Below are 72,089 nucleotides of genomic sequence, written 5' to 3'. Positions count from 1 at the left end.
CCCAGATATAAGCCCATATAATTGTTTATGACACTCTGTAAGGATATATCCCACCTTTTCTAAAAGAAGCAGAGGATGGCACGTACGCACATGCACGCACAAACACACACACACTTATCCTCACAACTCTATAAGGTAGTTTAGGCTGAGAGATAGTGCCTGGCCCTCAGAAGTCTTCAGGGCTGGGGAGCGGGGGGCTGGAAGCATTGGGGGGTGCACTCCTGGCAGTTGGGATAGTGCATGATGTTAAGAGTATGCTTTAATTTACATGGATGTGCCTATCACGTACATGTTAACCAAACACATACATGAGGGATCTTTTGGCGTTGAACCCTGGGTCCTTAGGAAAACCTGATACCCCCCAAACCTGAGAGAGGTGGGCCCACAACGTCCTTGAAAGCAATTCTTTGTTTTATTAAAGAAGGACTTTGAATGAGTTAAAATCCCACATCAGAGGGATTAGAACCATATAGTGACACTTAGAAGGTTAAAGATAACAAGCATGTAAAGTCAATAGTGAAGCCTGGTACACTGGGATGCACAGAAAACTGTGTGTGTGCGTTCAAAAGAGAACAGTTTTCATTTCTGGCAAGGTAGGTGTGTTAAAAGGGGGGGTGATGAAAGTATGGCACCTCAAAGAGCACAAGTTTTAAATTCTAGCAAGGGGTATGTGTGTGTGTGTGTGTGTGCGTGTGTGGCTGATCATGGAGAAGTGGGAAGAGAGTTGGGGAAAGAAAGAAGTTTCAGTCTGTAATAGTTTGAATGGGACTGTTTGGGGGGTGAGAGAGTTCTGGAGGAGGGGGTTAGAGTAAATGCAGGGGTTTGGGAAGAAAGTGGATGGAGAGGCATAAAAGAGCAACAGGGAGCTCCAAAGGGTTTTTGGAGTTTGGAATGGGATTGGAATATTAGGAAAAAGGGATGAAAAGAGAATAATTGGAGTATGCACCCCTCAGAAAGAAAATAGAAGATACCTCTCCATATCTGCTGACTTTTGAAATGATGGGAAACTCTGTTGAGCTCCTTCTCTGGAAAAGAAAGGGAGACAAGAGGCAAGGAAAAGGGTGCTGGGGGGGGGTCCCTTTGGAGCCGAAACTGTGAGGGTCCTTCTTGGAATCCTCTCCCTCTGTTTAAAATCCATGGATGTAGGTTGCTCTTTTTTATCCCTCCTCTCAGGATCTAGTAATTAAAATAAAACAAAGCAATTGCTTTATCCAGGATTGCTCACTGGATGTTGGAAAATGGATTTGTAGGTGTCAGACATTAAGGGAAGAAAGAAGACAATGGGCTCCCTTTTCCTTTCTGATGTGAGGAAAGGCTGGGAAAGGCTGGGAGTCGATGGGTCATATGTTTGCATAACCATCTCCAGCTATCACAGGTCCAAGATAGGTGAGCTATCACAGGTGAGCAAGATAGCCAGTGGGACCTTGGTGATTGTCTTAAACCAAGGTGGGAACGAGTCATGTAGGCATGTCTGCTTACGCAATATTGGGTTTTTCCAAAAAGGTGTTGTTCTTAATTTTCCCTTCCATCTGGCTTAAACAGATCAGGAATCAGCATAAAATCGTTCATGGCGGGGGCTTCAGTGGTTGTCATGGATGCAAGATCTGAAATTCGCAAGGCAATCAGAGCACAATGGTTGGCCAGAAAGTTGTTTGCAAGAAGTCTGCAGCTTCACTTGGGAATATGCAAGGCCTCCATTTCCTGATGGAACTTGCTTTTCTGCTCTTCTCCAAGACCAAAACCCCCTAGTCCCCTTCCAGATGTAGGCCCCTTCTTCCCAAAACAGCAGAATTTGGTGGTGCTTTGTAACAGTGATCTGCTGTCCCTCCTGATCTGTTGCCTGAGGCGAGGTATTCATTCCGCCTCATGGGAGGGCGGACCCTGGTTAAATGGAAAGTCTGAAAGTCTGTCTCAGTATAAGACAGCAACCAAATTGTGGAATTCCCTTCCTAGGGAGGTGACACTGGTCCCATCCTTGCCCACTTTTCAGGGGGAGGGGGTGAAGACAATGTTGTGCCATTCAGCTTTTAACTTCTTTTTCAATATGGGGTTGGTTTGCTGGCTGATATTTCAGTGATATATCTGCTGTTGTTCTGGTTTGCTGTCTGAATTTGTTTTTAATGTTCTTTTTCTTGTTGAACACTGCGGGGGGTGGGGGGGTGGACTAAAAGATGGGTTAGAAATATTTTTACTAAATAAAGATGTCGGGGACTGGCTACATGCACTTGCATGCTTGGTAGAATGAACCATAGCTCAGTGGTAGAGCCCCTCCTTTGCCTGCAGACGGTCCCAGGTTCGATCCCCACCATCTCCAGGTAGAGCTAGGAAGGAATCCTGCCTGAAACCCTGGGGAGCCGCTGCTGCCGGTCAGAGTTGACAGTGCTAGGCTAAATGGACCAAGGGTCCGACTAAGGATAAAGCAGCTTCCTATGTTCCTATGCAACATATAGTTCTGCCTAGGGACATATGGATTTGGTTAAAATCCATTCAGTCTGTGTTTTGCAAACTGTCAGGCATCTTTCTTTCCATCATCTGCTCACTCACTGATGGGATGGGATTTTTTTTTAACTAGAATTTTGTTCCACTTGCACTAATTCGCATCAGTGCTAATTTGCAAGAGCCGGTCTGCCATGGAAACTGCAGGTTGGAGTCAGAGAGATCCGAACTTGTCTGAATCCGTTGCAGATTTCTCCGACACCCTTACTTCTGCCCTTAGTCACTGACGATCAGCAACCACATGATTGCAGTGGAGGCTGGTGGCTCAGATGTCAGTGGGGCAGCGAATCCGCTCCGGGTGTGTCAGAACTAGTCAGAACTCTAGAGGAGTTACCCAAGGTGTTCTGCACATCAGAGCCATCCACCTCCACTGCATGACTGTTATTGTATGAAGCCCTAGCAGTACACCAGACACCATCCTCGAGGACTCGATCGCCACAGGAGGGGCTGTGTTCGAGGGCATCTCTGTGGCATAATTCGTCATGCAAGGCCGGTCTCCACCCCATCCAGAAGACTCAGGGATGGCCCTTTCATGCTCTCCCAGCACTGCTTCTGCCTGACTGCTGGCAGAGAGGCAGCGATGACAACAGAGCGGTTTGTGCGGCATATCCCTCTTGCTGACAAGGGATAATTAATGCCGCGGTTCAGCTATTCCGAGGCTTGTTTGCATAGCAGCAGGAGAACGGGAGACGGGCTCTAGCAGAAGAGGCCCTGGTGGGACTGCGGTGAGCGGAGAGGGTGCCCAAAGGACCTGGTTTCATTGCCTGCCAAGGGGGAGGCCGCTGCCAGCTCTGGCTTCCAAGCACCCCATTGCTCTGAACAGAGGAGGACCAACAGAGACACCCGTCTGTGCTGCAGCGGCACACAAGCACGAGGGGAGGGCGCGGAGCTTGGCATCGGAGCGGAGAATTCTGCATCCTGGAAATATCTCCACTTTCATCTCTTTCAAAAGGGCGTTTCTAGCCCATACAGATGTGAAGAGAAACTTGAATGTATGGGGGCCGATGCCCTAGTGATGGGGCAATTGCTTCCCAGGTGGTGGGGCATGACTGCTCTGCACAGTGCCTTGCTCCTCTCCATGAGTCACTGAAGGAAAATAAATCATGCAGAATAAGCAGACCAACACAAAAGCCTGAAGCCCTGTGCATTTGCTAAATTTAGGTCACGAAATAGAAGGTGTTTGCGCCTTGCCAAAATGCCACCTTGCCCAACCACTAGACTGAAGACAGGTTAATCATCCACCACCACCACCACCACTCTGCAACAGACCATCCTCTGCTATGCAGATCACAGTGTCCCACACCCCATGGGAGGTACATAGCAGAGGTGCTGCAGTGCAATAGTTCCACATAACTCACGCAATTGAGCCAAGCTGCATGCTACAGGGGATTCTGCCTGTCTGTGCTGTTAGACCTGCCATGGGTCATTCATACACAAGGTCCCCACTTGGTGGATCACTGTGGTCGCAGCAGAGAGCAGTGGAAGAGGTCATGAAAATGAAGGTCTCTTTGAGCATGTGCAGAGTGCCCTTTGCCTGCCACTGACCAATCATGATCAGCCCAATAAATCTGGGTTTGGGGCCTGATTGTGGCATCCAGGTTAGAAACCCAGGCATCTAGGCAAGGTTGAGTCCTGCCCTCCCCTTTTCTTGTAGAGAATTTAGAGCCTGTTCACATGCAGACAGACATCGCTGGCTATGCAAGAGGTGATCACTCAGACCTGTGCTTGGTACATCTGCAGCAGAATGTGGTGGTAGAATTGATTCCACGTTGTTAGAATGGATCGCTTGCATGTTAAATGCTGCTCCCCCGTGTAAAACACTTCCTTCCTTTATATAATAAAAACAAAACAAAACGTAGCACATCATGGAGAAATAGGATAGCCACATATAAATTGCCAAAAAAGAGGAAATGTAGCAAAACAAAGGGCAAAAGATGACACTGATTTGCATAATATTTGCATATGCTTATGTATATATGCATATTTAGAAATTATTATAGTAATTCCAATAGAAATACAGTACATCTCACCATAGTGTGGAAGACTGTGACCAGCTGACCTGTGTGCTTGCTTAAACTGTTTTTCAGGCACAAATGGTTAACGGGCAGCTGGAAGGCCCAGCTTTTCCTTCTGGTGGTTCTTCCTCTTTAAACAAAAATTGGACTGGACAGCCCTTCAAACAGAGGACACCTTCAAAATAAAGGGCGGTCCTCTGGCAGCCTTTCAAATAGATGACTGTCCTCTGTAAAAGGTCACTGCCTGGTGTGCTCCCTGCTCTGCTAGTTTTCTGCTTGTGGGGAGTTGTTGGGGAGCATTCAAAACTGTGATCATCCCATCTGCTGTTTGAAGCAGCACAGTCCAGTCTGCCTCTGCAGGACTCTACCAACTGATTCCTGCCTCATTCTGCTGACTTGTGTAGATGAGACCCCAGTCCCCTGGATGTGTGGAATGACAACACTGCATGAGAGCATTATGCCAGGGATGTGAGATCCGTGATGCTTTGCTGGACCTGTCAGCCAGCCAGTGCTGGCCAGCTCTGCGCAACCTGGCCCTCACGCCGATGCCCACAGGAGACACAGAACGAACTCCCCTTTCTCCCTGCGAGGAGCTCTCCTCTGGTGCCCTCCTCCTTGGCAACTGAAGCGGGTGGCGCTCGCTTAGCTAAGGTGTGGAGGAGGCACGCGGCACACACCATACGAGCCAGCCGAAGGGGCACGGCTCTGGCGCAGGCTCCGGCTTTGCTGCTTGGCAGGGTGCGGCCAGGACTTGTCTTCTCTTCTGGGCCAGCTGCTGCTCCCGGCTTGGAAAGGGAAGCAGAGAGCTGCTCCATTTGAATGGCTCTGCCTGGGCAGACAGCTGGGCCAACATTCACACAGCTGGGCCAACCGTGGCTGCCTGGGGCTCTTGCTGCAAAACTGGGGCATGGATCAGAGGCTGGGAAGCAATGCGCCTTCCTCCTGAGAAGGACCCACGTATCCCCTCTCCCTTTTCTTGGTTCTGGGCCCAGTTGGACAAAGGCAAAACAGGATGCCTTATACGACAATGGGACCATTTCCCTAGGGAGGCGATGGGCTCTCCCACACTGGAGGCATTCAAGACGAGGCTGGACAGCCACCTGTCAGGGATGCTCTGACTTGGGTTCCTGCCTTGAGCAGGGGGTTGGACTGGATGGCCTTGTAGGCCCCTTCCAACCCTACTGTTCTATGATTCTATGATGTGACGAGCTCTGGCTGGACTTGCTTTCCGGCTGGTGGCCAGGTGTCCTACCTTACAGAGGACAGTCCTCATTTTGGAGAGCTGTTAGAGGACAGTCTTCTATTTGAAGGTGTCCTCTATTTGAAGGGCTGCTCAGTCCAGTTCCAGTTTAAAGACAAAGAACAATAAGAAGGGAGAGCTGCAGGGGTCTCGAATTTTCCCATTCACAGTTAACACCTGGACAGCAGACAGCACACAGGTCACGTGGTCACTGCATTATGATGAGATGCACTGTACTTCTATTTATAGTTATTATTTCTCCATTTGCGTCTATACATATATATTTGCATATGCACATTTAATGCAAATCTGTGTCCTCTTTTTTGGCAGTGCATTTCCTCTTTGCGGGTGATGCATAAGTGGCCGCCACACCTCCAGCACTGGCCAAAGCAAAGTGATGGCTCCCTGCGTCCAGGGAGTCATTACTGTTACCATTCGTGTTAATGGTAATGACTCACTTGCTTGACCCTTGCCCTTCATGGCTTATTACATCTAGTTGTTGTTGTTCAGTCGTTCAGTCGTGTCCAACTCTTCGTGACCCCATGGACCATAGCACGCCAGGCCTTCCTGTCCTGCGCTCTCTCCCGGAGTGTGCTCAAGTTCATATTCATTGCATCCGTGATGCTATCTAGCCATCTCTCCTTTTGCCTTCAGTCTTTCCCAGCATCAGGGTCTTTTCCAGAGAGTTTTCTCTTCGCATTAGGTGGCCAAAATAATTCAGCTTCAGTATCTGTCCTTCCAATGAGCACTCAGGGTTGATTTCCTTTAGGATGGACTGATTTGACCTCCTTGCAGTCCAGGGGACTCATAAGAGTCTTCTCCAGCACCACAGTTCGAAAGCATCAATTCTTCGGCGCTCAGCCTTCCTTATAGTCCAGCTCTCACAGCCATACGTTACTACTGGGAAAACCATAGCTTTGATTAGACGGACCTTTGTCGGCAAGGTGATGTCTCTGCTTCTTACTATGCTGTCTAGGTTTGCCATAGCTTTCCTCCCCAGGAGCAAGCGTCTTTTAATTTCATGGCTACAGTCACCGTCTGTGGTGATCTTGGAGCCCAGGAAAGTAAAACCTGTCACTGCTTCCATTTCTTCCCCTTCTATATGCCAGGAAGTGATGGGGCCAGATGCCATGATCTTCGTTTTTTTAATGTTGAGTTTCAAACCAGCTTTGGCACTCTCCTCTTTCACCCTCAACAAGAGGCTCTTGAGATCCTCTTCGCTTTCTGCCATTAGGGTGGTATCATCTGCATATCGGAGGTTGTTGATAATTCTCCCGCCAATCTTAATTCCGACCTCTGATTCATCCAACCCGGCGTTTCTCATGATGTACTCTGCATATAAGTTAAATAAGCAGGGTGACAATATGCAGCCTTGTCGTACTCCTTTCCCAATTTTGAGCCAATCGGTTGTTCCATGTCTGGTTCTTACTGTTGCTTCTTGACCCTCGTACAGGTTTCTCAGGAGTCAGGTAAGGTGGTCTGGTATCCCCATCACTTTAAGAATTTGCCACAGTTTGTTGTGATCCACACAATCAAAGGCTTTAGCGTAGTCAATGAAGCAGAAATAGATGTTTTTCTGGAATTCTCTTGCTTTCTCCATGATCCAGCGAACATTGGCGATTTGATCTCTAGTTCCTCTGCCTCTTCGAAACCCAGCTTGTACTTCCAGTAGTTCTCGGTTCGCATACTGCTGAAGCCTAGCTTGTAGGATTTTGAGCATCACCTTGCTGGCATGTGAAATGAGCGCAATTGTGCGGTAGTTTGAACACTCTTTGGTGTTGCCCTTCTTTGGAATTGGAATGTAAACTGACCTTTTCCAGTCTTGCGGCCATTGTTGAGTGTTCCAAATGTGTTGGCATATTGAATGCAGCACTTTAACAGCATCATCTTTTAGGATTTTAAATAGCTCATCTGGAATACTGTCATCTCCGCTAGCTTTGTTGTTACTAATGCTTCCTAAGGCCCACTTGACTTCACTCTCTAGGGTGTCCGGCTCAAGTTCAGTGACCGCACTATCATGGCTATCAGGGACATTAAGATCTTTCCTGTATAGTTCTTCTGTGTATTCTCTCCACCTCTTCTTAATCTCATCTGCTTCTGTTAAGTCCCTGCCTTCTTTGTCCTTTATCATGCCCGTCTTTGCACAAAACGTTCCCTTGAGATCTCCGATTTTCTTAAAGAGATCTCTAGTCTTTCCCATTCTGTTGTTTTCCTCGATTTCTTTGCATTGTTCATTTAAGAAGGCCTTCTTGTCTCTCCTTGATATTCTCTGGAACTCTGCATTCAGTTGGCTATATCTTCCCCTTTCTCCCTTGCTTTTCGCTTCCCTTCTTTCCTCAGCTACTTGTAAAGCCTCCTCAGACAGCCACTTGGCTTTCTTGCATTTCTTTTTCTTTGGGATGGATTGAGTTGCTGCCTCCTGAACAATGTTACGGACCTCCGTCCATAGTTCCTCAGGCACTCTGTCTATCAGGTCTAATCCCTTAAATCTATTCCTCACTTCCACTGTATATTCATCAGGGATATGATTTAGGTCATTCCTGAATGGTTTAGTGGTTTTCCCTACGTTCTTCAATTTAAGCCGAAATTTTGTAAGAAGAAGCTCATGATCTGAGCCACAGTCAGCTCCAGGTCATGTTTTTACTGACTGTATAGAGCTTCTCCATCTTTGGCTGCAAAGGACATAATCCATCTGATTTCGATATTGACCATCTGGTGATGTCCATGTGTAGAGTCGCCTCTTGTGCTGTTGGAAAAGAGTGTTTGCTATGATCAGTATGTTCTCTTGGCAAAACTCTATTAGCTTTTGTCCTGCTTCATTTTGTACACCAAGGCCATGCCTGCCTGTTATCCCGGTGATTTCTTGACTTCCTACTTTAGCATTCCAATCCCCTATGATGAAGAGGACATCTTTTTTTGGTGTTAGTTCTAGAAGGTGTTGTAGGTCTTCATAGAACCGATCAACCTCAGCTTCTTTGGCCTCAGTGGTTGGGGCATAGACTTGAATTACTGTGATGTTGAATGGTTTTCCTTGGATTCGTACTGAGATCATTCTATCGTTTTTGAGATTGTACCCCAGTACTGCTTTTCCCACCCTTTTGTTGACTAGGAGTGCTACTCCATTTCTTCTAAGGGATTCTTGCCCACAATAGTAGATATGATGGTCACCTGAATTAAATTCGCCCGTGCCTGTCCATTTTAGTTCACTGGTTCCCAAGATGTCGATGTTCAGTCTTGCCATCTCATGTTTGACCACCTCCAGCTTACCTTGATTCATTGATCTTACATTCCAGGTTCCTAAACAATATTGTTCTTTACAGCTTCGGATTTTCTTTTCACCACCAGACACATCCACAGCTGAGTGTCCTTTCGGGTTTGGCCCAGCCGCTTCACTCTTTCTGGCGCTACTTGGAAATACCCTCTGCTCTTCCCCAGTAGTATATTGGACACCTTCCAACCTGAGGGGCTCATCTTCCGGCATCATCTCTTTTAGCCTTGTGATACATCTAGTACATCTAGTAGGGAGGGGATATCGGGCCACTGTTTAACATCCACATGAAAAAGCTGGGGGAGGTCATCTGAAGTGTGGGCTGTGGTGTCATCAATATGTGGATGATGCCCAGCTCTACCTTTCTTTCTCATCAAGCCCAGGTGAGGCAGTGGCTGTTCTGAATCAGTGCCTGGGCACGGTGGTGGACTGGATGAGGGACAACAAGCTGAAACTCAATCCAGACAAGACGAAGTGTAGCAGCCATATCGGGGGTCAGACTAAGTAGCCTCATGCAGTCTCATGCTTCATGTTCTTGCTGAGCTCTTTCTCCCTTGAATATATTGTTGTAAGCTGACGAGACACAGGAATTCCTTGTCTTGTCAAAGGTCATACCATTGTATATCTTGTTCTCTGCTGTTCTCTTCTGTTCTCTCCTTATCATGGCTACCCTATAACCCAGTTCTTGTATTATAAACAATGGTGCTGGGAAAAGAAATGTTGAGGACTGCAACCCCAAGTGGGAGGGGGAGGAGGAGCCGTTTCATGTGTGTCACAATGTCTATAAAACCAATGTGCTGATGTATTTCGGGGCTTCTGGCTCTTTGGAAATGATTCCAGCCTTAAGCCCGCACGTTAAATAAAGAATCTCTTTTTCCTTCACTCCGTGGTCTCTCTGACTCTGGGTTCTGCAACATAAATGGTGCCGTGACTCGGATGTGGCAGGCTCTGAGGCAGACAGGTGGCAGTTGCCTGCTCTTGATCGCCGCACCAGGAGGACGAGCTCGGCGCATGCCTCCCTTTCTTGGCGCCACCGACCTTTTTGTCGAGTGAATGGGAGAAAGCCTGCACCGGGATCGCCCAAACAGCAGCGAGCAGCAAGAGAACCTTGAGAAGCGGAGGAAGGAACTTGAGCCCTGCCTGTATCGCAGCTGCAATTGAGTTGAAACCCACATTGGAAGCCTTCAGGAGAAAGGCAAGTATATGGGGAAAAGAGGGCCTCGCCTTTAGGGAGAAAGGCCACTGGGCAGAAAAAAAGAGGGCCCCGCCTTATGAAGAAGGTCAGTGTTGGTGGTATACGTATACAAAAGAACCTACTCCTTGCGGGTAGAAGGGGGGCCTGATCACACCCCCGAGTGGGCGCCAGTACCCAGCACGCCAGTACTCAGTAGGAAGCTGGGGAAGCCGCTTTCCGCTCTGGTAAAAAGTGGGAAAAGTGGGTGGCAGGGACATATGGATGCAGTGGAGAGATTGATGACTGTGTGAGTGGCTACTGCGGTTTCTGACGCATACCGTTGACCGTCCGGGTGCCCAGGCCAGTAGCAAAGTGCATGGTGTGAAAAATCCTCTTGTGTTGGCCAGTGAGACCCCTTACTCGCTGACCAATTCCCATTCCCTAATTGTGTCTGTCTTCAATTTAGGAGGGAGGCTATGGGTGGTGGGGGAAGCAAACCTTGCACCCCCTTGAGATGTATGTCAAACAAAGAAGGAAAAAGGTTTTTTTAAAAAGATTCAGAATAGAAAGAGAAAACAGCAAAAAGCTCAAGGTCGAGCTGAGAGAAAAAAAACAAGATCTGAGGCTGTTAATTAGAAAAATGTTGCAGGACGGTCTGGCTTTTAACAAAGCGTGGGAGCGTGAGAGTGTAAGGCCGAAGAAGTAGCTGTTAGCCTAGCGCGCTGAGAGGGGGGGGGCAGGAAAATTGCCCACAACGTTCTGAGTTGTGCAACATCATCACCTCGCCTAATTGAGATGAAATCCCTAAGAAATGGAAACTGAAAATGAAGACCCAGAAGATGAAGGCAAAATAGAAAATAAAGGTGAAGAATCAGCCCCCAGAGCACAGGCTAGACCCCTCTTCGAGTGAAAAGTGTGCCATAAGACTGTCCCAAAGCAGGATGAAGCAGAGAGACCACGTTGAAGATCTCTGTCAAGGTAACCGTGTTTACCTTTGAACTGTGTTAGAATTGCATAGAGCCTGTAGCTACTGACCATCGGCTATATGATTTCTGAAGAGCGTAACCATTAAGCTTTTGCCGTGGGATTCCCTGCAATGAAGAAATCTCACTGATTCGAGTGTCCAGTGTTACACTGCCTAAGTGTGTGTGCTGAAGAGACCGAGAAACCAGACAGCATGTTCCTGGCCAAGCCAAAATCACGCTACTACCATGCTCCTAAAAGCTGCAATAAACTGTGTAAGCTGGGAGACCCAACCTGATTGAGAAGAAAAGAAGATACTGGAGCAACTGTCTTAAAAAACAATGAGATCTGTGTAGCTGGCTGGCTGACGCTGTCAGTGATGTTACAACTTTAAATTAAGACTGTTTTCCTGTTTGAGACCCCAGCGAAGAAAGCTGACCCGAGGTATTTGTTGCCCGTGCCAAAGCAAAGATTTAGCTGCCCTGTACCTCATCATGTCCTGTTTTGAGCTTGGGATTTACAAATACAAACAAACTGAGAAGCTTGCCTTTGAAGTCCTGCAAATCACCCCACCGCCTCCCCGAAGATTAATGGCTGCCTGAAAAATGCAAGTATAAGGCGATGCCCATCACCCCCCAGCGTCCTGAGTTTCGGCACTCAGTGTTTCAGTGCTTTCGTGTACCAGGTTAGAAGAGAAAAAAAAAAAAGAATAAGTTTTTAAAATGTCTGTGAGAACCTGACAGAAGTAAAATAGAATTTACAGAGGAGTTGCCCAGGTTAAAGCGTCACGGCTAGAGAGCTGAGCTGTGCCGCTCTGTTTAGACAGAGGCCTGGCTAAAAAGTTAAAGGCCCTTGTCTGTCAGAAAGGGTGTAGGGCCACACTTTCCCTTTTTAAACTGATGCAAAAGTGGAGAGCCTTTGCTGGAAACATCGCATCTTCATTGCCCAGAGCCTTCTCTGTTTGCCTCCATCATCATCTGGGCTTTTTAGAGACACTCTGCACATGAACTAAAATTTTAAATTGTCAAAGACTTGCCATGGACAGTGCTGTGAAGCTTTGGATAAACTTGAACTCTCATCGCTGTGGACCGTGTGTCTGTGTTTGTAGTCAGCTCAGTGTACAACAAGCTAAGTTTGATCTATGACTTTTAGATTTCCTTCTGCTAAAACTCATGCAGCATAGAGTTGCCGATGCAAAAATGGTGACCTAGAACTCTTTGTGTGTGTGGGTATGCCCATCCCTTGATTTTAATGGGCCCTGAGCATGCCAGAAGAGCAGTATAATTGCTGGATCTGCTCCATCATGCCTTACCATGCAAAAAGTGTTTTCCATTCATTGTGTTAAATTGCAGAAAAAGTTTGTTGTGTATATTTTATGATTTCTTAGATATCATAAAATATATGTGATATTTGCAGATTAGTGTTAGTTGCAACTCCAAATGATACTAAGTGTGGTTCCCAATAGATGACAAGAAGAAAGAAAAGGCAAGAGGCAAAGAAAAAAAACATTTGTAGAGAAGAAGCGTGGCCATAGTTGCCCCCAGGGTAAATTAAAAGCAGCTGATTGTGCCTGGAGCTTATTACCTGGGGTAAAGTAGCCACAATAATGTAATAGTTCTTTAAGATGAAGAAAATGTAACTAGAAGGAGAAGAAGAGCCTATCCCAAATGTGTGTCATTGGGACTAGTGTAAGGCAGAAAGGTTTAAGTAAGTGAGTTTAACTTGAAAAAGACAAATAAAGAGACAAGGCTGGTGCATGGAGCAGAAAGTTTTATGTAAAAAGTTTGAAACATGATCTGCAATACAGGCAGATCAGCAAAGAAAAAGAAAGCAAAAGAAAGAGAAAAAATTTGTCTTCCCATACTAATGAATAAAAGTGTTATCAAGCACTTTAGGACGCGAAGTTGTTTACAGGAAGCTGTGCCTGAGAACCAAACACTTCTAGCCTATGCTGAAAATGCTTGCTAGTGTTGCGCTGCCTCATGGGTAACATGTATGGAATAAAAACCCATTTAGCCCAATAGCTCGTGGTTCAGAGAAGCTGTCTGATCCAACCATTAAGTACGCCTGTGTGGTGTAAGTTACCCAATAAAGTCTCCTTGTAAGTAAACCCCCCCACTGGAATCCCAAAACACAAGTGGGGCTAGAGCCTCACCCAGTATCAAACCCTGCTGTTAGAAGCCATGAAAGCAGGTATGAAGAAGTCAGTTAATATGACCAAAGTGTCTAAAGTGCTGCAAGGTGCCACCGAGGCCCCAGAGCGTACTTGGAGCGTCTTTCAAATGCCTATCGCCAGTACACCCCCCTCGACCCAGAGGCCCAAGAAGACGTGGACGAAAGAAGAAAAGAAGAAGACCCGGCAGAGGCAGAAGATTCTTAAAAAAGAACCAGTGTGCCCAGTGTAGACAAGATGGACATTAGTGGCATGAATGCCCAAATAAAATAAATCAAATACACGAAGGAGAAAACCAAAGGGGCCAGAATGGGCGAAGAGGGAGACAGCTTGTGAGGGGCCATGACACTGACTTCATAATTGACACTAGAGCGGCATCAAGAGCAAGCAAACGTTAGCCTTAAACAAGAAGTCCAAACACTGGGCAAAGTTCTTCAAGCCCAGCGTCGCTTTGTCTTAAAAATAAGCCATTCCCATCACAGAAGTTCATCCTTTCCAACCAAGAGTTAAAGTATGAGTCAAAGAGAGAAAAATAACCCTTTGACTCCCAGATAGAGAGGACTGAAAACTGTCATACTTTCCACCCCCGCAGCTATGAAAGCAGCTGGAGTTAAACCCTGGATACATTGGACACGAGTCAAGAGAGCGAGAGGGGGAGAGTAGACTGTAAACAGAAATCCTGAAAATCCTTTAAAAATCATTCTAAAAAAGCAGTAAGAAGACTCAGGCTAGACCTTACTGTGGACACACCGGGAGACTGTCCCCCTGCGTACGGTCAGACCTGCAACTGGAGAACTGAAGAAGGGGACTAGACCCTACTGCAGCTTGCCAGGTGAATAGCTGCCCAGCGTACAGTCAGATCCCAAAGAAAATCAAACATGCGTGTTGTAGTGTTAGTAGTGTTGCATTGTGTTTCCTTAATAAGGTGCAAAAAGGGGGGTCTGCCCCTGGAAGGAGAAGTTTGTCCCAGTGATTTGCTGATAATTACTGGCTTCACCTGGCTAACATCACGGGAGTAAAACATTTTTGTTTGCCAAGAGATATACCTGTAAACAGGCTTATTAGCTCTTGCCTAATACCTGTCTGTAGACATCCTGGGAAAATTCAAAAAGATACCATATTAAGAGTTTATGGTGTAAGTTTAACTTATTCCCAAAATGCTAATTGGGGCGTGGTTGCAAAGATCCTACCCCCTACAGAGTTCACTCTACGCACCCCCATCATTGCTGAAACAAATGCTACGTGTGCACGAATGCTTAATTGTCAAAAATTTTCCAGAAAATATAAAGCTATCCCTGGCCCCCTTCCACTGTAATAAAATTCAAAACATATCTTTTAATGATGCCTACATACTTTTGCCTCATAGATGGTTTTAGACATGTAGTTCCCACACTTGGTCATTCATTCCTGCCAACTTGTCTAATAACCACCCATGTGGCCTCAGCCGCCAATTAAACTGGTGCCAATTCTTCCCCTGTGGCCCGAGAAAATCCGTCGACGGCAGCCTCGAGCACTCCAACTAACTAAAAATTGTAATAGTCATGTGCAGATATATTCTGACTCAGAAAAATTGGCCTTAGCAATGTCACTGGTTGGGGTTCCAGGTTTAGCCTTGGCTGATGGTCTAAAGATCAACCGGTTAGCTTGCAGCTTAGCCAAAAGCATAAATGCCACCTCACGAGCATTGTCATTGTTAAATAAAGAGTTGCGTGATCTAAGAGGTGCAGTTCTAGAAAATAGAGCTGGTATAGATTACCTCTTCCTTCTTCATCATTTAAGTTGTAAGACACACCAAAAGCTCTGTTGTTTTAACTTAACTGATAATGGCAATGCTGTAGATGAATAGATCAACAAGCTGCACAATATAGTAGCTAACAAAACAATAAGACAAAACAATTAGCTAAATTAGTTGACCCCTTGGCTTCCAGATCTTAGCTGGCTTGAAGCATTGTTCATCCTAATTCTACCAGTGTTGTTCATAAAAGTTCTGTTATGTCTCTGTGTTCCTTGTCTTATGTGCTGTTTAACCAATCTGTTTTATGTCTCAGCTAGTAAAACTGCTGCCCTCTACGCTCTAATAGCCCAACAAAAGGCTAAGTAATATGTATGTCACAAAAAGCTTTGTATGGTTATCAGAAATGCTATAATTGTAATGAAATGATGCATTTAAGGGGGGAATGTAGCAGCCATATCGGGGGTCAGACTAAGTAGCCTCATGCAGTCTCATGCTTCATGTTCTTGCTGAGCTCTTTCTCTCTTGAATATATTGTTGTAAGCTGACGACACACAGGAATTCCTTATCTTGTCAAAGGTCATACCACTGTATATCTTGTTCTCTGCTGTTCTCTTCTGTTCTCTCCTTATCATGGCTACCCTATAACCCAGTTCTTGTATTATAAACAATGGTGCTAGGAGAATAAATGTTGAGGACTGCAACCCCACGCGGTAGGGGGAGGAGGAGCCGTTTCATGTGTGTCACAATGTCTATAACAACAATGTGCTGATGTATTTCGGGGCTTCTGGCTCTTTGGAAACTATTCCAGCCTTAAGCCCGCGCGTTAAATAAAGAATCTCTTTTTCCTTCACTCCATGGTCTCTCTGACTCTGGGTTCTGCAACAGGAGGTACTGTTAGTGGGTGGATCATCTGCCCGGCTAGGTGATATTCAACCTGTTCTGGAGGGGGTTGCACTCCCCCTAAAGGATCAGGTTTGTAGTTTGGAGGTGCTCTTGGATCCAGCATTGTCTCTTGAGGCACAAGTGGACTCAGTGGCACAGAGCACCTTTTATCAATGGAGGAAGCAATCCTATGGCCACTAGTCAGTGGTTAGATGGCCATAGGATATGTGGTTTTCCGGGAACCAACCTCCTCCCACTTCCACACTCCCTTGCAATCAGCACAGAACAGCCCTGTGCTCCATGCTCAGAAGAGGAGCGCAAAACGGGGCATTCCGGGGGGGATTCCAGGGCGGGGAAGGCAGAAATGCCGGTACGACATATCCTATGTGTCGTCCAGCAGCCCCCCCCCCCCCGCTCTACCTTCCCACAGCTAGACAGCTGAAATCGGCTGTCTAGCTGCAAATGCAGGGCAGGAGAAGCACGGAGGGAATGATCCCTTCTGTGCTTCTTCTGCCCTGCATTGGATAGGTGGTTGCCTCCGAGTTTGGCGGTGGCCGCTAGGGATGGCAGAGAATTCTGCCACGGATCTCGGGGAGGCTGAATGCCAGTGCATTCCGCCCCCTGAAATCTGTGGCGAAACGGCCTGCCACCCCCCCCCCGCCCCCTCTGCGGATCCCCCCAGGACGAGACTTACCTGGGGCAGATCTTCCGACCGGCTGCCGCCGCCGCCATTTGCAGGTTTTGTTTTGTTTTTTTACACCCACGTGATAGGCCATGTAAGTTTTTACATGGCCTTGGTGTACAAAATGAAGCAGGACAAAAGCTAATAGAGTTTTGCCAAGAGAACATGCTGATCATAGCAAACACTCTTTTCCAACAGCACAAGAGGCGACTCTACACATGGACGTCACCAGATGGTCAATATCGAAATCAGATTGATTATGTCCTTTGCAGCCAAAGATGGAGAAGCTCCATACAGTCAGTAAAAACAAGACCTGGAGCTGACTGTGGCTCAGATCATGAGCTGCTTCTTGCAAAATTTCGGCTTAAATTGAAGAACGTCGGGAAAACCACTAAACCTTTCAGGTATGACCTAAATCATATCCCTGATGAATATACAGTGGAGGTGAGGAATAGATTTCAGGGATTAGACCTGATAGACAGAGTGCCTGAGGAACTATGGACGGAGGTCCGTAACATTGTTCAGGAGGCAGCAACGAAATCCATCCCAAAGAAAAAGAAATGCAAGAAAGCCAAGTGGCTGTCTGAGGAGGCTTTACAAGTAGCTGAGGAAAGAAGGGAAGCGAAAAGCAAGGGAGAAAGGGGAAGATATAGCCAACTGAATGCAGAGTTCCAGAGAATATCAAGGAGAGACAAGAAGGCCTTCTTAAATGAACAATGCAAAGAAATCGAGGAAAACAACAGAATGGGAAAGACTAGAGATCTCTTTAAGAAAATCGGAGATCTCAAGGGAACGTTTTGTGCAAAGACGGGCATGATAAAGGACAAAGAAGGCAGGGACTTAACAGAAGCAGATGAGATTAAGAAGAGGTGGAGAGAATACACAGAAGAACTATACAGGAAAGATCTTAATGTCCCTGATAGCCATGATAGTGCGGTCACTGAACTTGAGCCGGACACCCTAGAGAGTGAAGTCAAGTGGGCCTTAGGAAGCATTAGTAACAACAAAGCTAGCGGAGATGACAGTATTCCAGATGAGCTATTTAAAATCCTAAAAGATGATGCTGTTAAAGTGCTGCATTCAATATGCCAACACATTTGGAACACTCAACAATGGCCGCAAGACTGGAAAAGGTCAGTTTACATTCCAATTCCAAAGAAGGGCAACACCAAAGAGTGTTCAAACTACCGCACAATTGCGCTCATTTCACATGCCAGCAAGGTGATGCTCAAAATCCTACAAGCTAGGCTTCAGCAGTATGCGAACCGAGAACTACTGGAAGTACAAGCTGGGTTTCGAAGAGGCAGAGGAACTAGAGATCAAATCGCCAATGTTCGCTGGATCATGGAGAAAGCAAGAGAATTCCAGAAAAACATCTATTTCTGCTTCATTGACTACGCTAAAGCCTTTGATTGTGTGGATCACAACAAACTGTGGCAAATTCTTAAAGTGATGGGGATACCAGACCACCTTACCTGACTCCTGAGAAACCTGTACGAGGGTCAAGAAGCAACAGTAAGAACCAGACATGGAACAACCGATTGGCTCAAAATTGGGAAAGGAGTACGACAAGGCTGCATATTGTCACCCTGCTTATTTAACTTATATGCAGAGTACATCATGAGAAACGCCGGGTTGGATGAATCAGAGGTCGGAATTAAGATTGGCGGGAGAATTATCAACAACCTCCGATATGCAGATGATACCACCCTAATGGCAGAAAGCGAAGAGGATCTCAAGAGCCTCTTGTTGAGGGTGAAAGAGGAGAGTGCCAAAGCTGGTTTGAAACTCAACATTAAAAAAACGAAGATCATGGCATCTGGCCCCATCACTTCCTGGCATATAGAAGGGGAAAAAATGGAAGCAGTGACAGATTTTACTTTCTTGGGCTCCAAGATCACCGCAGACGGTGACTGTAGCCATGAAATTAAAAGACGCTTGCTCCTGGGGAGGAAAGCTATGGCCAACCTAGACAGCATAGTAAGAAGCAGAGACATCACCTTGCCGACAAAGGTCCGTCTAATCAAAGCTATGGTTTTCCCAGTAGTAATGTATGGCTGTGAGAGCTGGACTATAAGGAAGGCTGAGCGCCGAAGAATTGATGCTTTCGAACTGTGGTGCTGGAGAAGACTCTTACGAGTCCCCTGGACTGCAAGGAGGTCAAATCAGGCCATCCTAAAGGAAATCAACCCTGAGTGCTCATTGGAAGGACAGATACTGAAGCTGAAGCTCCAATATTTTGGCCACCTAATGCGAAGAGAAAACTCCCTGGAAAAGACCCTGATGCTGGGAAAGACTGAAGGTAAAAGGAGAAGGGGACGGCAGAGGATGAGATGGCTAGATAGCATCACGGATGCAATGAATATGAACTTGAGCATGCTCCGGGAGAGAGCGCAGGACAGGAAGGCCTGGTCCATGGGGTCACGAAGAGTCGGACACGACTGAACGACTGAACAACAACAACAACGGCCAATGTGATCATATTATGCCAGTACTTTTCTAGCTCCACTGGCTGCCGGTCCATGGCCAGGCCCGATTCAAAGTGCTGGTATTAACATTCAAAGCCCTAAATGGCTTGGGGCCAGGTTATCTGAAGGATCGCCTCCTCCCATATACACTTGCCTGCCAGGATGCTAAGATCATCTTCAGGGGTCCTTCTCTGGGAGCCTCTGCCAAAGGAAGTGAGGTAGGTAGCTACCAGGAAGAGGGCCTTTTCTGCTGTGGCACCCTGGTTGTGGAATGACCTTCCCAGAGAGGTTCATTGTACTCTTTCTGGCACCAGGTGAAGACCTTATATTCCTAGGGATTTTAGTCTTTCAGTTTCTGTTTTAAATCGCTTTTACTGTATTTTATATCTTTGGATTGCTGCTTGGTTTTATTTTGATGTCTACTTCTATTTTATACTGTGGTTTTAAACTTTTAAAGTTTTATAGTGCATTTTATGTTGTATTTTATGGTTACTATTATTATTTATATCCCGCCTTTTTCCCAATACCGGGACACAAGGCAGCTTTACAACGTTAAAACTTGTACAATTAAAACCTATAAATAGAAGTATAAATCGAAGTATACAAAAGTTTAAAAATATAATTAAATCATCAATAATATTAAAATTGTATAAAATATCAAAAAGTTAGAAGACAACAAGAAATACAGCATCCATTCGTCATATTCTCATAGGTCCAGACTAGCTATCCCCAAAGGCCTGCCAGAACAAAAAGGTTTTTACATGTGTGCAAAAACATATCAAGGAGGGTGCCACTCTCACCTCCCTGGGAAGGGAGTTCCAAAGCCTTGGGGCAGCCACCGAGAAGGCCCTCTCCTGCGTTCCCACCAGATGTGCCTGTGGTGGTGGCAGGACGGTAAGAATTGTTGTGAACCACCCAGGGAGCTTCAGCTATTGGGCAATATAAAAACAAAACAAACAAACAAATAAATACTAGCCAAAGACCATCAGTTTGGCTGGTGGGGGAGTGATGGGGGCTTCCGGTCCTTTCCCCATCCCCACACTACACCCTCTCCGCCTTTTCCCTTTAGGAATTCATGGCAGCCCTTCACTCCCCGGTGAGAATGGAAGGCATGCGCAGACACACCAATGAGGCGGTGGAGGAGGAGGCGGACTTGCTCTTGCTCCTGGGGATCCCAGTGTCTGGCGTGCTGAGCGAGTTTTATCCCCACTCACCCTGTCCCACTTTTCCAATCCATTTACTTTGACCTGCATAACTAAACAGGAACAGGAACTGAATGTTCTCATTTTATCTTTGTGAGCTGCCCAGGGAACTATGTTATTGGACAGCCAATATAAATACCACAAGTCAACCTTCCCCAACCTGGTGCTCTCTGGATGTGTTGGACTACAACTTCCATCATCCCCAGTCACCATGGCCTATCTCACAGTGTAGTTCGAAGACAGGGGACTGATGGAGGTTTCAGGGACTCAGTCTGACACACACAGCCTCGCACAACCCCCAATCCCAAGAACACATCTCCCAGTGAGGCACCTCAGTATCTTTCCAGGGGTCTTTTGCTTGTGACTTGTAGCACATAATAAAGAGGAAGGCTGATCGACCACAAGATGTAATGATGGCCATCAATTTGGTTGGTTTTAAAGGGGGTCAGACAAATTCGTGGATGATAAGGCTACCCATGGCTACTAGTCCTGATGGCTATCTGCTACCTCCAGTATCAGAGGCAGTATGCCTATGTGCACCAGTTGCTGGGGAACACAACCGAGAGGGTGCCATTGCACTCATGTGCTACTTGGGGGCTTCCTCTTGGGGCAGCTGGTTGGCCACTGCATGAACAGCATGCTGCCCTAGATTAATATTTGGTCTGATCCAGCAGGTCTCTTCTTTTGTTCTTATAGATCCATTCCAATCTGTCTGCAAACCTGTGTTTGGGACAGAAACAACATTCTTGTTCTTGTTCTTGTTGTTGTTGTTGTTGTTGTAATTATTATTCCAGATGCAGAGACCAATGGCAAGGGCCTGCCAAGGAAGAAGGGAACCGCTGGAAGAAGCTCTCATCCCCAAGAGGCACTCCAGGAGGGATGCCATGGTCAATGGTGTCAAAAGCTGCCCTGCAGTCTGGGAGAATCAACAGGGTCACCGTCCCTCTGTCTCGTCCTGCGCACTCCCATTTAGACAGATGGGCACTGCCACAGACAGTAATGCTGCACAGAACAGATGCACGGGCGGACAGCCAGACTAAACCTTCTCCTAATCACACATAATGTAGCTATGCGTGGTAGTTTTACTTCCTCCTGTGTAAGCACGCATGGCCCCAATTCAGATCAGGACCATGGTGCTCCAAGAGGGGGGTTTAACTCCCCCCTATTCCCCTGAAATTCCAAAAAAACCACCACCCCATGGGGGTTAAAAAAGAAAAGGAAGTCCTTGGAGTCAAAGGAGACTTTGTTTCTTTTCTTCTTTTTTACACCTATCTACAAAAGGGGGTGTATGGAAATTGGGGGGGGATTGGGGGGGAAGGTTTAACCTCCCCCCTCCTTGAATTCCATGGTCCTAATACAAATCAGGGCCATGTATGCTTACACAGGAGTAAGTGAAACTATGCATGATTAGGAGAACGTTTAGTTTGGCTCTGAATCAGCTACCTTAAAAAAAAAAAAAGCAAACTGTGAATACATTATCTAGCTCAGATTCTTCCATTTTCTTTAAAAGTATGTCTGTGGGGGGAACCCTATTGAATGTCATGAAATCTAGGGGTCCCCACCATGGTGCCTGTGTGTGCCATAGCACCTATGGGGACCTCCAACAGTGCCCACAAAATTCTCCCCTCTAGAGCCACATCCACTGTGGGAGCCATTTTGTGGTGGCGCCCACAGCAGTTTCTCAAATTCTCAAATGTGCCTACGGGCCCAAAACGGTAACATGCCTCTTCCAGACATTACTCTCCCGTGGTTTATTGTTGACAATAAAAGGCCAGGATCTCTTCTCCATCATCCCAGAGCGCAGGACACAGAATCATGGGCTCAAGTTACAGGAAGCCAGGTTCCGGCTGCACCAGGAAAAACTTCCTGACTGTTAGAGCAATACAACAATGGAACCAATTCCCTAGGGAGGTGGTGGGCTCTCCCACTCTGGAGGCATTCAAGATGAGGCTGGACAGCCATCTGTCAGGGATGCTCTGACTTGGATTCCTGCATTGAGCAGGGGGTTGGACTTGATGGCCTTGTAAGCCCCTTCCAACCCCACTATTCTATGATTCTATGACACTGCTCTTGATTTCTCTTTCTCAGAGCTGCCATCTGGTTCCCAAGCAATCATCCAGACAGACAGTGTACAGGGCCAAAGAGGGCTGGCCCAAAAGATTTTGCTGACTTGGGCAAAGGACAAGATGTTTCTCCCCTGCCCTGAATTCCACATGCAGCATCCAGCTGAACTGGCAGCTGGATCTTACTTCAGCAGTGGCAATGGGGCAACTTCACCCACCGTACCTGAGGGCAGCGGGCTGACTTAAGGGGCCCAGAGCAAGCGAGCCCACAGGACTCCAGAGGAATTCTGGAAGGGAGGCTGCCGCCACCTCCAGTACCAGCTGCTTGGGGCAGCTGCGCTTCACTCTGCCTCACGGTACGGCCAGCCCTGGGTCAAAACAACTTAGCTTCTGCAGGAGCACTTCCTCTTGGGCATTCTCCGGCCGTTCTCTCTGGGCCATGGAATGGTGGCATCTTCCAGTCCCTTTTCAGCAACTGGCCTTAAATAGTGATGAGCCATGCGCTAGGAGCGAGAGCCTCAGACACTGCCCTTTACGCCTTTGTCAGGGGGAGACTGGGAGGCACATTCGAGCCAAATGAGCTGGGATTTATGATGGCTTCCCAAATAAAGGAAAACCAATTGTCCAGCGCATGGAGTAAGTTGAATAAGGGGTCTTTTTTTGCATAGGCTCTCCCGCTGTGACAACAAGCACCATTGTGGTAATAGGTCTGCCATTACACATTTGTCCCGCCCCACCCCATGCTCCCAGTATCTCCCTCAAAGATTGCTCAGATCACAGAATTATTGAACTGAAGACTTGGGAGGGGCTGAAAAAGGTTTAGTAGTTGCCAAAGTCTCAGAATCCACCTCTCACCTTAACATGAATGGGGCCTTCTTTCAAGACCACCCTTCCCCACTCCGTTGCCTTCTGGATACGTTGGGCTACAATTCCCATCAATTTATGATGGCGGTTGTAATCCAACACATCTGGAGGGCACCAGGTTGGGGAAGGCTGGAGTAATCCTTAAGGGAGGTTTCCACCAAACAGTGCTCAAGTTGACTAGAATAGGATCTCTCACAGATCTTAATATTATTTATGACCATTTATGATGCACTTCTCCACCTCCTAAATGGAATCACTCAAAAACCCATTCAATAAAAAGTTTCTAAAAAAGTAAAATAATAAAGAACAATGGGCAAAGAAGAAAAAAAGAGGCAGATCATGATGAAGCACTACCAGTTTGTGCGGAACACGGGCACGAGGGTGCTATTGTCCTTCTGTCCTGCTTGTGGGCTTCCCATTGGGGCATTTCATTAGCCACTAGATAGGCCTTTTGACTGGACTAGATAGGTAGGCAGGCGTTTGGCCTGATTGGTCTGATCCAGCATGGATCTTCTCATGTTAAGTACTTCATAGGATGGGGCTGAGACTGTGAGTGTGTGCTTATGTGCCCCCCTCTCAATTTCTCTTTCTCATTCACCACTATTCCTCTCTCTCTCTCTCTCTCTGTGCTGCAAGTGGTGGCAGCCAAAGGCTTATGGATGTCTTTCAGATGGGATTATTAGGCAAATGCATGGAGAAGTCTATCAATGGCTGCAAGCCATCATAGATGAATGGAGCCTCCATAGTCCAGCACAGTGTATCTTTGAATAACAGACACAAGCCACTGTTGAACACAGGTTGCTGGACTTTAAAGCTGGGCCCTTCCACCAGCCCTGTAGGAAGACCCCTTGCTTTTTCCCTCTTCCCTCCCTATCCCTTTTTCCTTTTCGGTCATGTCTTTTTTAGATGGTTGTCCTGTGGGCAGGGACTACCTTGTTTTTATTGACTGTGCGTAAGCCAATCTGGGAGCCTTTTTGGCTGTGGAGCAGTGTAGTGTAGTGGTGAGAGTGACGGACTGGGAGCCGGGAGATGCGGGTTCTAGTCCCCACTCGGCCATGGAAGCTCACTGGGTGACTTTGGGCCAGTCACAGACTCTCAGCCCAACCTACCTCACAGGGTTGTTGTTGTGAGGATACAACGGTGAGGAGGAGGATAATGTAAGCCGCCTTGAGTTCCTTGCAAGAGGGAGAAAGGCGGGGTATAAATGCAATAAATAAATAAACAAACAAACAAACAAACAAACACACTTTGGGATCTGATCCAGCAGATCAGACTCTTCCTGTGTCCCCATGTCCCTTCTCTGAAACACCTAAACAGACAAAAAATGCTGCTGGTGGTGCTAGTTACACCTTAGTGGTATAACTAGCATGAAGTGACAGAGGTGGATACTCTGTGCATAACCTAAACAGGCACCACATAGAAGATCATGTAAGATATATTGCAAGTTGATAAAATAATGTTGCATTGCATGATGTCTATTTTTTCATTAGGGTGCAATTCAGCATGCTTTGAAGACAGCCACTGTAAAACCTGGATTCCAGCTCGCTCAGGTGCTCAGCTTGCACCATCTCCATGGCCCTGTTGTGCAAACAAGTGGCCTAGCACAGCAAAGCACATCCAGCCAGGTGGGCAAAAGAAAGCCCTGGCCAGGTGTGTTATCACTGGACAGCAGCAGCCAGCAGAGTTTGGGGTACAAGAACTCCTGAGAGTAGCCGTCTTCTCTGGGAAGCTGGAGCTTTGGATTTCAGCAGCAGTGCCTTGCAAGGTCCACAACATGCTGGCACAGAGTATGAATGTGATGTGTATCGTCAATAAGAATTCATTGTATTTCACTGGAGTGCTATTCATAATAATCTGTTTATGCTAACTGGAAGTGATTAGTAACAGAGTGATTAGCTCTGCATGCTATAAACTAACTGTGGATACTGGAAAATGTTCTTGGAAATGGGAATTGCCACAAGTGGGTTGCGAAAAGCTCCTTGGCTTAGGAGAGATGCCCAGTGGAGGCTGGTGACTCCCATGTCAGTGGGGCACTGAATCTGCTCCGGGTTTCACTCAGAATGCTAAAGGAGCTATCCAAGGCGCACGGCACCTTTAGATTTCTGACTGGTTCTGACTGAAACCCGGAGTGAATTCAGCGCCCCACTGACATTGGAGCCACCAGCCGCCACTGGAGATACATTCATTAAGGAGCTTCTGCAGTCAATGGTAAACCTGGCTGTGTTGGGAGGCAGCCCTATTTGGGTTAGATGGTAGAATTATATATGTATGTATGTATGTATGTAGGTATTATTCATTCATTTCATTTCAATAACACCCAATACCCGAAGCTCTCTGGGCAGTTCTGAAGCTCTCTGGCGGAATTTGGAGTAATAGTATGACCAGATCCAAAACTAAGGATATCATCAACAGAGGTGTTTTAAAAAGCAAGAGTTTGATCTCATTGCCCAGAGAGATCCTGGGAGAACAAGAAGCCTACCAAACACGATTATTTATTTATTTATATTTCATTTCTATACAGCCCAATAGCCAAAGCTAAAGCGCTGCCAACCTCGCCTGCCAGATCGGTAACTATACAATCTTAACGATGACTGCTTTGTTTGCCGAGGGGAATAGGACTTTAATTTTACTAAGATATATGCTAGCCACTATTTCTATTATGCTTCTGATCATCCTAACTGCATTGCATGTAGTAATGTGTTTAGCTTGTTTTATCATTTCAAAGCTGTGTTATTCTTTAATACTGCTTGAGCAATAAATACATATATTTTGCGGTACCACTTTGTGTTATTTAGCTTGAGGGGTGTTTCAGGGACCACAATCCATATCAATTGCTTCTTGAAGCTCAGAACACTCAGCTGGGATTTATACATCTGTTGCTGGGTGGGGTCTCTCCATACAGCTGCAGTTTCCTCTCTAGGACAGGTGAGTCACAGACATGCCTGTTCAGGGAAAAGAAACGAGGTAGTCAGATGGAGCGGGAATGGGTCTCCTGTCTCAGGGCTGCAGTGCTGTCTCCTGGGGTTGGGGTACAGAGCTGGGGGTTAGAAATGGCTACTGATGGTACCTTTGCAGAGGCCTGTCACTGAAGGTGAACGGTGGCAGATCCTATCACGTGGCCTGTGAGTCAGAGAGATGTGACTCTTTTTAATCCAGCCCTGGATTTCAGCGGGTGATTCTCATCTCTCCGCCCTGCCTGTGCCTGCCTGAGCGCTTTCTTTAAGAGCTCACGTTTGCCAAGTGCAACTTGGTTGTTGTTACAAAACCTGCCGAGGGAAATCCTGTATTAATGCACTCTGGGCTTATTTGGAACTAGAAACGCATTAATGCCTCCTGCATCCTGCCTCTCTCCCCCTCCTCCTCACGAGGTGCAACACAAGCCCCAGCAGCACATCTGGGCAGGAAGTGATACGCACACGCGCGCGCGCACACACAGCGATTTCATTAGGCCCAAAGGAGCAATGGATTTACATTACCCTTTCATTTTCCACTTTATAGCTGTGGGACCTGCCCTGCATGGGGAAATGCCATGTGTGAATGGGCAGGTCCCAGTGTTATGAACTGGAAAATGAACGCATACTGTAAACTGGCTGGAGTGCTCCTATTCAGGTCTCCTGCCAGCTAGTCTTCCTCCAAAATATTTTATCACCATCCCATTTTCCTTCCCTCCCCCTTCCTTTTTTCAACTGACACTCAACATTCCTTGGCTACTGAACATGCTCAGTCCTTAATGGGCTATTTGGGGTGGGGTGGGGGGTCGGGTTGCTCCCTTGGGCTTTTAAGAATAGTTTGCATTTCTATAAATTTCTATGAACCTCTGGGTTCCACTGAGCCCCTTGATATGGCCCTCTTGGTTTTCAGTGGCCCTGTTTCTGCTACAGTCATTGGCACTGACCATCTGATTTCACAAATAGAAGGAGTGTTAAAGAATGTGTCTGAGTCTGCCCCCTATTGGTCACCTGTTGGAGCTCCCATCTGCTCTGCCACATGCGGGTCAACTTTTTTTTAGAGAGCCTCTTGATGCCACATCTTCAGAGACCTCTCACCACCACAAGTGATGGGAAATGTTCAGTATTACATCTCTCCCACCCACCCCGTTCTGAAATGAGCTCAGAAGGGCTTCCTGCAGCCTGACCTTCACCATTAACACAGCTTGCATAGCAATGTGCCAGGATCCCCAAAAGCATGTTTCCACCAGAGGCCCACAGCTGAATTTCCAATGGGGGCATGCCAACAGGCTGGCACAGAAAGGATTAGGCAGAGGGCAAAACAGGCTTTTTCTATTTAATGTGCACTTAACAGATTCTGTGCAACGCAAGAATCCAGGCAGATTCTGATTGGCCCTAAAAGCCTTGATCCCAGGACAAAAGCATCACCCAGTTGTATGAATAAACACAAAACAACACCTTCTCCCTTGCTCCACTATTTGATGGGTCCTGGTTTGGGGCTTTAACTCTTTGGGCTTTGCTTCTTTAACTTTTCCCCTTTTACTGGCTCAGAAGCAGAGAGCAATGAGCACAGATAAAAGGGACACAGAACCCATCCACAGACTTCAGGCTCATATTTAGTGGCATGAAGGCAATGTCAGACTGCTTCGGGTCCCTGCTCCAGGCTGCCCAATAAGATTTAAATGTGCAAAACTGAAGCAGACCCGCTCCAAAGCTACGCTCATTTGTATGCTGACTTCAACCTAAGGTACCAGATTGCCACTTCTGGTCAGAATCCTCGGAAACATCAGAAGATCCAAGTATTCCAAGTAAGCCGACCCTGCTCCACTTCCTCAGATATAGTGCATGTGCATGCGTGTGTGTGGGGGGGGGGGGAGCTATACATTACATTCTCCAGGAGCTTAGTTCACCTGTGCTGAGCTCCCATACACTCCAGCCATGCTGGCTGGGGAATGCTGGGAGTTACAGCACTTTTTCCTGTCTAGACATGCATAGGATTGTGACTGTGCCTTAGTAGCATCCACCTTATGAACTGTTTGAACACAGGGGTCAAATGGTCATGAAAAAGATACAATCTGTGATCATTCTGTGCAAAACATAAATAGAATACAATCAAACTTTTAAAATAAATGTGTTTAGGCTTGAATGATGGTTTCCTGTCCCATTACAGGTGCTAATTAACATGTCAAAGCTGGGATAATTGTGTTACCTCCAATTACTCCTGTTGTGAATGGACACTGGGCTTATTTTGCATACATTAAAGGTTTAACTGAATTGTCAAAGACTAGATGTTTTGCATTTCATTGTCATTTGACACCATTTGTTTTACAATTCCTCCCCCATGCTCTGTGTGTATGTATATGTACAAACACATACATGCACGCACGCACGCACGACAACTGAGACACTTCCAGCCTCTGACGAAGTGGACTCTAATCCACAAAAAGCTTTATTCCGGGGAAGGGAACTTGGTCTCCTCCAGATGTTTTGCTCTACAACTCCCATAACCCCTGATTGGCCATGCTGCCTGGGGCTTATAGGAGCTGTAGTGCAAAACATCTGGAGGCCATCACCAGGTTGCCTACCTCCTGGCTTATGCCACAATAGATAGAATCATAGAATAGTAGGGTTGGTAGGGGACTACAAGATCATCGAGTCCAACCCCCTGCTCAGTGCAGGAATCCAAGTCAGAGCATCCCTGACTGATTGATTGATTAAATTTATTAATCGCCCATCTGGCTCATCACCCAGCCACTCTGGGCGATGTACAACAATAAAAACAGTTCATACAATAAAATTCTACAATAAAAACATTTTCTAAAATACCCTAACCCACCCCAAATGCCTGCCTGAACAACCACGTTTTTAATGTGTGGAGGAAGCTCACTAAGAGGGGGCATGGCGGAGTTCCCTAGGGAGGGAGTTCCAGAGTGGGGGCCACCACAGAGAAGGCCCTCTCCCTCCGAGGCTGATCTTGTTGAGCGGCCTGTCTGGTGTTGCTGGGAGCAGCTTATCTGGTGTTGCTATCGCTCCTTGAGATAGGCTGGGCCTGAACCATATAGGGTTTTAAAGGTCAAAACCAACACCTCGAATTTGGCCCGGAAAACAACTGGTAGCCAGTGCAACTCCTTCAGCACTGGAGTGATGTGATCTCGCTGGCGGCTGCCTTTAATCAGGCGAGCCGCTGCATTCTGTACCAGCTGCAGCATCCAAACCGTCTTCAAGGGTAACCCCACGTAGAGCACATTACAGTAGTCTAGACGAGAGGAGACCAGGGCATGTACTACCGATGGGAGCAGATGGTCGGGAAGGTAGGGGTGCAGCCGCCGTATCAGATGGAGTTGATACAGTGTTGTCCGGCTCACAGCTTACACCTGAGCCTCCATGGACAGCTGAGAGTCTAAAATGACCCCCAAGGTGCGGACCTGGTCTTTCAAGGGTAGCCATACCCCATTCAGCAACAGGACAACATCCCCCAACCTCCTCTTTTCTCCCACCAAAAGTACCTCGGTCTTGTCAGGGTTCAGCTTATTCCTCCCCATCCAGCCACTCACCGTCTCCAGACATTTGGCCAGGGATTCTACGGCCAACCTTGGTGAAGATTTGAACGAGAGGTAGAGCTGCGTGTCATCCACATATTGATGACACTGCACCCCAAACCTCCTGATGATAGCCTCCAGCAGCTTCACGTAGATGTTAAATAGCATCGGGGAGAGGATGGAACCCTGTGGCACCCCACAAGTGAGCGGCCACGGGTCCAAAACCTCCTCTCCCAGTGCTACCCTCTGGTACCTGCTGGAGCGGAAGGACTGGAACCACCATAATACAGTGTCTTCAATGCCCAAACCCTCCAGGCGGTCCAGGAGGATACTATGGTCAATAGTATCAAAAGTCACTGAGAGGTCAAGGAGAACAAGGAAGAAGCATTCGCCCCTATCCAGAACCCTCCTCATATCATCCACCAAGGCGACTGAGGCCATTTCTGCCCCATGTCCAGGCCTGAAGCCCGACTGAAATGGATCTAGATAATCGGCTTCTTCCAAGTGTGCCTTCAACTAAATCACCACCACTCCCTCAGTCACCTTGCCCTAAAATGGCAGATTCGAAACTGGGTGAAAGTTGTTCAGAACTTGGGGATCCAAGGAGGGTTTTTTTTAAGAGTGGTCTTATCACTGCCTCCTTGAGGGCTGATGGTATCATTCACTCCTCAAGGGAGGCGTTCACCACCGCCTTGATCCCCTCACCCAGCCTCTCTCTGCAGCTCATAATGAGCCAAGATGGGCAGGGATCAATTAAGCAGGTGGTCAGCCTTACAGATGAAAGCACCTTGTCCACTTCGTCAGAAGGAAGAAGCTGGAACCGATCCCACAAAACCGGTTTGCCACAGGCCGCCTCCTGCTCACTAACTCTATCCAATAGCGCACGGAATAACACTCCTAATCCGATCAATTTTATCTGCAAAGTGCCTTGCCAAGGCCTCACAGGAGGCCTTAGAATGCTCCAGCGGTTCCGGAGCCACTGGACCAGCCAGGCTCTGGACCACTTGGAACAGCCTCCTGGGACAACACTCCACGGACGCGATAGAGGCAGCATAATATTCCTTTTTTGCCACCTTCACTGCCACGTGTTAGGCTGAAGAGACAGCTCTAGCCCGTGTCTGATCATCTTTGGAGCGAGACTTCCACCACCGGCGCTCTAGCCGTCTCACCTCCTGTTTCAGAGCTCGTAACTGCAGATTGAACCATGGTGCAGTCCGAGCCCTGTTCGGGGGGAGAGGGCGTTTCGGAGCCACCCAATCTAATGCCCCAGTGATTGCGGCATTCCAGCCACCCACCAGGGTCTCGACCGAGTGGCCATTGACGTGCTCCAGAGAATCCCCAAGCGCGTTCAGGAATCCATTTGGATCCATAAGATGCCTGGGGCGGACCATTTTAATGGGTCCTCCACCCCTCCAGAGGGGTTGTGGAACCGATAAGTCCAACGTCACCAGATAGTGATCTGACCATGACAAGGGGGTGGTGGATATACCCCCGACTTCCAGATCACTCCCTGCTTCTCCAGAAACAAACACAAGGTCTAGTGCATGACCGGCTACATGGGTGGGCCCAGTTGGAATAGGGTACAGCTCCCAGGAAGCCATGGTCTCCATGAAGTCCCAAGGTGCCCCTGTGAGGATGCCCCCCAAATGTACGTTGAAGTCCCCCAAGACCAATAAGTTAGGGGACTGCACATGCACATCAGAGACCACCTCAAGCACCTCGGCCAGGGAGTCAGTCGTGCAGCGGGGTGGACGGTACACGAGCAGAATCCCCAGACTGCCCTTCAGGCCCAACCTCCAGTACATGCACTCAGCAACTTTGGTCTCCCGGAGAGGGGGTCTGGTGAAGACCAAGGTCTCTTGATAGATAAGAGCCACTCCCCCTCCCCGATCCCCAGCCCTCAGCTGCTGTGCATATGAAAATCCGGCTAGACACATGGCCACAAGAGTTGGAACAGCAGCCTCGGCCAGCCAGGCCTCCATTAATACATGCCATGTCTGCACCCCCATCCAGGATCATGTCATGGATGAGGGAGGTTTTCTGGATAACAGATCTGGCATTGCAAAGCAGCAGACGAAGGCCAGAAGATGGAGTCACGCCTCAACCAGCCATCCTTTGGCTCTGGACAGGCCCGGAGCAGGGGACAGATACTACACAACTCTCCATTGTTCCCCTTGCCTGGCATGGCCTGCCCCTAAGTGCTCCGCCAGTGCCTGCTGCCCAGCCTTGATATGTTCTGGCCCCCAAAACTCCCCCCACTGCCTCCAGTGTGCGAGATGGCTGTCCAGCCTCGTCTTGAATGCCTCCAGTGCGCAAGAGCTCACTACCTCCCTAGGTCATTGGTTCCATTGTCGTATTGCTCTAACAGTCAGGAGGTTTTTCCTGATGTTCAGCCGGAATCTGGCTTCCTGTCACTTGAGCCCATGATTCCGTGTCCTGCACTCTGGGAGGTTCAAGAAGAGATCCTGGCCTTCCTCTCTGCGACAACCTTTCCAGTACTTGAAGAGCGCTATCCTATCTCCCCTCAGTCTCCTCTTCTCAAGGCTAAGCATGCCCAATTCTTTCAATCTCTCATCAAAGGGCTTTGTTTCCAGTCCCTTGATCATCCTTGTTGCCCTCCTCTGAACCCTCTCCAGTTTGTCTGCATCCTTCTTTAAGTGTGGTGCCCAGAACTGGACACAGTACTCCAGATGAGGCCTAACCAGTGCTGAGTAGAGGGGAACTAGTACTTCACAGGATTTGGAAGCTATGCTTCTATTAATGCAGCCCAAAAGAGCATTTGCCTTTTTTGCAGCCACATCACATTGTTGTTTCATATTCAGCTTGTGATCGACAACAATTCCAAGATCCGTGTCGCTTGTAGTGTGGTTGAGCCACGTATCCCCCATCTTGTAACTGTACATTTGGCTTCTTTTTCCTAGGTGCAGAACTTGGCATTCATCCCTATTAAATTTCATTCTGTTGTTTTCTGCCCAGATCTGATAGTCTTTAAGGTACCTCAAGCCTTGACCATATTAACCATTCATCTGATCCTAGGGATGTCAGAGAATTTCACCACGAATCTCGGGGAGGCCGAATGCCAGCGCATTCGGCCCCCCGAAATCGGTGGCGAAACGGTCTGCCCCCCCCCCCCCCCGGGACGGGACTTACCTCAGGCGAATACTCCTGGCGGCGGCGGCTCCGGCGGCGGTTCGGCAGCGGCGCCGGTTCGGCAGCGGCGGCCGGTCTTCCAACCAGCTGCCGCCACCATTTCCAGTAAAAAAAAGTGATAGGCTGCGTAAAGATTTACGTAGCCTATCACGGCTAGATTTTTTAAAAATACCGTGATAGGGTACGTAAATGTTTACGTAGCCTATCATGGCTGAGTAAAAAAAAAAACCTGTGCGTACGCAAGTGGCAGCGCCCATGGGCGCCGCCATATGCGTTCCTTATTTTGGCACATGTAGTCTACGTAAACATTTACGTAGACTACGGCGAAAATAAGGGGAATGCAAATAGCGTAGCATCTACGCTATTTGCGTTCCCCTTATTTTCACAGTAGTCTACGTAAATGTTTACGTAGACTACACGTGCCAAAATAAGGAATGCAAATGGCGGCGCCCATGGGCGCTGCCATTTGCATACACGTGGTTTGTTTTTTTACTCAGCCGTGATAGGCTGCATAAACATTTACGTAGCCTATCACGGCTGACTGCAGGGACGCAAACGGCGGCGGCTATGGCTGCCGCCATTTGAGCACCCGGCCAGCCAGGATTCGGGGGGGGGGGAGGGATGGAGCGCCTCCCCCCCGGCCAGAATTTCAGGGGGGAGAAATGAAGCGCCCCCCCACCAGAATTTCAGGGGGGAGGGACAGAGCGCCTCCCCCCCCGGCCAAAATTTCGGGGGGAGGGATGGAGCGCCTCCCCCCCACCGCGAATCAATTTCGTGAGAAGGTAAGTCACTTTCGTACATCCCTATCCGATCCTCTATACCAGCGGTCCCCAACATTTTTGGCACCAGGGACAGGTTTCGTAAACTACTCCCCCCCAGCCACCCCCCAAAATCCCTGGCTGTGGTTGGTCCGGATCCCTCCCGGGGGGATTTCGCGGGGTGGCGGGGGAGTAGCTGTGCCTGGCCTGCCGACGCTGCACCCGGACTGTGGACGCAAATGGCATCCGGCATAGCCAACGCCATTTGCGTCCCTGTTCTTCAAGTAATAGGCTACATAAAGATTTACATAGCCTATTACTTGAAGAACAGGGACTCAAATGGCATCCGCTATGCAGATGCTATTTGAGTCCCAACGGCTGGAGCCCACAGGCAGCTCCGTAGACTTGCCGTGGAGCAGAGCTGGCCAGGGCCGGCGAGGATTCCGGGGGGAGAGGGACGGATCGCCTCCCCCACTCCACGGACCGGTTCCTAACAGGCCACAGACCAGTACTGGTCCACGGCCTGGGGGGTTGGGGACCCCTGCTCTATACTATTGTGGATTGTGGTTACAGTAATAGCCATTATTATTTCTTGATTTTGCAGTGGGCATGTGTTGAATATTTACCGCATTGTTTGCTGAGCTGCTGTTCTATTTACAAGGAGATAAGAAGGAAATATTTGGCATGTCTCCATTCTGACATGGTTTACTGGTCTATTCAGCCACCACCGCCAAGTTTGTTAGCAAATTGAGAGGAATACGACATCAACGGTAGCCACGTTTGCTTTTGTTGTGGCGTGAGCATGTCAAAATCATTCTTGTGCATGTTATTATATTGTTATAGATGATTGCAAACTATATTTTGTTATGGGCTGTGGTTCAAGCAAAGAGCAAGAAATCAAGTGGGAAAGTAGTCCCCTTAATGTGGACCTCAGTTTATGTGGACGTGCCATATAGCAGCAGGACTGGCTGGGGCTTTCTGGGAGTTGTAGTCCAACACATCTGGAGGGATCAAGTGGGACAAGGCTGCCGTATAGGATGGTTGTGGGAGATGCCACTGATGCATGAGGCCCCCTACTATGCCTTGATCCAGCCCGGTATTTTAAGAATCCAGCCCGGTATTTTAAAATACCAGCCCGGTATTTTAAGAATTAGGATGACAGGGTAGCCTTCTCCCCAAACTCTACCTATTCACCCATTTTATTTACAGGCTTCAATCCCAGCTATGGGATGGAATCGCCACCCTTCCTCCTGCAAAGAGAGTTTATTTTTAAATGCCAATGCATCCTTTCCCAACAAGTCACTTCCAGCACTGCCTTCCTGCTGGGGTTACAGGCGTTCAAGCGGGTTCCTATCTGATTGAAAGAGAGACAGAGAGGCAAAAGGCATTCTGCAAGAACAAGACTTTAATACAAATAAGACTTTAATACAAATAAGTTGCCAGTTTTTCCCCCGCTTCAGCACAAAATACTATACAAACTTAGAAAGAGCAAATATGAAGAAACGTTATAAATAATAGGGTTAGGCATCTTCAGTGCAACCGGAGTGGGTGGGGCTTGGAGTTTTGGAATACTAAGACAGGGAGGCACATTCATACACAAATACACACACACACACACACACACAAAATAAACACACAGTAAAAGTCTGGGTGGCACCATAGAGGTAGGTGGATGCCTGCATGGCTAAACATCTTAACAAAATTCCGTTATTGCCAGCTTGTCACAGACCCAAGGGGCATCTTCTGCACTGGATCTTGAGCAGCAAATACTCTCATTTTGTTTGCAAATCTGGACCTGAATCACCAATTTTCCCTCCAGTCCCTTCTTGCTCCCTCCAACCCACATAGAAGGGATGATATAGCCATTCTTCATAGGAGATCAACTGCAGTCAAAGGGATTACCGCCTGTACTCACTCCCCGCTTCTTAACAGGAAATCCCAAGGCTAAACAAGACCCGAGACAATGAGTTGCCAAGCACCATCCTACCTTGGACCACAGATCCGGACAGTTTTCTAGGGCATTCTTCCCTGTCCCCCCACCTCCCCAGGAGAATCTCTCTCTGGAAGTTCAAAAGAGGGTTTTTTTTTCAAAGCCTCCCACTCCTGTCAAAGCATCAGTCAGCTAATCAAATATCAAATAAATACATCAGCCTTCCCTTACCTGGTGCCCTCCAGATGTGTTGGACTACAGCTCCCATCATTCCCACCAGGTTGGAGAAGGCTAAAATAAATGAACACCACCGGGTAGTGAAAAGATAAACAGAGAGGTTTGGGGCAGCAAAGTGCAACTGGAAACAGATTTTGCTTACTGGAGCAGAATCAAAACACCAGCATGTAAGCTGCATCTTTCCAGGAACAGGCATGACAGCAAGTCCCCACAAAATATGGGGAAGATTCATTGCACTTCATTCCCTACGTTCCCATTTACTGCCTGGTGAGTGGCTGGAGGAGAAAATCGTTTTTCCGTTACAGTTGTTAGGAAAACCACCGCCCCAAAGCAACTTTAATTTCCCTAAATGATTCAGAGGGGTTGATGTTTCACTTTAATTGGCCACTGCCTTCTAAACTGCCTTCCCATATATCTTTTTTTTTTCAGTGAAGGCTTTAGCAAGACGTGGATGATCAAAGCCACATCTGAAGAAGTTTGTCCTGGCCACGGTGTCAACCTTTTTATCTATCTATCTATCTAGAAACCTTTGCTGTCAATAGCAGCCTGTTCATCCACGTTAACCATTCCAGTGGTGAGAGCTCACTGGAAACAACAGGAGGTAGAAATGACTGATCAGGTCAGAGAGAGTGCTTCTTTGATGGAGGACTCACCACAACGTGCCCAGAACCACAAGCTCTTGGAAGCAAGGTGTTTTCCCTAGAAGTGAAGGATAGAGGATGGGCTAGGGAAGAGATTGGTGGCTGGCAACACGGACCCCCAAACTTGAAGACACACACATTGCAGAAAGGTTGCAAAAGCGTTTACTACACTCTTAAGGAGGGTCTCAGCACCCCGGCATTCAATCCGTTTCCATTTGACAGCTCAGCATCAGACTCTCTTAGGCTGCCCAGTTTTGCCTCTGTTGGAAACATGCCTTGTGCAGGACATTACCGCAGGTGCTCAGCTCTTTGCTGGGCAGCAGGCCAAGGAGGTATTGCCGGGTTGCATACAAAGACAGCTTGCATTCCTCTGCCTATCCCACAATAGGCTCGGGTTTTTTTACAGCTCTCTCAGCCATAAGACTTCCATTGTTACCAATCCATTGTTGCCTTTGCTAAAGCCTATGCCTGCTACTCTGTACGCAGGTTCTCAGGGCACAGCACACAAACAGGTGCGACCTAGTCTTTGGAAGCAAAAACTTCAGGCTGACGGTTTGACAGCACATGGAATCTGCTGCCTACCAGGCTTAAACCCCCATATTCCTCGAGGTTTTCTCTCCTGCGGCAGCTTTGCAATAGCCATATATTTTTGTAGCTTCTTCCTTACAGAGATGGATTGTGCATCCCCCGTGGGACTTATCAAGGATCTAGGATCCTGCCCACTCTAGAGTAGTTTTTCCCAACCTGAAATCAAAGCCAGCAGAGTAGCTTTTCCAACACCCAGAGTTGATGCTGGGTGTTGGACTACAACTCCCAGCATCCCCAGCCAGTATGGTGGGAGTTGTAGTGCAACACATCTGGAGGGGGCTAGGTTGAGTAAGGCTGGCTCTAGACTGAATGCTCCTGGGAAAAGTAAGTGAGGAAGAAATTCTAAGGAACTGTTTCTATCTTTGCATTTCTTGGGGATTCCTTTAGTGGCAAGTGTCATGTCAGAAGGAGCCCAGCTACTCTTCTCTGCAGGTGAATGTTCTGACCGATGTGATCGAAAGGACCACAGGAATTTAGAACGGGTGGTTCTGACAAGGCATTCCCTAACCACCACCACACAGAGACCAGATACTTCTCAAGGGGACACAAACAAAACCATGCAACTGCTGCGGAAGTTTTCCTCCAACTGTAAAAAGCAAAACACACCCAGAAACAACGGGAAAAGTTTTTTCCTCCTCCTATCAGAGCCTGCAGAAGCGCCACCCGCTATACGTTCGACACCTTTTGGGACTCTCTCGCTTGCCGTAGTCCATAGAGCCACTTAATGACCCGAGCATTGCGCTCAATGATGGAGATGCCATAAGGCATGCGCTCGGCCTGCCTCTCCTCCAAGGTGACCACACTGCGCCGGGATCGGGTCCCCTCCGAGCTGGCCGTACTGACACTGTGGAACTGGACGGACACAATGTCCGAGCTGGCCCGGGTGAAGCGCTCCACTTCCACGTCCCCCACATCCTCAGGGTCCAGCCCACAGTAGTTGAAGAAGCGCTCCAAGTCGGCTGTGGCCCGGGAGTACCGGTCGCTCAGGTCCGATTTGGATCGGTGCAACAAGGTCTGACGCTTGGCGCTCCCTGGCCGCAGCTCGCCGTAGGGGCTGGGGGAGCTCAGGGGGCTGCCGGGCAGGGTCTTGGGGCGGGCGGGCGAAGTGGGGACAGGGGTCAGCTGGATTGCGGGGGTGACCCTTGCCCGCAGCGCCACGCAGGGCCGGACGTCCACCCTGCGCACAGCAACGGTGCTGGGGGGCTTGGAGGAGGCCGAGCCCTGGGAGAGCTTGCTCAGGCCGTCCGCGGGGCCCTTCTTGGCTGGGAGGCTGCCGGGGCTCCGGCTGCAGGGCTCAGGCGGCCACTGCTGCTCCAGGGGGCTCTTCTCCGGCTTGGGGAAGGAGAGGGGGCTGTCGCAAAAGTTGATCAGGCTGCTGAGGATGTCCAAGTTCAGGGAGGCTTTGGCGCCGCAGACCTCGGCGCGGCGCCCGCCTTGCGGGGCCTTGCGGCTGGGGGCGAGCATCGCCCTCCTCGCCCCCGGCGCCAGGAGCGGCTGCTTGAGGCGCAGAGGCCTCACGGGCTCCTGCCTGGTGCTGGCCACCTGCTGGCTCTTGACGTACTTGGCCTTGTCCGCCTCCAGCCTCTCCACCGCGCTGGGCTTCTTGGCGGCGCCGCTGGCCGCCGCCGGCCGGCGGAAATACTCGGGGCCCTTGGTCAGGATTCGGAAGGGCATGGCCGACGCGAACGGCGCGGCGGCCGGGACGCCTTTCCCGGCGGGGCGGCCGGCCCGGAGCGTCTCCACCGGCATGCTGCTCCTGCGGGCGTCCGGGGCGGCGCGCTCACCGGCTCCCCCGACGCTCCCGCCGCCGCCGCGGCCAAGCGGGTCACATGCCACGGGCAGCGCGCCGCGGCGCCGTCCGGCTGGGCTGTCTCGCCAGCGCCGCCCGAGCCCGAGCCCGGAGGCGGTCCGTCGGCGGGGTCCGCGGCTCGGCAGGTCGCTGCTGCAAGGGAGGAGAAAGGGACAGATCAGCGCCAAGGCCCGGCGGGCGCCCCGGCGCAGCCTCGCCCCCTGCCCGCTCGGAGCGCCGCCGCCACGCGAGCGCTGCCCGCCGGCGCGGCAGACAAAGGCAGGGCGGGCGGGCGGCGGGCGCGCTCGGCGGAGGAGGGCGAGCGCCGGGCTGCCTATTTCAAGGCGCTGGCCCGGCCCACTTCTTGCGGACGGGGCCGCCCGGCCAGCCAATGAGCAACGGGAGAGGCACTTCAAATGGGGGCCTCGGCCTATCACGAGCGCGCGGGGGAAGGGGCCGGCTGGCTGGCTGGCTGAATGAAGATCGCCCAGCAGGACGCCAGCCGGCCGTCCCGGCCGCGCCCGCGCCGCCCTCCGCGCCTCTGGCTGTGACTACGCGCCCCCCGCCCCCGGCCGCCCCCCCTCCCCTGCCCTGGGCACTTCCCCCGGCCGCCTCCCCCCAGCATCACCCGGGCTCTCCCCACGCGGGATCTACGGGGCTGGCGCGGGAGAACAAGCAGCCGAGGAAGCGGCGCGGACCCGGGGAAGCGGGGCGCTCAGCAAAGCGCGCGGACGCCGCGGGCCATCGTGCAGTTTCAGCGCAAGGAACTGCGTGCACCAAGCCCATACGGGGTCGCCCCCACCCTTTCAACTCGCACAGTGCAAGGATCTCCCCAAAGACCACATGCATGAACAGATGATCAGATACATCTCGGGGGGGATACATTTTTTTAAAAACCCTTAGCGGGCAGGGGGAGACGGATCCCAGTCCCCCAGGCTGCAGTGTTTTTCAGAACTGTATTTTAATGTTTTTTAATCTTTGTACACCACCCAGAGGGCTGCAGCTATGGGGCAGTATAGAAATGCAATTATTATTATTATTGTTATTATTAATAGTAGTCGTAGTAGTAATGTATTTTTATTTATTTCAATGATTTATGAACCGCCTTTTAGGACAAAGCCCTCCCAAGGGGGCATACAAAATTTAAAACCAAAAAACACAATAAAAACCGTGATAAAAACAAGAACAAAATGTAATGAAGTCAAAATTAACAGTTAAAACCGGGATGCTGGGAAAGACTGAAGGCGAAAGGAGAAGGGGACGGCAGAGGATGAGATGGCTAGATAGCATCACCGATGCAATGAATATGGACTTGAGCACGCTCCGGGAGAGAGCGCAGGACAGGAAGGCCTGGCGTGCTGTGGTCCATGGGGTCACGAAGGGTCGGACACGACTGAACAACAACACCATACGACCCACAACACCCAGTTAAGTCCCAACTCAATTATGGGGCAACAGAAATGAATAAGTCTTTAGGGCCCACCTGGAGGCCCATAGTGATGGGGTTGGGCAGACATCAATTGGAAAAGAGTCTCACAAGCTGGGGGCCACAAACGAGAAGGCCCTGTACCTCATGCCCACAAGCCTGATTGCTTTGCCAGGCAGGCACCCATGCAGGACAACTGAGCAATGGCCGGCCCCTGCTGTTTGTGCTCAGGATCAGGTGTTTTGGGGAGGTATACCGGCACAGCTAATGGCCTCTGATAATCCTCCGTGAATGTTTCTCTCTTTTAAAGCCATCTCTAAAACAGCGTTTCTCACCTCATCTGGTGGCAGTGAGTTCCATAAATTTCTTGTTGTGTGAAGAAATGTTGTCTTTGGTCAGTCCTGTGCTGCCCATTGTCCAGTTTTTCATACAAGTGGAATCGCACGCACGCACAGGCGCGCACGCACACACACCAGTTTACTATGACCTGGTTCACATACCTGATTCCCATGCTCCTGCTGCAATAAACAACCAAGGGGTGTTCTGGCCCTGGCTTGTTCATTGTGAAGTCCAAACCCAGAACTCTGGGTTGTGGATGGTTTAAGCATGGGTCCATACTCTGGGTTGTTTGTACCCCAACAACCCAGAGTTCTGGATTCCTCTCCCGATGTCTTCTCAACAACTGATGGTTTAACCATGGGTTGTTGTGACGCGAGATCTGGGTCTATGTCTCTCAAGCACATAGCAAACAGCAAAAGTCCCTGTATGTTTTGGGAGGGGATGTAGCTCCAATGCAGAAAACAGAGCTCTCGGATTTAAGCAAGTGAGCCATGCCACCAGGGGAGGCAAAAGAGGAAAACCACAAGGCCTGCTGCTTAGCTGGCTTGGAGAAAAAGCCCCTCCCAACCCGTAAACACAATTATCCTGTGGTCCTGCCCGTGTCCTGCTTTGGGGTTTCCTGCGGCCAGCTGGTGGGCCACTGTGTGAACAGAACGCTGGACTAGACGGACCCTCGGACTGATCCAGCAGGGCTCTTCTTACGTTCTTATGTTCTTATCAGTCAGACTGTAATGCAGCCTTTTCCAGCCTGTATGATGGCCACTTACACAAAACCCCCAAAGAGGAAATGCATCCTCAAAAAAGAGGCCAAAAGAGGGCACATATCTGCATAAAATTTAAATATGCTAATGTATGTGCACAGACGCACATATACAAATAATTACTATGCTTTCAGTATAGTTCACCAGAGTGAGGAAAACTCACCAGGTGATCTCTGCGCCCTGCTCCGCCTGCTATCGATGGGCAGCTTCAAGGCCCCTGATCTCCCTTTTATGGTCCTTAAACAGGATGAGGACTGAACAGCCCTTGGAATGGAAGACACTTTCCAATAGAAGGCTGTCCTCTGTAAAGCAGGACACAGGGCCACTCTACCCACCTGGTGGCCTCCAGATCTGTGAGTCTACAACTCCCATCATTCTGGGAATAATGGGAATTGCAGTTCAATACAACTTGAGGGCACCAGGTTGAGGAAGGCTGCTTCAACGAGTCCGTAGAAGCACATGAGGGGGAGGGATCAATGGGTGGAGAAAGGGTTAAATACCAGCACCCCTCCACCTCTCAGGTCACCCCCTTGCCAAACTGCTTTTCTATAGAAGAAGTTGCTTTGGCGGGTCTCTGACATGCATTTGTGTGGCACACCTAGTTCCAGCTGGAGCACACTCCCTCCACTGGGTCTGCCAAGGGAAATATGTTGAGGGGCACACATCCGTGGCACCCAGAAATTTTGTCTCTCATTGATGCTCCAGAGCAAAGGGTGGAGAGAGAGAGAGAGAGAGAGAGAGAGAGAGAGAGAGAGAACAATGGAGGCTGGTGGTCCGATGTCAGTGGGGCAGTGCATCCGCTCCAGGTTTCAGTCAGAACCCTCAAGGAGCTCTCCAAGGTGCGGAGCACCACCCCACTGTCTTCAGACCACCAGCCTCCACTGGCAGAGAGGAAAGAAACCAAGACCACCTATCCTCTGGGTGAACGATCCACTTTTGGCTCCCATTGGTGTCTCTCCTCTCCCTTGGAAATATTAAAAAGCCACTGGTTTAAAACAGGTTTTAAATGTGCATACAGTTCCATTGCATGTGCATTATATTATCTTTAGGTGAAACATCCTGAAGGACTCGCCTGTCCCAGGCGGCTTTTCCCTCAGAGACACACTGCGGCCCTACAGATAGAGCTGAAATGATCTAGAGGTCTGCCTGGCTTTAATGGTACCCTGCTGGCTAAGATGACTAATTTTACTGCTATGGTTAGTTTGTATGGTTGGTATCATTTATTGTTTTGATGCAGACTAAGATCAATGCACTGCTGAGGTCTGCCATTTGGATTTGTAACAGTGTTTTAATTTACTAGGGAAACTGCCTTATGAGGTCAGTTGCCCTAAAAGTCACCCTATCTTAAATAAATAAATAAATCCGGGGTGGGGGGAAGCTTATAGAAAAATCAATAATAATTCTTGCACCCACAGCCCCCCACCCCTTAACAGTGCTCTCCAGTTCTTTAGTGCCACATTACTGGAGGGCATTTATACATTTTTAAAACTGGGGCTGAAAGAAAAGGACTGGGGGGCGGGGAGAATATGGATCAGACAGAAGAAAGAAACGCTGTGGATGCCTGCAGGGATGAGGGAAGTCGCAAAGGCAGGCGCCAGTTCTCACATATATGACGGTGCTGTGCCCCCACCCCCAAAGCAAAGCCTCAGCAAGAAGAGGGGCCTTTAACCCAACATGATCTTTACCTCCTCCCCCCACCCCCGCAACCTCCCTAATTTTAGCAAGAGGGGTATTTTAAACAATTTGAAACAGTTCCTGTACCTCATTAGCCAGGAGGATTAGCAGCAGGGGTTGCTCAAATGGTTCATGGGGAGAGAGGACTCGGCAAGATTTTGCAAAAACACAACCAGACCCTCCCCAGACAAGGGTGTGTGATTCTGCTGCTGGCAAGAGCACGAGACCAACCATGAATGGAAATTAAGAGGGAGCTTTAAAAAACTCTTCAAAGGCTAAAGAGACACCACTAATTGAACACAGGTGAAAGTATGCACCCCTCTCCCAGGAAAACCCCAGAGGACTTGTCTTTTGTTTCTTTTCTAAAGAGCAAGGTGCTAGTCCTCACAGTTCCATGGTACGAATGCAAGACTGCAACCTTGAATTTAGCATCAATCCGTAAACTGCCTTCCGCAGACCTGCGCTGCCAAGCACTACAAATGGTCACAGTTCTCAGTTCAAATAAATAGCCCAGACGATTGAACAGCCTCCCAGGGCTTAGTTAAGCCACGGTGAGCTGCGGCACACGCCAGCAGCCATTTTGAATATTCAAGCCACAGCCGCAGCTTGTTGTGTCATCCGGACCCGGAGACTGTGGGTTATGCCAGGGTTAAACAACCCTCGCGTAACCCATGGTTTGCTGTTGGACCGTTTACCTCTTGCATAACTCATGGTCCCCAGGTTTGGATGACACGACAAGCTGTGAATATTAAAAAACCACTGGGGGAATGCCACATGAGCGGCGGTGATCATGTGAATCTGGTCTTTGACATGGGGAAGGGAGTAGAAGAATCCATCCTTTTACCACCTTGAATGTGAATAAACCAGGGCAGTAATATGGACTGAAAGGGGGAATTCACCCTAAAATAGCCTTCCCCAATCTGGTGCCTCTATACTAGCTGTGGATGATGGGAGTTGTAGCCCAACACATCTGAAAGGCACTAGATTGGGGAAGACTGCAGACACCCCTTCCAGACTAGTTCAAGAGTCCCTCTGGTCCAACAGCTTATTTCGCCCAGTGGTCAACAAGATGCCAACCAGAAGACCACAACCAGGGCAGAAAAGAGAATAACGTTTCTATTTTCTTGGTCCCCAAGCAATTGAAATTCAGAGGCAGACTGCTTACAGAATCTGGAGGGTCCATTTAGCTGTTTATGGACTACGTTGATTCTGTCTTTCCTCCAATCAGCTCAAGGCAGCATAAATGGACCATTGTGCCCCCACCCACCCACTTTTACCCTCACAACAACCCCGCGAGGTAGGTTAGGCTAAAAAATAGTGGCCCAGTGAGCTTCATGGTGGAGTGGGGATTTGAACCGCGCCAGCCCTAGTCCAGCACTCAAGCCAACCCTTTCCCAATCTGGTGGTCTCTCCAGATGTGCTGGACTTCAATTTATTTATTTATTTAATTACATGTATATCCCACCTTTCTTCCATCATGGAACTCAAGGTGGCGACATGTGGTTCCCATGTGGCCTCCCCTCCAAGCACCAACCAGACCCAGACCTGCTTAGCTTCAGCAAGGTGGCTGCCTCATGTGCCTTCAGACCAAGCCCTGGAACCTGGAACTTCCCAGGTTCTGCCCCCCCCCCCCCGGCCACCTCTGCTTTTTGTTTAAAAATCCTCACATGTCCAAACATCAAACAACAGAGAAGGCAGAAGGGCTAAGGATTTTGACCAGAGCTATCTCCATAGCAGCTAAGAGAATCTGTGAGCCTGTGTTCTCGGTAGAGATCAGAGAATGGGGGTACTAAACACGGAGCCAGTGAATTCTAGAAATATGTTCAATGAATCAATTAAATTAAATTCTCTGTCCAGATGATGAACACACACACATGCTGATGCTATACTTGTGCTTGGCCTGATATAGCAGGGCAACATCCCACCCGCACATAGCTGATGGGTACAGGGTTATAACTTTGCCATGGGGAAAAGGGATACACCCCGATTTAAATCTTCATTTGCCACGAGCTCGTTAGCGAGTTATACGCAAGCCACTGTCTTCCCGCACCCCTTGCCCCACCTGCAGTACGGAGGTAGTAATATTAGCCTACCCTACCGGACTGTCGTAAGGATCCTTGGGTGCCAAGTGCTTCAAAGGCTTGAGATTCAAGCTGTGCGCAAGCAGCCTCTTGAAATTCTCCACCTTGCTTGTGGGCAGAGAAATTTGGGAGACAATTTCACTGAATTTCTCCAGGGGGAGGAGACATTCCCAGCTAGGGCTCCCCATTGGCAGGGCTTGTAGCACGGCTTCTGTATTTTTTCCTAAAGGTTTTGGGGGTTTCGTGCTGCAACAGCATCAACTGTCCAGTCAGGCCAGCCCCCAGTTTGCATCCCCCGCAATGCAGGAGGGGGCAGTGTTGCATCCAGCTCCGGGGATGGGGTGGAGTTAATGCTCTGCCAAAACCTGTCCTCCAATTTCCTGAAGGTTTTCTCCCCCCATGAAAGAGGCTTCCATTGTTCTGCCTCATTCAGGATGTTTTAGAATGTATTTTTGTGGTGTTTTCGAGTTCACCTAATCACAGCCAGCCTCCCAGGCTGCCTCCACATCCAGATCTGAAAAAGGCCCATGGGAGGAATTACCTCATGGTACCCTAAACTAGGCTTTAGCTGAAGTGTAGGAAGCTGGGGAAGCTACAAGGAGGCCAGAGAGATGGTTGTACAATGAAAGACAGGACAGTTGCGCTCACCCCTTGGCCTCCTCCTAAGCAAGGGAAGCCCAAGAAACCCAAACCCAGCCCAGGAGAAGTTCTCCGAAGTTTCTTCACCATTGAATTTCTTTTCGGCAGCAACTTCTCTTCTATCAAATTGAATGAGAAAGGTGGAAAAAAATGTGGGAGAAATTTTCGGCACAGCACTACTTGAGATGTGCCGTATCAGGAAGAAGGAACTTTGGGGAATTTGAAAGAAAAGACTAAGATGATCAGTAATGGCCTTTCCCAACCTGGCACCTGCCAGATGTGCTGGACTACAACTCCCATGCTGGCTGCAGAATGCTGGGAGTTGTAGGACTTTTTCCTGTCTAAATATGCATAGGCTGTAAGAGGATTCCTACTGAATCAGGATCAGGGTCCATCCAGTTCCATGTTCTGTTTTCCACTGTGACCCACCCAATGCCCCCTGGAAGACCACAAGGTGGGCATGATGGGAATGGCTCATTCCCATTGCTTGTCCATCCTCCCTCCATGTCTGATACTCAGAGGTACACTGCCTCTTTGCATGGAAGTTCCGTTTAACTGTCACAGCTAGTAGCCATGGATCTGTCTTTGCAGAAGAGCTGTGGAAGGAAGTCTGTTGGCAAACAAATGGCGCGGAGGGAAAAGCTGAAGAGGAATGAAGAAGAAAGAAAGTCAAGACAGAGGTAGCCTAGAAACAGAGACAATATAGCCGGTCATCGGATAACTTGGCACGTAAGCTAGTCTGTTGCCGTAGGGTATTTTAATTGGTTGGTGCACTTTATTTCTTTTATTGTTGTGTTTTCCATTTATTAGTTTTTGTTATGCTTTAATTAAGATTTTGTTTTTAACCTGGATTTTATTGTTGGCCACCTTGAATGCAACGTTTTGGGTGAGAAGGTGGGATATCAGATCAATCAATCAATCCATGCCACTTTAAAAGGGCAACGGAGGCTGTCTACAACAAACGGAATTGGGGGCTGGGGGCCCAGAGCAGCTGCTGCTCTCGGGAGCCAGAGAAGCTCATCTGGAAAAGATTCAGAGAGTAACATAACATATGGCTGACAGGGTAGAGGAAGTGTGTCATGGGTAAGTGCTTGTTTGGTTGGTTTATTATATTGCTATCCCGCTTCTCCTGAAATGGACTCACGTAGCAGCTCACAGCAATGGAAATGCTGAACGAAGGACAATGGAAGCGCAGTGCAAAAGACTTGGAGAGGGAAGGGGTTCTCAGCTGGAGCAGGTGTGATGGAAAGCTGTCTGGTATGATAAAGGCCTCAGCGGTTGGATCTAGACGTGGTCTCAAGGCAAAGTGCCATTCTAGGGGCTAAAATGTTGGCCTTAGACAGTGGGAGCTGGTGGCTCCGATGTCAGTGGGGTGGTAAATCCGCTCTGGGTTTCAGCCAGAACCAGTCAGAACTCTAAAGGGGCTAACCAACTTTGATGGCCCCTTTAGAGTTCTGACTGAAACCTGGAGCGGATACACTGCCCTGCTGACATCGGAGCCACCAGCCTCCACTGGCCTTAGATTGGAGAGGTCTCCTGGTCTCCTCTCGTCTAGACTACTGTAATGTGATCTACATGGGGTTACCCTTGAAGACAGTTCGGAAGCTGCAGATGGTGCAGAATGCAGTGGCTCACCTGATTAAAGGCAGCCACCGGCGTGATCACATCACTCCAGTGCTGAAGGAATTGCACGGGTTACTAGTGGTTTTCTGGGCCAAATTCAAGGTGTTGACCAGACAGGCCGCTTAACAAGATCAGCCTCGGATGGCCTTCTGCCTGTCCCATCAGCTAGGACAGCTAGGCTGGTGAGGACAAGGGAGAGGACCTTCTCTGTGGTGGCCCCCACCCTGTGAAACTTCCTCCCTAGGGAACTCCGTCATGTCCCCTCTTTAATGAGCTTCCGCCATGCACTAAAAACTTGGTTATTCAGGCAGGCATTTGGGGTGGGTTAGGGTATTTTTAAATAATGTTTTAATGCATAATTTTACTATTTTAAATTGTACCATTGTACATTGCCCGGAGTGGCTGGGTGACCGGCCAGATGGGTGATTAAGAAATTTAATAAATAAAATAAATAAAATAGAGACCTGTGTTCAAATCCCCTCTCAGCCATAACGATCACTTGGTGAAATTGGGCCAATCACCTTCTCTCTGCCCACTCTACCCCACAGGGTTGTTGTGAGGATGAAAAAAAAAGCAGGGGTGGGTGGGATGGCGTATAGGCTGGCCTGAATGCCTTGGAAGGGAGGAGGGGTTAAAAATTTGATCATATAAAACTGCATAATAAAATGACTACATTGCCTAGGTGTAAGTAATAATAGTGTGAGTTGATTTGTGGTGTTTTGTTTGTTTGCATAATAACTAACTTCGGGGTTGGTGGCTGCATGGATTCCTTGTGTTGCTCTTTGCGTCCTTGATGAATCAGCACACAGGCTCTAGAGGGGAATGATCTACCCATCGACCACTGACAAGTTGAATGGGGAGGGCAGTGGAAAAGATGCCCCCTGAATCCAAAACGAAGGATATGTCCCCTGATTCCACTACACCAGCCTCCCCTAACCTGGAGCCCTGCAGAGGTGTTGGACTGCAACTCCCATCATCCCCAGGGGATGATGGGAGTTGCAGTCCAACACCTCTGCAGGGCTCCAGGTTGGGGGAGGCTGCACTACTCATATTAAAAATCATCAGCTGTTGCTAAGCAAGAGGTTAAATCCAAGTCTCTCAGCCTAGGATGCAGTGGGAAGATTGCAACAGAGAAAGAATGCAGAAGTATCGTCAATGGGGCGTTTGCAACACCAGGAGGGTGGAACCAGCCTGCCCTTGGGGCCCTGGAAGAAACACGTAGGCAGGTCAGGATCTTCCAGCCTCAACAGTAAAACTGTCTATGGAAGCATTCCCAAGGTCACGCCACTGGAGCCCATTTTCAAGCATTCTCACAATCACTGATTGGACTCAGCCCAGCCCCCCTTGCTGCTGGAGTCAGGCTGTCTCCCTCTGGCTTCTGACAACTCACCGGGCCTGGCCAATATATGCTTTCAAGCCTAGGGGCAGGCTGCTATTTCCAAAATGCTGAATGATGCATAGTCACACAATACATTTGTATGGAAACATGGACTACGCACAGTCCCTGTGACCATTTGCCCCTCCGTAGAAAAGCATACCTGTGGCCCCTCAGAGCAGCCAGGTGCCATGCAAGCCTTACCGCACGGCACCCTCCCGGTGTATAGGGTGGTCATGTTTCCTCTTTTACAGAGGACAGTCCTCCATTTGAAGAGCTGCCAGGGGACCATCCTCTATTCGAAGGCATCCTCTGTCTGAAGAGCTGGTTCAGTGTCAAGATAAAGAACCAGAACAGAGCTGCGTCCCATCCACAGTTGTCGCCCGGACACCAGAGCGAACAGGCAAGCACACAGGTCACCCGGTCACAGTCTTCTGCACTATGGTGAGATGGACTGTATTTCTATTTAAATTATTATAATCATTGCTACATTTGCATCTAGTCATGTAATTAGCATCGGCACATTTTATAAAAATGTGTCTTCTTTTGTCCTCTTTTTCTGGCGACTCGCAAGTGGCCACGCTATATTTCAATCCTACAGGAGTGGACAGTACCGATTCAGATTGTCTCTTTGAATGTAGACCATCGCAAAACAAGCATTTAACAAAAGATACAAGGTATCAATATATATAAAACATATTTACATAAATAAAATTAACACAAACCCAGATCATATAAAATAAAATTCTGCCTCTGCAGCGAAAATAAGTAAAAATTACACACACCTGTATAACATTATATAAAATCAGTCATGAACTTAAAGTTGCAAATCTCCCTGAAAAGACACTGCATTCTCCTTTAATTTTCCCCCCCTAACATCAGTTACTGTAGATCGAAAACATGCAGTCTTCGCAGTTATTTATCTTCCCCACAAAGCACATAGATTCCAGTTTCATCGACAGACCTCCCCCAAATATATCACTAAAATCTGACCCAAATATTGTTCCCCCAGCACGTTATACAAATGTCAGCATATAATAATATGTACAAGATCTTCCACCTGCTTTCATCCACAAGGACACTCAGAATATGGCCTATCCCTGAAAAAGGACCAAAGAGGACACAGATCTGCCTCAAATCTGGATGTGCTAATATGTATAGCTACAAATTAAGAATTAATGACTATAATTTACACTGTATCTCACCATAGTGGGGAAGACTGTGTGAGCAGGTAACCTATGGACCCGCTCAGTCTGCTATCCAGGTGTAACTGTGGATGAGCAAAATCAAGTCCTAGATCTTCCCTCTTTAATTAGTTCTTTAATTTAATCCGCAGGTGGGCTGGACAGCCCTTCAGATAGAGGATGCCTTCAAATAAAGGTCTGTCCTTTGACAGCCCAGCAAATAGAAGCCTGTCCTCTGTAAAGTGGGGCACATCACACACACTCACACACACCCTGGTAGAACATGGATCGAACTGGAACAAACAGGGAAATGAAGGCAGAACTACGCCTCACCCCAGAAAAACACAGGATTCCAAGGAATTGCCTTCCAGTTCCTACGAAAGTTCAGAGGGTGGCATTTGCAAGGGAGAAATGGCTGTGGGAGGGGGAATACTACATCAGCAAAGCCACGGGGCTCCCCTCTGCCTCCCAAGCTAATACAGTCTGACATTTGGATATGAGAGCTGTCCCGTGGGAATTTATCCCATGGGTGTCGTTATTATTTATTAAGGCAGCACCAGCAACGCAGGTGGCATTTTAAAGAGTTTCATCTACGGAAACAGACAGGTCCCCGCCCGCAAGGCGCTCATTGTCTAAACTAGCCACTCGGGAAGACAATAGGAGGAAGGAACGGAGAGACAAGGAGAGTGAGGAATGGACAAGTGAAAGCGAAGCTACGCATGCTGAAGCTTGGTTACAGCTAGGGAGGAGGAGAAACGGATGCTGAGCATTTTCATTGCCCTTTTCCTTAAGTGGCCAATGCATTTCACATGCGTGCCCTTCTTTCAAAACCCTGCAAGGCAGGACAGTATTATTATCACCCCCATACTGAAGATGGGGAGTGGGAAAAGCTGCAGCTGGGAGAATGGGGATTTGCTCAAGTCCCCTGCGAGTCCATACTTGAGAGTTGACCCAGGGGGATCCCATAACCTTAACACAGATCAGCCTGATGCACATTCAGCTTAGGGCACCTTCTCGCAGGCATGTGCCAGCTCCAAGGTCACAGCTTTGGGCACACGGGCTCCCCGTCCAGAGATACACTATCACAAAATGCTGTCAGGATGCAGTTGTGTGCACATGGTGCTGAGAGCCACACATACCAAAACAACAACAACAGCCCAGAACCTTCAGGGATGGTAGCTACACGTCCAAAGCAATCCTAACACACCTCGAATCATAATCTTTGAACATGGTCTGGCACAGGGGAAAATTTCGGCCTCTCCTACGTTAAAGCTAGAGATATACAGACTTTGCAAAATCAATTCTGTCTGTGTTTTGCAGATTGTCAGGTGCCTTTAGTTCCGTCATCTTCTTGTCAGCAGAACTGGATTTTTACCAATTTCCCAAATTTGCATAAATTCACATTTGCGAAAATGTGCACATCCCCCCCCCCCCGGTGTATTTTCATGCTTTAGCCTACGCACATTTCAACAAGGTTTTTTTAGTTTACATATTTTTCTACGATGGAGAGAGCAATCCTATGGTCGCTAGTCAGCGGCTAGATGGCCATAGGATATGTGGTTTTCCGGGAACCGACCTCAGAGCCTGCGCTCCAAGGTCGGTTTCAGGAAAACCGACCTTCCCTCGTTCCGTGCTGCCTGCGAGGCAGCGTGGAATGGCTACAAGCTCCGCACTCAGAAGAGGAGCGCAGAGAGGCCAAAACAGGGCGTTCCGGGGCAGGGAAAGCAGAAATGTCGGTACGGCACATCCTATGTGTCGTCCAGCAGCCTCCTCCTCTACTCCACCTTCCTGAGGCTAGACAGCCAAAATCGGCTGTCTAGCTGCACATGCAGGGCAGGAGAAGTGCCGAGGGAATGATCCCCTCCATGCGTCTCCTGCCCTGCATTGGATAGGTGGTCTTCTCCGAGTTCAGAGGCGGCCACCTATCCCCATAGGATTGTGCCCTAAATGTGTGTAAAATTCCAGAAAGTTTAAAAAATGTTCTGCAAGTCCATGGAATCCGTGGGACTCAGGAAAAGCTGGTCTGCTGCAGAATCGGCAGGTCGGACTCATAGAAATCCAAACTCATTTGATTCCATTACAGATTTCTCCGACACCCCTAATTAAAGTGTATCCATCCCAGTGCTGTCTACTTCAGCTATTGGGTGGTATAGAAATGAAATAAACAAATATGCCCCAGTGGTGGCAGTTCTTCAAGGTCCAAGCCAGTAGACAGGCCCTTGTTGTTGGAGAAACCAAGGACTGAACCTGGGACCGTCTGCATTCAAGGTGCATGTTCTACTGCTGTGCTAGGTCAATTCACCATCCTCTGACTATGCGGAGGGCCCAACAGTATGCTTCAGGGGTGCTAAAGGGCAATACTCGCAGAAAAAAGGTATCCTAAACCACACAAAAAAGCCCCCAAACAGTATAGGTTATAGGAAACTATATATACAGGTGTGTTAAATATACAAACAATGCTAATATACAATTAAAAATGAGGTTTTAATAAAATATTGCAAACAAGGTTAAAAAGATCTATAAACAGTCCTCAAGTATTCCCTTGTTGCTGTTCAGTCGTTAAGTCATGTCCGACTCTTCGTGACCCCACAGACCATAGCATGCCAGGCCTTCCTGTCCTCCGCTCTCTCCCGGAGTGTGCTCAAGTTCATATTCATTGCATCGGTGATGCTATCTAGCCATCTCATCCTCTGCCATCCCCTTCTCCTTATGCCTTCAGTCTTTCCCAGCATCAGGGTCTTTTCCAGGGAGTTTTCTCTTCGCATTAGGTGGCCAAAATATTGGAGCTTCAGCTTCAGTATCTGTCCTTCCAATGAGCAGTCAGGGTTGATTTCATTTAGGATTGACTGATTGGACCTCCTTGCAGTCCAGGGGTCTCGTAAGAGTCTTCTCCAGCACCACAGTTCAAAAGCATCAATTCTTCGGCGCTCAGCCTTCCTTATAGTCCAGCTCTCACAGCCATCCATTACTACTGGGAAAACCATAGCTTTGATTATGCGGACCTTTGTCAGCAAGGTGATGTCTCTGCTTCTTACTATGCTGTCTAGGTTGGCCATAGCTTTCCTCCCAAGGAGCAAGCGTCTTTTAATTTCATGGCTACAGTCACCGTCTGTGGTGATCTTGGAGCCCAAGAAAATAAAATCGGTCACTGCTTCCATTTCTTCCCCTTCTAGATGCCAGGAAGTGATGGGGCCAGATGCCATGATCTTCGTTTTTTTAATGTTGCGTTTCAAACCAGCTTTTGCACTCTCCTCTTTCACCCTCAACACGAGGCTTTTGAGATCTTCTTCACTTTCTGCCATTAGGGTGGTATCGTCTGCATATCTGAGGTTGTTGATAATTCTCCCGCCAATCTTAATTCCGACCTGTGATTCATCTAACCCGGCGTTTCTCATGATGTACTCTATTTATAAGTTAAATAAGCAGGGCGACAATATGCAGCCTTGTCATACTCCTTTCCCAATTTTGAGCCAATCGGTTGTTCCATGTCTGGTTCTTACTGTTGCTTCTTGGCCCTCGTACAGGTTTCTCGAGACAGGTAAGGTGGTCTGGTACTCCCATCTCTTTAAGAATTTGCCACAGTTTGTTGTGATCCACACAATCAAAGGCTTTAGCGTAGTCAATGAAGCAGAAATAGACGTTTTTCTGGAATTCTCTTGCTTTCTCCATGATCCAGCGAATGTTGGCAATTTGATCTCTAGTTCCTTTGCCTCTTCAAAACCCCGCTTGTACTTCTGGTAGTTCTCGGTTCACATGGTGCTGAAGCCTAGCTTGTAGGATTTTGAGCATCACCTTGCTGGCATGTGAAATGAGCGCAATTGTACGGTAATTTGAACACTCTTTGGCATTGCCCTTCTTTGGATTTGGAATGTAAACTGACCTTTTCCAGTCTTGTGGCCACTGTTGAGTGTTCCAAATGTGTTGGCATATTGTGTGCAGCACTTTAACAGCATCATCTTTTAGGATTTTTAATAGCTCAGCTGGAATACTGTCCTCTCCACTGGCTTTGTTGTTAGTAATGCTTCCTAAGGCCCACTTGACTTCACTCTCTAGGGTGTCCGGCTCAAGTTCAGTGACCGCACTATCATGGCTACCAGGGACATTCAGATCTTTCCTATATAGTTCTTCTGTGTATTCTTTCCACCTCTTCTTAATCTCATCTGCTTCTGTTAGGTCCCTGCCTTCTTTGTCCTTTATCATGCCCGTCTTTGCACAAAATGTTTTTTTTCTCCGAAAATCTCCGATTTTTTTGAAGAGATCTCTGGTTTTTCCCATTCTGTTGTTTTCCTCGATTTCTTTGCATTGTTCATTTAAGAAGGTCTTCTTGTCTCTCCTTGCTATTCTCTGGAACTCTGCATTCAGTTGGATATATCTTCCCCTTTCTCCCTTGCTTTTCGCTTCCCTTCTTTTCTCAGCTACTTGTAAAGCCTCATCAGACAGCCACTTTGCTTTCTTGCATTTCTTTTTCTTTGGGTTGAATTGAGTTGCTGCCTCCTGAACAATGTTACGGACCTCCGTCCATAGTTCCTCAGGCACTCTGTCTATCAGGTCTAATCCCTTAAATCTATTCCTCACCTCCACCGTATATTCATAAAGGGATATGATTTAGGTCATACCTGAATGGTTTAGTGGTTTTCCCTATGTTCTTCAATTTAAGCCGAAATTTTGCAACAAGAAGCTCATGATCTGAGCCACAGTCAGCTCCAGGTCTTGTTTTTACTGACTGTATAGAGCTTCTCCATCTTTGGCTGCAAAGTATATAATCAATCTGATTTCGATATTGACCATCTGGTGATGTCCATGTGTAGAGTCGCCTCTTTTGCTGTTGGAAAAGAGTGTGTGCTGTGATCAGAGTGTTGTCTTGGCAAAACTCTATTAGCTTTTGTCCTGCTTCATTTTGTACACCTAGGCCATGCTTGCCTGTGTTATCCCAGTGATTTCTTGACTTCCCACTTTAGCATTCCAATACCCTATGATGAAAAGGACATCTTGTTTTGGTGTTAGTTCTAGAAGGTGTTGGAGGTCTTCATAGAACCGATCAACCTCCGCTTCTTCGGCCTCAGTGGTTGGGGCATAGCCTTGAATTACTGTTATGTTGAATGGTTTGCCTTGGATTCGTACTGTGATCATTCTGTCGTTTTTGAGATTGTACCCCAGTACTGCTTTCCCCACCCTTTTGTTGATTATGAGTGCTACTCCATTTCTTCTAAGGGATTCTTGCCCACAGTAGTAGATATGATGGTCACCTGAATTAAATTCGCCCATGCTTGTCCATTATAGTTCGCTGATTCCCAAGATGTCGATGTTCAAGCTTGCCATCTCATGTTTGACCTCCTCCAGCTTACCTTGATTCATTGATCTTACATTCCAGGTTCCTAAACAATATTGTTCTTTACAGCATCAGACTTTCTTTTCACCACCAGACACATCCACAGCTGAATGTCCTTTTGGCTTTGGCCCAGCCTCTTCACTCTTTCTGGTGCTACTTGGAAATTCCCTCTGCTCTTCCCCAGTAGTATATTGGACACCTTCCAACCTGAGGGGCTCATCTTCCGGCGTCATATCTTTTAGCCTTGTGAGACGTTCCATGGGCTTTTCTTGGCAAGAATACTGGAGTGGGTTGCCATTTCCTTCTCCAGTGGACCACATTTTGTCAGAACTCTCCACCATAACCTGTCCGTCTTGGGTGGCCCTGTACAGCATAGCTTATGGCTTCACTGAGTTACGCAAGCCCCTTCACCACAACAAGGCAGTGATCCATGAAGGGGCAAGTATTCCCTACATGCATATTATTATAATTCCTATCTATACCGGGCTATACAAATTTTGCAATGCCCCTGGCCCATATGCGTTTTGACCTAGATGGTCTTCATCAGTGGGAAAACTAAAAACAGATTACAGCCCATATAATCACCAATTACAACTAATATCTCATAACTGCAGAGATTCTGTATAAAGCCAACAATTTGTAAACTAGTAGGATTGTTGGCTTCTCACCAAGCGGGATGTATGTATGTCTGCTGAATACGGGAGTATAAACATTTCCTCCCATACCCAAGATGGTAAATTTCTTCCATCAATGTATACTGAGCAGGACTGTATCCCACTCTATTTCAAGAAAGAAAAGATTTTTAACACTACGTCCTACTCCACCATGCGGCTTGGTGTACAGAAAGATTAAGCCATCTGCATTACGTGGGTGAGGAAACACTCCTTTTTGGAGTTCCAAACATGGGGGTTGAGTCATAAATGCATATACAGCTTTCGATGAGTCATCATGTGTTGATGCGTGTGTGAATGTTGAAAAGAATTTCATTTAGGGCAATGAAAGAGCAGCCTGCACTGCTTTCCCTGTGACGGCCGTTTCACGTGTGGAAAGCATCATGCGACGTTGCCTCTGTCAAGCAGGGAACACGCACGGCAGAAGGAATCCTTAGGATCAAAGCCGAGCTACGTGCTCAGCAGCTCGAGGTGATACAGCTGCAGCTGGGCTGTATCATTTCAAACTGCAGGGGAGGAAACCGAAGGTTGGCATGCTCTCCAAAATTAAATAGGCAAACTCCTTGCACCTCCAAAACTCACTTGTCAAGGAGTTATATGGAGAAACACATATTTGGCCCCATCTACAGTGTGATGTGGATTGTGTGCTTTGATGCACAGTGTTTAGCTGGAATGCTGAGTCTGGCTGCAGAGATCCAGGTTCAGATGTCTGCCCAGCCATAAAGCTCATGGGGTACCCTGGGCCAGTTCACCATCCCTCATCCTAACCTATCTCATAGGGTTGTCGTCAGGATAAAATGAGGAACCCTGGGAGTAGTTCTGGGAGGGGAATAGGGACACTAATAGCACATTCTTAGGATTGTTGCAACAAAGCCGCAGCTTCTTGAGTTTCTTAGGAGGAGCCGCACCACCGCTGTAGTGCAGGCATGCCCTAAGATGACTTGGAGGTGCCATCTCTGAAGTCTAAGCAACAGGCCCATCTGGCAAGCCAAATATGGAACAGAAAACCTCAAAGCCGGGGTGAACAATGGGAAGCACAAAGGCCTTGTTCAAGCAGAGACTGGAAAGATTGAGCAATGGGTGAAGTGGAGGAGAAACCAGGACAAATACGTCCTACCCCAAAGATCACAGAAAGGATATTTCCTGAAACTATCTGCAAGGGTGGATTGAATACTGTGCCCTCACCCCCTGACTCAACCACAGCCCCCTCCTGACTCCATGAGTCTAGGAACTGAATTGTAACAGGTCACATTTCTCCCCACCCCCGCATTTTTCTCTCCTTATTGCCCCAGTATAATTATTTAATAATTACCTTTATATCCCACCATTTTTCCTCTTGCAAGGAATGCACGGTGCCTTACATGGCCCTCCTCCTCTTCATTTTATCCTCACGATAACCCAGTGAGGTAGGTCAAGCTGAGAGTTGGTGACTGGTCCAAAGTCACCCAGTGAGTTTCATGGCCAAGTGGGGACTAGAACCCATGTCTCCAGAGTCCCAGCCCAACACTCTAACCACTACACTACACTGCCTCTCAGTATACCCTTATCCATAACCACTTCACCTCCATTTCCACCATCCTCAGCTGCCCAAAGATCTTCTGCTGCCTTAAACAATTCCCCCCATTCCCCCTTGTGCCTGCAAACCCCCTCCAGGCAGTGCCCACAATCCTCCACTCTCCCTAAAATGAAGCTGAAATCCTTACAGCTTAATTCCTTGCTATTGTTGCCTTTCTCTGTCGTCTTTTCTCTCCCCTGCTATAAGGGCCGGCCCTGCCAATGGGCAAAGTAAGGCAACTGCCTCAGGCAGCAGGTGCTCGGTGGAGGTGGGGGGGTGACTCCATAAACTGTTATATAAATGTAACAATCATCAGAGGTTCCAGAAAGCAAGGAAATCCATTGCACCTTTCTTGTTCGCCACACAACCGGTGTAGCTTCAGAACCACAACATACACCTCGCTGTCTTCCCGCACATGTCCTATGCCCAAAATAGCCTCCACCTCGAGACCTCTCAACCAGTTAGACTTGTTGCTGGTGGAGCCCAGGAAGAGCTCACGCCATGGGTGGGAAGGACAAATGTTCTCTAGAAAGGGGTAATTAACTTACACAAGTTCTGCATGGGACAGAACGGAGCCAGGCATTTCACTACTACTGCTTCCTCTTAAGGGAAAGTCATTGGTATGTTTTCAGCCATCTTTGGAGGTCCATAAGAAGAGCCCTGATGCACTAAGGTCCAGTATTTTGTTCACGTAGCGGCCAACCAGATGCCCACAGGCAAAGATGGGTGTCCCTCTCAACGCATCCCTCGCCCCTCAGCACCCTTTCTACACAAGGCACCCCAGAAGCACCCCAGCCTAACGGATTGTCACCTCCTCTCTGTCAGTCTCTGGGCCTTCCTGTAATGGAGCACAGCTTTGCACCGGGCCCAAGTCCAAACATCTCCAGTTAAAAGGATCGGTAGTTGGGGGAACCCCTTTGGAGAATCTGTGCAAACCAGATTGAACAATACTGAGCTGTATGGACCACTTCAGCCTGAATGCTGGCACCCCTTTGACCACCTGCCTTTGTGAGGGGCGCCTCTTGGTACCCCAGTTTTTTCAATGGGTATTTCTGACTAAAGTGGGTTTGCCCATCTGTTTTAGAGAATATGGCATTGGTGTGAGTTTCTAGATTGATTAACACAGAGTGTAAGGATGTGTTTGTGGAATAAAAACATTTGGCACAAAGCCTCAAATTCTCCTCTTCAACAATGAGAACTAGTAACTTAATTCTGGGTTCTGCACCAAGGCCCTATTTGTGTGGCCATGCCTTTTCTAAACCCCAGTTCTATATTTAAACAGAGTGTTGTGGTTTTTAATAATCCCATCATTTCAGAATTCATTTCAGCTTGGCTCATCCAATTTGAAGACACAATGTTTGCACACCAAAAGGTGGGAGGAGGAGGAAACTGGCCGCACCCAGAGCAACCGAATGTGCAGAAAGTTTAGAGGTTGCTTGGAGTGGATAATTAGAAACTCTCCTCTGCCTCAGTAGATTAGATCTTTACACCCAGTTCCTGTCCCTCTGGTCTCAGCCTCTGCAAACATACCATGGAGACACTCCTAGAAGGCAAGGAGGAGATAGGGAAAAAAGAGGGGAAACTCTCCCAACAGAACCATATGGATGGCCTTCCTGGAGGGCAAGTCTTGAAGGACAATGTCTGATGGGCATCAGGGCAAGGCAACGATCCGGTGGATCCACAGTTGGCTACAGAATCGGACTCAAAGAGTGCTTATCAATGGGACCTTCTCAAATTGGGGAGAGGTAACGAGTGGGGTACCGCAGGGCTCAGTCCTGGGCCCAGTGCTCTTCAACATTTTTATTAATGACTTGGAGGAGGAGGTGCAGGGAATGCTGATCAAATTTGCAGATGACACCAAATTGGGCGGGATAGCTAATACTTTGGAAGACAGAAACAAAATTCAAAGTGATCCGGATAGACTGGAGCGCTGGGCAGAAAACAACAGAATGACATTTAATAGGGATAAATGCCAAGTTCTGCACCTAGGAAAAAGAAACCAAAGGCACAGTTACAAGATGGGGGATACGTGGCTCAACAACACTACAAGCAAGAAAGTTCTTGGAATTGTTGTCGATCACAAGCTGAATATGAGCCAACAATGTGATGTGGCTGCAAAAAAAGGCAAATGCTCTTTTGGGCTGCATTAATAGAAGCATCGCTTCCAGATCCCGGGAAGTACTAGTTCCCTGCTACTCAGCACTAGTTAGGCCTCATCTGGAGTACTGTGTCCAGTTCTGGGCACCACACTTTAAGAAGGATGCAGACAAGCTGGAGAGGGTTCAGAGGAGGGCAACAAAGATGATCAGGGGACTGGAAACAAAGCCCTATAAAGAGAGACTGAAAGAACTGGGCATGTTTAGCCTTGAAAAGAGAAGACTCAGGGGAGATAGGATAGTGCTCTTCAAGTACTTGAAAGGTTGTCACAGAGAAGAAGGCCAGGATCTCTTCTTGATCATCCCAGGGTGCAGGACACAGAATCATGGGCTCAAGTGACAGGAAGCCAGATTCCAGCTGAACATCAGGAAAAACTTCCCGACTGTTAGAGCAATACGACAATGGAACCAACTACCTAGGGAGGTGGTGGGCTCTCCCACACTGGAGGCATTCAAGACAAGGCTGGACAGCCATCTGTCAGGGATGCTCTGACTTGGATTCCTGCATTGAGCAGGGGGATGGACTTGATGGCCTTGTAGGCCCCTTCCAACCCTACTATTCTATGATTCTATGATTCTAAGGCAACCTGAGAAGGAGGCCTAAACATTTATTAACATTCATATCCTGCCCTATCCCAAAGGCTAGAGGTGAGCAGCAAAAACAGCTATTATAAAAAAAACCTCCTATGGCTAAGAAGTTACCATTGGGGCCTGCAACAAAATGTTGCAGTGTGAAGTGCTTCTGTTCAGGGTGCAAGACAGCTTGCCAGCCATGCCCTTTTCCATGATACTCTATTCCATTGCCCTTCCCCACTGCTTTTCCATCCCCTCAAACAGTAGGTCAGCATCCCATACCCACTGAACATGAGCAGTCTTCATTTGGCTGTTTCGGGGGGCAGGGATGGCCAGATAGACAGATAGACAGACAGAACTTCTGCAGACCTTGAGATTTCCCCAAGCCTGCTGTGATCTCACTCTTGTGTGAGGATGTAGCCAATGGTCTACTTAAGAACTGGCATTCCTAGAAAAAAGTTCAGTATAACTTGTGGCCCTCCAGATGTTTTGGCCCACAACTCCCATGATCCCTCACTGTTCACTATGCTGGTTAGGGCTGATGGGAGCTGTAGGCCAAAACATCTTGAGGGCCACAGGTTGCCCACCCCTGCTATATAGAACAGATGTCAAGCCAGAGTTATCTGTTTGATGCAGCTTGTGCCACACAAGGTAATTGGGGGGTTTACATTTGCATCCAGATCCAGGGGTGAATGGCCATGATTCATCGCTGATAGCAGAGGAGGCCAATGAATCCCACTTCCTTCCACCATCAATGTGTCATTAACCCACACACAACGGCATTCCCGCAGGCTTAGATGCACAGAGGGCTGATCTCTGGAGTCCCTTTTCTTTTGGTGTTGCAGCAGGATTCAGGGTGGGTGTTCCGCGCCACAGAGCCCCTATTGTGCATGCAAACTGATCACTTGAAAGTAGGCCAGGGAAGTGTAACTTGCCACAAGGGTGATGATGGAGTCTCGAGCCACGATAAGCTAATTCATGTCAGGAGCAGTTCAGGCACAGGAACCTCTCTGCTGCTGGCTGGACCGCTGTGATCCGGGAGAAAAAGCTGAAGGGCCTTGAAAGGAAAGGGAGAAGAAGAATCCCGGCCCTCAGAAAGCAGGAGGCAGGGGATCAGGGAGGCAGCCAGTCCAGGGAAAGGGATGTGTGGGCTTAGGAAAGGAGGAATGCGCCAAAGGGAAGAGGAGAAGGCCAGAAGCTGGAGGCCGGGGCAGGGAAGCAGCATGAGGGAGGAGCTGTGTGCTGCAGAGATGAAGGAATGCAGGCAGTGCCAGTGCTACGAAAGCTTTTAAAGATATTTCTTGTCATTTTCCTTTTTTATGGCTATTTTAATGATATTAGTTCCACCCTTATAATTACATTGTGTGCTTGGTTTAACAGGATTATATTATATAAGTCGTTCATTGTTCTCATGTGAGGTGCCCCCAAAGACGTGTATTTCAAAACACACTAGGCCAATAAAACCTTCTATTTTTGTGCGCCCTTGAGATCTCGTCTCCCCGCTCCCTTCCACCAACCGCCACTGTTATTTCTCTCCGGTTGTTGGTGCGTTCCCTCTTTTGGTTTCCCAAAGCCTCACTCGCCATGACATTTACAGAGTGACTTTGGGCTGTCTCTCAGCCTCAACTACCTCACAGGGTTGTTGTGAGGATAAAATCAGGGGATGCAGGGAAAGAACAACAGGCCCTGCCCAGAGCTCCTTGGAAGAAGGGTGGGATAGAAAAATAAATATTGCTTTGAAACAGCCAGCCTCAAGTGAATCCTCTGACTTCCTAATTCCAGCCACAAATCGCTCGCCAAAGGTGGCCTCACACTGAGTTGGAAATAAACCTGTGCGATGAACTGAGATGAAGTTATTTTTGCAAACCGACCTGGTAATATGATTGAAGGGCAGCATATTAGTACAATAAGTAAGTAGGTAGGTAGGTAGATAGATAGATAGATAGATAGATAGATAGATAGATAGATAGATAGATAGATGGCGTTCTATAACTTAGACTGGAGTGTTCTGGGTTCGAATCCCAGCTCAACCATGAAACTCACTCAGTATCATCTCTCAGCCGAGCCCTGCCTTACAAGGTTGTTGGGAGAATAAATGGGGACAGTTGATGTTCTAACTCTAGGGTTTCTCAGAAGCTGATCAAGGGGTCCTAAAATCAGAAGATATATAATGGCAGAGAAGCTTCCATGAAAGAAAGACACCCCTTGCTCATTCTGACAGTTTTGGAGGGAGGGCATTTCAGATGATGAAATCTGGGTACGGGGAAAGGGTTAACACACACACGCACCCCTCAGTACCTTAGCCCCAGGCTGGGGTGCCACAGACGCTTTAGAGGAAATGCTGGAGATAATCTTGTCTAGTTGTGCCCTTAAATTATGGTGTTAAAACTCTGGGTTTTGGTTTAAAAAAACAAAATCCAATTCCTGCCTGTAAATGGGCTCAAGAATTAATCTCAGAGCTGTGAGGATGAATGTAAAGCAGTTTGCCAGTCAAGGGCCCTAAGTAATAATAATAATTAAGCTCCTTCAGTTAGTAACCATGAGGCATTGTTCATAATATCCTGCCAGCAGAGCCCCCAAATTGTCCCATACCATTTATTGTTTTGCATTATATTGTATTTTATTCTTTTTCAATATTTGTATTGTATTTTACATTTTAAATTTGCTTTAAAATGGCATTTAGTTTTTTAACTGGTTGTAACCTGCCCAGAGAACATTAGTTATTGGGCAGATTAGAAATGTACTACATGAATGAAAGAATGAATAAATACATATTTAAATCTTTACCCATCAAAGCCCTTTTGACTATGTCCCATGCACTTCAACCCACCTCATCCAAGGTGTCTGCAGTTGTGGGTCATAACTACAAAAATTTCCCCAGGAGGCAGACTTGGCCTTCAGTGGGTTTGACCACACTGCGGTCCGCTTTCTAGCCTGCCTGCCCCAGAGTCGTTTGTCCTCCTATTCCTGCTCTGTTTGCGCAAACGGAGAGAAATCATTTGAATCCTGTGCCAGGAAATCATCCGCCTTCAAAACAAAGGCTGTTAATCAGTAACACGTGTGCCTTTCTGCATCCATCTGCTTGGTTCTAAGTGCTCCCTTCTGATCCTGATGTTTTGTGTGTCTGAATTTTTGCAGTTTGGAATGTCAGGGGGAAAAACAGTGTGGTTCTGAAAAGAGAAGATATGAGAAAATGAACCACTCAGCAAGGATTGTAGCTTAGAGAATTTTACAAAGGGATTAGACAAATTCAGGGAGGACATATTCGTGGAAGATACCAGAGGATGTTAGCCATGATGGAGCATCTATGTTCAGAAGCGGTCTACCTCTGCGGACGAGATGCTGGGGGCAAACAAAAGGGGACAGCCGTAGTTTTCATGGCTCGCTTGTGAGATTCCCAGAGGCATAACAATATGTGGGGCTTAGTAGACCCCAGCTGTTGCAGGGCGGGGAGGAAGGAGCTCTCGCTCTCATCTGTACTATTCAGAGGAAGCACAAAATGAAGCCATTCAAAAGGGAGGTCATCACCGCCTTACATCAGGACATTCTTGGCTTCAGGGAATATTTGATCATGTTTGACCACAGCCAAATAATAGCCTTCCCCAACCCGCGACCCTCCAGATGTGTCAGACAACACAGTGCAGGCAGCTGGCTGCGGATAATGTAAGTTGTAGTCCAGCACATACACAGGGCACCGGGCTGGGAAAGGCTGAAGTAGATGACAATATCTGCCAAGGTAACTGACTGATGTTTCAGCCCAAAGGTGACTGTTCCCGTTTCCTGCTTAGTCTACCCCTCAGGGCGTGCAGGGGAAGGAGCAAGATCTCAGGGGAAGGGGCCAGAGCCAAAGCGATGGGAGCGGGGGCCAGCCATTCTCCGCTTAGCTATTTCGCTATTTGCTCTGCCCACGCGGCACTCAGGCACCATCCTAATGCTCCAGACACAAGCCAGCCCCACCCGGTGCTGCCTTCTGCCATCAAGGCCCCACTAGGCTCCACCCTCTGATCTGCTAGGCTCCACCCCTGAGCTCCCAGGGCCCACCTACTGCATCTCAGGTGATCCATCAGTCTTATCCACATCCACCTCAGGGGCTTGTGTGAGCGAGTTGCATACGTTGCGAAAATCTCAGCCTATGTGCTTATTTACGCAAAAGCAAGCAAGACAAAATTCCAAGTGCAATTCTATGCGCACCTATAAGCACAGTCCTGGATTTGCCTGTCTGCTGCTGCTGCGATGGCTGTTCTCACAGCCACAGCGGATCCTCTGATCCTTCTTTGCCCCTCTTCCCTACCCCCACCCCTGCATCTGTAAACCCTCAGTTCCTGCTGCCCCATCTCCGTAAGCCACCCGGCGATTAACAACGCAGTCCTACCCATATTTACTGAGAAGCAAGTCCTGCTGTGTTCAACCAGGCTTTCTTCCTGGAAGTTTAGGGCTGCAGCCTTTGTGCTACGCATGGGGCAAATAATAGCAGGGGTAGTTAGCAAATTTAAAGGAACGCTCTTGTATAAAACAACCCAGGCAGCTTCTAAAGAGGGAGCAAAGCTACATGGTGAGAAAGAAGCAACAAAACTGCCCTCGCTCATGAAGCATCTGTGGCCGCCAGTTTTCAGAAGCCTGCAAGATCGACGTTGTAAAAGTAAACAAAACCCATCTGGAGCCTTCAGTGCTCAAGTAAAAGGCAAAAAACTGCACAGCCCTCAGTATCTCTCAGACAACGATAGGGGCCCCTGCTTTACTGAGGGACAAACAGTCATGTGAGGTCCAGGCTGGCACACCTAACTAAGGAAGTCTGCAAACCTTTGTCATGCAAAGTATAATTCCTCATCATTTAGAAAATTCAGTTCATTCTTTTAAATACCATCACACTTCGCATGTCGCTAGTCCTCAGTAATACAGTCTCCAGGGTTTCCAAAGACAGCCAAGTAGACTTTTGAGATCCACCCACAGTCCACTGGGCTCCCTGCCATCCATGACCCACCCAGCCAGCCAGCACAGATGTGCTCTACAAGGTGAAAATAATAAAAAGAATTACAATGGCTTTATACCAAGGCAGACCAACCAGCCCAATGGCCTTTGTTCCCTCAGTAAAGTACCCTCCCCAGGGTCTCAGGACAAGATGTTTCTGTTTCCCTGGCCTGTTGCCTAAGATCCCTTTTAACTGGAGATCAAACCTGGGAGTGATCTTCTATGGGCGAGGCATACTCTGCGCCTGAGCTCCATCGTATTTCTCTGCTAAATGTCCATGTGCCGCTACTAGTTACAAGGTGGGCACTCGACCTGCTGAATGTCTGCCTGCCACACCACAGCTGAAGCCCTACTGGGCGGCGGGGGTTGGAAAGTAGCAGCCTTGTGCTACTAAGAACAATGATCTGTAAAAATTAGTGCAGCTGGAAAGGACCCCTTGCTCTTCTGGTCCCCAGATGATCCGGTTCTAACAGAAATCGAAAAACTGGCTGGAGAGAGAGAGAGGGAGGGAGGGAGAGAAGAAACGACTGGCATTTTACCTGTTCCCAATGAAGAGCTAGGTTCGCAAAGAGCCAGCCGGAGCGTCCCTCCTTCCAGCAATCGCCTGCTGGCTTCTGTGCAGTTTCTGTGTTAAACTTACCAGCTGACCTGAGGGCTCAGGTAACCTGATTGCGCCACTTCCTGTTTACACTCACCTGGGGAATTTTCCTTCCTGCCCTTTTGCCCGAAGGAGGGAGATCAGAGAGTGGGGAAAGAGCAAAGCACGTGTGCCGTCCGCGCATCTGCAAACCAGTTAGGGGGCCAAGACCATCAGCAGGAAAGGGCCGGCCCCAGAGTCTGTAGCCAAGCACGATGCGTGCAGCCTTAATGGAAAACTCACTTGCCCGCCATGGCTGCTGCTCTTTCAGAGCTCTCACACAGTTGCCCTCGAGGGGTGCTCCCTTGTGTCTCGTGCCAGGCTTGGGGTGGGGGAGTCCCAGGTCCAGGGAGGTCTTGCCAGCTGATCTGCCGCTGCGCAGGCATCCGGTTTGTTCTCCGGCTGATGCGTTCAGACAAACTGAACATTAAAAGGCAGACGGCTGCCCCTCCTTTGAGTCCTCCGTGCCCTTGGCGGATTGCAAAGCGTGACCCAGAAAGAGAAGCAAGTGAGGCAGGAGGCGAGAGGGGAAAGGAAGGGGGGCCAGGTGGGGCGCACTTCAGTGGCCATGTGTGGGATAAGGCGAGGCCTCTGCGGATCACAGACCCCGGAAGAATGGCCTCTGACATCTCCCCGCGGGGAGCCGTAGAGACACAGATGACAAGGCCTGGGGGGCTCATCGGAGCACAAAGTGCAGCCAGCAGAATGCCACATTTCAGGCGCACCCAGCTTCTCTCCACAACCTGTTCTAAGTGCCGAGGGTAGGCCCAGGAACGTGTGCTGGGTGACCGTGGGGGGGGCGTCAGCCGAGGAAGGGGCCACAGTGAAGTGTCACTCCTTTGTGTGCAGTTTTAAAAGGTCTCAAGTAGTGCAGACTCTCCTGGCACAGACCAGCAGACCAAAGAGAACAGGCTTCCCCAACCTGGCACCCTCCAGAGCTGCTGGACTACAAGTCCCATCATTCACCTGAGTGATGGGAGGTGCAGTCCAGCATCCCCGGAGGGCACCAAGTTGGGGAAGAGTGCCATAGGCAACGCTCGGCTAAATGGACCAACGGTCTGACTTCGTATCAGGTGGCTTCATAGGCGCATCTGATTCCCAAAGTGGTAGCCAGGTGCAGCAAAACCAGCAAGGAGCCTTGCAGCACCCCAAATACAAAGGGTGTCATCCTGTGCACGTTTAAACAGAGAAAAGCCCTACAACTCCCAGCATTCCCCAGCCAGCATAAGGACATAAGAAAAGCCATGCTGGATCAGACCAAGGGTCCATCTAGTCCTGCATTTGCTGGGAGTACTACAACTTTTATTTATTTATTACATTTCTCTGCTACCCAATAGCTGAAGCCTCTGGGCGATTCACACAAAAAACATGGATAGTGGTGGGCTCTCCCACATTGGAGGCGTTCAAGACGAGGCTGGACAGCCATCTGTCAGGGATGCTGTGACTTGAATTCCTGCACTGAGCAGGGGGTTGGACTCGATGGTCTTGTAGGCCCCTTCCAACCCTACTATTCTATGATTCTATGATTGCGCCCTAACTGGTTTTTTATGGCAGAAGCATTCACGGACTAGCATCCCATTCTGCAGATGCATAAAGTATTATTGCATTCTGCAGATGCATAAAGTGTTATCCTTACTTTGCAGGCATGCAAAATATATACATGAGAGTTGGGGCGGGGGAAGCAATACAGAGGGTTCACATGGTGATTAATTACATGCAAAAAGGACAGTCTGTGCTACACCTCAGTTCAATAGGTTCAAATGGAAAGGCCTCCCTTCAAATCTTGCTTCTGCCAGAAACACGGCAGGGAACCTGAGGTCAGCTGCTTTTATCTCACCCCTGTCCACCCCATGCTGCAAGATGGCATAATAACACTACGCTCAACATCTAAGGTCCTCCTTCTGCTGCCTACTCCGAGGGAAGTTTGGAAGGCCAACAAGGGAGAGGGCCTTCTTGGTGATGGCCCCCCAATTGTGGAATAATCTCCCCACTGAGGCCCGCCTGGCACCAACATTGTTATATTTTCTGCCCCAGGTTAAGACCTTTCTCTTCTCCCAGGCATTTGGCAGCATATGATGACTTTTAATTGATCTATGGATTGTCTGATATTGGAAATATGATGTTTTAAAGTAGAATTTTATTGTTTTAAAATTGTATTGCTGTACATCTCCCTGAGTGGCCGGGTGACCAGTCAGATGGGCGATTAAGAAATTCAATCAATCAATCAATAAAATAAAATATGTTCTCTTGTGTATATTGTCTGTTTGTGTGTTTTTTATGTAAATGGCTTTTAGCCTCTGTATACTGTATTTTTAATGTTTTTAATCTTTGTAAACTGCCCAGAGAGCTTTGGCTATTGGGCAGTATAGAAATGTGATAGAAAGATAGATAGACAGATAGACAGACAGACAGACAGACAGATAGATTGTTGTTAAGATCACTTCGATATTCCCTGCACAGGACATTGAGTTAATAGATTATGTAAACATGAAAGCACTGTTGAGCATGTGCAGACTGTTGCTCTAATAGTAACCTACAAACAAACTTCTTTCTGCCCAAGGGCTGGATTCGGTTTCAGAGAAGCTCTCGGGGCCACATTTCAGTGGTGGGTGTGGCCAATGGTAAAAGGGGTAGGGCCAAAAATATCAAAAATCCCAGCATATTTTAGCTTAAAGATCTTACTAACAGTAACTAATTCTGAGGAGAGACATTCAACACTTGGGGGGGGACGACAACATGCAAAAGCCGGGAAATCACCCAACCATTGCTAGTTGGGGGTGGGGAAGTAGGTGGGGGCAGAGGAAGGGGGCATGGACACCAGGCAGTGGAGGCTGGTGGCTCCAATGTCAGTGTGGTGGTGAATCAGCTCCAGGTTTCAGTCAGAACCAGTCAGAACTCACACCTTGGAGAGCTCATTAGTGTTCTGACTGGTTCTGACTGAAACCCGGAGTGGATTCACCGCCCCACTGACATTGGAGTCACCAGCCTCTACTGCCACCAGGGGAACCCCAGAGGGTCAGACTGGGATTCAGCAAAAACTCTTGTTCCATGTCTATTGGACACCACAATGTCACTTTCATAAGGGCTTCTCTAATTGCTGGAGGTGTAACACAGCTAATGCCGTGTTCTCGCAATCCCCAGTAGTTGCTTCTTTTTAGGAGGAGGTTATTATACAGATAAACCTTGTATTGGAACACTCTTCAATATTTACATGTCCTCCTAAATTATCTACCTGCTTCCTGGAAGTTAACACACGGTCAGCGCAAATGGAGTCTCCACGCACAAATGGATTTTTGACAGCTAAAAGACTGATATTACAGCACTGGAAGGATAAGCACTCACCTCCTATAATGCAGTGGACTGAGGACCTTAAAACACTTACAGAAATACCAAATGTTTCAGGTGGCAAATAGGCACCAGTTGTGAATGGATACGTATACAGCTATTTGGTCTGCCTTTGTTAATGTTTATGTATAAACATAATGTTTATGTATAAGCCATATTTTCATTCATACACACACACACTTCATATGTATTTATTGAAACTCAAATATTCAAATTTATGTAGCTACATTTTTTTCCGTTCCTCCTTTTTGTTTTGTTTTGTTGAAATTTCACACAAAAAATAATTTAAAAAAAGAAAGAAAAAGTTTGGGACCCCAGATTTGCCCATAGGGCTGATCTTACCCCAAAAGCCACATTGGCACCCGGGATGCATGTCAGGGGCCGCATATCAGCAGTGGGTGTGGCCAGAGACCAAAGTGGGTGGGGCCATACACTCTCTCTCACACCCCTGCCCCGATTAATACACAGACACACATGCACATTGCCACAACGGCTCCCTCTTTGCCAGTGCTGCAGCAGTGAAGAGAGAGTTGCTCCCACAGGACCTGCCACTTTGAGGTGATGGAGCCAGAGTCCTTCTTTACTCTCCTTTCCCAACATGAAAAGCAGGGGCAAGCCGAGCCTTCGGGAACCACCGCTTCACGATGCATTGCCTCGAGGTGGTGGCCCCCAATGGGGCCGGCTTGCCTCTCCCCCTTGCCCTTCTCTGAGAGGCGGGGCCCTGAGGAATGGGAGGGGCTTCAGGAGGGGCCTCCACCATGTTGGGAATATTGCAACCTCATCTGCAAGAAATGCAGGAAGGGGGCAGTGTTGCAGTTAGCTAGTAACACTGCCTCCAGATTGGTTGGAGTACAGCTGGCTGGGGGATTCTGGGAGTTGCAGTCCAACCCATCCAGAGGCCACCAGGTTGAGGGAAGCTGGTGTATGTGGTAGGAAGGAAGCCATGGCCAGTCTTCCCAGCGCATGTGCATGAGTGGAAAATAGGTGGTTAGAGGCCATTTCCTACTTGGAAGTGCCCTTTGCGTAGAGATTGCAGAGCCCGCGAAGCGTCCTTGACTTTCTTTTCATTCCGACATGCGTTACATGTGCCAAGGGCAGACGTAAAACCACCCTCCTTCCCCTGCTAATAAAAACATGTCACCGCCAAAGTGGGAAGATGCGGATTTCGCCCTTGGTCGTAGAAAGAGCCCAGTGGTCCAGCTAGCTGTCAGCTGTTTCAGACAGTAGTCGGCTGGATGCCTCTGGAAAGCCCATGAGCAGCACACGAAGGCAAGAATCCTCCTCCATTGTTTGTCCCCACCGCCTGGTGTTCAGGGTCATACTGCCCCTGAACATGGAGGTTCTATTCAGGTGTCGCAACTGTTGAGAGACTGATCCTCCATGTCAGATCTAGGTGATCAAAATCATAACGGTTAGCACAGATAGGGCAGTTCTTGATCAATCAAAACACTTTGGAGACATAATTTCAGTGCTCCTTACAACAACCCTATACAACAGGCCAATATTATTATCACCATATTGCAGATGAGAAGGGCTGAGGCTTGCCCAAGAACCCCCAGTGAGTTCATGGCTGGGGGGGGGGGGGGTGCCCTGATTCACTGCTCACACTCTTCAGCACAACACTACACCGCCTCTGTGAAGCGGGCAGATCCGATGGTGGATGGGATCTACATATCCCTAGTTCAGCTGTTGGCCAGGAGTCAGAAGTACGAGGATGTTCAAGCGACAGAGTGAAACATTTCAAGCAGAGAATGTTGAACTTCTTGCCGTGGCTCTTTGGCATGCAGTGAATGGTGTTTTTCAAGAGGGGAATCCCACCCAGTCTTGCTTGTGTGTGGGTAGTTTCAGAAAAACGACTCTCCCCTTCTTGTAAGAGCTCAGTAATCGATCCGCGCAGGGATCCCAGGCACATGCCTCCACGTTCTACATTCCTGCAGCTGGCAAGAATCCAGGCTTGGCACCAACTGCCAAACACACATCCCAGCGCTCGGGTCGACAGAGCACTGTACAAATAAGCCCTTTGTGCAAGGACACCAAGACGACGTGACCGTTAACGCACCAGATGCGGACTGGGGAACAAGGAGTGTCTCCAGGCAGGGAAGGACAAGGTTCCATATCCCCTAAGACAAGCAGCTCTCACAGCAAAATAATAATAATAGTAATAGTAATAGTAATAATATAGGAGATGTGTTTCTGTCTGTCTGTCCATCAGCACCATAGCGTGAAGACTGTGAAACATTATACACCTTAAACCTTGTATGCATACTAGCTGGAACATATGGATGTGCACCTCAGAATTATTTTGTTTTTAAAATGTATTAATTTATTTTAATTAATATAAATGTGTCCACGTGGTTGAAGCCTGCGGTAGCATCTTCAGCCACTGGGGGGGGAGACTTCCCTAATGAGCACACAGCTGTGCAGTCCACACAGTCTGAAGCCGGGGATGGGGGGAGCAGACCAAGGGACACAGTTATGCACCTGCTCACTCCCCCCTGGTGTGGGGCACCCCCTTCAGGAGAATGGAATGGACAGACCCCTCTCTCTCGGGTTGTCGAGGGGTGCACCATGGCAGGGCCCATGCCTCGGGGTGCCATTGGGCATGGCTTCACTCAGACAGGGCGGGCACAGCGTGTCTCATTCCAACAACTGCGTAAGTTCACTTGAAGGTTTTGCTGAATCAAACTACAGGCTATTTCAACCCGTGCAAAGCCAGGTCCATTTGCCAGTAATAGTAATGAAGTAGGCCATTCCACTTGTGCTCACATGACTGGAGATAAATAACATTTGGTATTTCTGTAGGGGTTCTTCAGACAGGCAGGAGTACGATCCCCATTTGTTTCGTCACAAGGAGGACGCTGCACATGTTGCTCTGCTTTCTAAAAGCATTGCTCTGCTTTCTAAAGAAGGGTCTGCTTTTTCTGGTGGGCCTAGGATTCTATGATTGG

The 72,089-nt window shown here is 48.3% G+C and overlaps 1 protein-coding gene across 1 annotated transcript; it reads right to left on the bottom strand.

Annotated features, from left to right (window-relative positions):
• Positions 1–35,009: 35,009 nt before the first annotated feature.
• Positions 35,010–65,777, bottom strand: FAM110A (family with sequence similarity 110 member A). The gene is made up of 2 exons (XM_084854511.1): positions 65,699–65,777; positions 35,010–38,958 (listed from the first exon to the last, which is right to left on the bottom strand). The coding sequence occupies exon 2, from the start codon at positions 38,763–38,765 to the stop codon at positions 37,683–37,685; it is 1,083 nt and encodes a 360-aa protein (XP_084710637.1). The 5' UTR covers positions 38,766–38,958; positions 65,699–65,777; the 3' UTR covers positions 35,010–37,682.
• Between the last annotated feature and the right edge of the window lie 6,312 nt (positions 65,778–72,089).

The sequence above is a fragment of the Heloderma suspectum genome, chromosome 4 (assembly GCF_057233095.1).
Source record: "Heloderma suspectum isolate Gila_16-S chromosome 4, 16-S_ref, whole genome shotgun sequence".
Lineage (NCBI taxonomy): Eukaryota > Metazoa > Chordata > Lepidosauria > Squamata > Helodermatidae > Heloderma > Heloderma suspectum.
This window is presented reverse-complemented; position numbering and strand designations above follow the sequence as displayed.

Coding starts and splice junctions, on each gene's coding strand:
- FAM110A (XM_084854511.1), bottom strand. CDS start 38,765: ATGCCGGTGGAGACGCTCCGGGCCGGCCGCCCCGCCGGGAAAGGCGTC.